General features: G+C 38.9%; 3 long non-coding RNA genes across 3 annotated transcripts; all 3 read right to left on the bottom strand.

Moving 5' to 3' along the window:
- Nucleotides 1-12,289: 12,289 nt before the first annotated feature.
- Nucleotides 12,290-15,012, bottom strand: LOC104228825 (uncharacterized). The gene is made up of 2 exons (XR_711430.1): nt 14,509-15,012; nt 12,290-12,616 (listed from the first exon to the last, which is right to left on the bottom strand). It is a non-coding gene; the product is annotated as an uncharacterized lncRNA (long non-coding RNA).
- Nucleotides 15,013-19,678: 4,666 nt separating this feature from the next.
- LOC138880464 (uncharacterized) lies at nt 19,679-30,772 on the bottom strand. The gene is made up of 3 exons (XR_011403139.1): nt 30,341-30,772; nt 27,054-27,101; nt 19,679-26,512 (listed from the first exon to the last, which is right to left on the bottom strand). It is a non-coding gene; the product is annotated as an uncharacterized lncRNA (long non-coding RNA).
- Nucleotides 30,773-31,727: 955 nt separating this feature from the next.
- LOC104228827 (uncharacterized) lies at nt 31,728-36,011 on the bottom strand. The gene is made up of 3 exons (XR_711431.2): nt 35,743-36,011; nt 34,229-34,322; nt 31,728-32,083 (listed from the first exon to the last, which is right to left on the bottom strand). It is a non-coding gene; the product is annotated as an uncharacterized lncRNA (long non-coding RNA).
- Between the last annotated feature and the right edge of the window lie 36,078 nt (nt 36,012-72,089).

Here is a 72,089-nt window from a genome sequence, read left to right as displayed (position 1 = left end):
CCTAAACGTCCGTAATATCCATTAAGAACACAATGCAAGGGAACCTCAACTCAACAATAGTCTGGCAAGGGATAACATAATGGTCCCTTCTCTTTCTCACGTTTACTTCACAATTCACTTCACAACTCGAGCCAATGCTCTAGAGCTTCAATTATCACTTATACTTTCACAATTCGTTATAAAATTGGAGCCCACGCTCCTCAATGTTCATAGGTCACAACTTTTCCCACAACTTTACACAACAACTAGAAATCGTCACCAAGGCGTGAATAATACAACGAGATCATGAAAATCACAAGATAAGACTCACGGTCATGCTTGACACCAACGCATATACGTCATACTCGACAAGAAACAATTAGCAAATAGGACACAACTTCTAATCCCTCAATCTAAGGTTAGACCAAACACTTACCTCGATGCCACGAACACAACTCAAGCTTCAATTGTAGTTTTACCCCTCGATTCCTCCGCCAATTCGCTCGTATCTAGCCACAAGTTACTTAATTACATCAATAAATGCTAAATGAATCAATTTGAATGCATGAAAAATGAGTTTTCCAAAGTTTTACCCAAAAAGTCAAAATCGCCCCCGGATCCACGTGGTCGAAACCCGAGGTTCGAACCAAAATCCGATTACCCATTCCCTCACGAACCCAAATATATAATTTGTTTTGAAATCGGACCTCAAATCGAGGTCCAAATCCCCAATTTTTGAAAAACCTAGGTTCTATCCAAAACACCCAATTTCCCCCATGAAAATCATTGATTTGAAGTTGAAATCATGTTAAAAGATGTTAAGGAGTGAATAAAGTGAGTTAGAAATCACTTACCAACGTTTTGGAGAAGAAAGGTTGTTTGAAAAATCGCCTCTTATGTTTTTGGGGTTTTGAAAAGTGAAAAATAACTGAAATTCCCGTTTATTTATACCCCTCTCAGACCCCATGTGCGAACCGCATCAAATAGACCGCGGCCGCACAGGCCTCCCTGAAGACCTGCAGTTCAGCACCCTGTGCTGACCGCACAAAGGCGACTGCGGCCGCACAGCTTCCACCGCGCCCTGCACAAAGGCGACCGCAGCCGCGCTGGCCCCTCCGCGGTCGCACGCGATTTCTCGCATACCGCATTAGAGGGCTCAGAGGCCTGCAACTTCCTGAACCTGCAACATCTGACTTTCTAAGCCCAAGGCATCCCGGAACCTACCCGAAACTCACCCGAGCCCTCGGGGCTCCTAACCAAACATACGTACTAACTCAACAACATCATACAAACTTATCCGTGCAATCAAATCGCCAAAATAACCTCAATAATAATGGATCAAACCTCAAAATCAAGAACTTTTTCTCAACTTCATCAAGTATCAAATTTAGCAATTTAGGTCCGAATCATGTCAAATGACGTCCGTTTTCAACCAAATTTTACAGAAATGAGTTAAACCATATATAAAACCTGTACCGGGTGTCGGAACCAAAATACGGGCCCGATACCATTGCTTTCTAATCAGTTTTCATTTCAAACTTCCTTAAACAATTTCACTTAAAAATTCATTTCTCGGACTTGGGACCTCGGAATTCGATTCCGGGCATACGCCCAAGTCCCATATTTTCCTACGGACCCTCCGGGACCGTCGAATCACGGATCCGGGTCCGTTTACCCAAAATGTTGACCGAAGTCAAATTTATTCATTTTAGAATTAAAACTTAGCATTTTTCACAAAGTTTCATTTTTAAGCGTTCTGGCTACGTGCCCGGACTGCGCACGTAAATTGAGGCGACTCTAATGAGGTTTTCAAGGCCTCAGAGACACAGAAATCAACTGAAAGCAAGCGATGACCCTTTGGGTCGTCACATTCTCCACCTCTAAAACAACCATTCGTCCTCGAACGGACAGAAGAAGGAAGTACCTGAGTCAGGGAAAAGATGAGGATAACGGCTATGCATATCAGACTCGGACTCCTAGGTCGATGCCTCAGGGGGCTGACCTCTGCATTGAACACGAACCGAAGGAAAACTCTTCGACCTCAACTGTCGAACCTGTCGGTCTAGAATAGCCACCGACTCCTCCTCATAAGACAAGTCCTTGTCCAACCGGACAATGCTGAAATCTAACACGTGGAATGGATCGTCGTGATACTTCTGAAGCATGGACACATGAAATAATAGATATACAGTTGATAAGCTAGGCGGCAATACAAGTCTATAAGCCACCTCTCCCACTCGATCAAGAATCTCAAATGGACCAATGAACCTAGGGTTAAGCTTGCCCTTCTTCCCGAATCTCATCACGCCCTTCATAGGCGACACTCGGAGCAATACCCGCTCACTAACCATAAAAGCCACATCTCGAACCTTGCGGTCTGCATAACTCTTCTGCCTAGATTGAGTTGTACGAAGCCTATCCTGAATGATACTGACCTTGTCCAAGGCCTCCTGAACCAGATCCGTACCCAACAACCGAGCCTCTCCCGGCTCAAACCACCCAACCAGAGATCGACATCGCCTACCATACAAAGCCTCATAAGGAGCCATCTGGATACACGACTGGTAGCTGTTGTTGTAGGTAAACTCTGCTAAAGGCAAGAACTGATCCCACGAGCCTCCAAAGTCAATAACACAAGCTCGGAGCATATCCTCCAATATCTGAATAGTCCGTTTGGACTGCCCGTCCGTTTGAGGATGAAATGTTGTACTCAACTCAACCTGGGTGCCCAACTCTCACTGAACTGCTAGGTAAACTGCGTACCTCGGTCCGAAATGATAGATACCGGCACACCATGAAGACGAACAATCTCCCGGATATAAATCTCAGCTAACCTCTCGGATGAATAGGACACTGTCACATGAATGAAACGCGCTAACTTGGTCAACCTATCAATAATGACCCAAACTGCGTCGAACTTCTTCTGAGTCTGCGGGAGTCCAACAACGAAGTCTATAGTAATCCGCTCCCACTTCCACTCGGGAAGTTCAATCCTCTGAAATAGTCCACCAGGCCTCTGATGCTCGTACTTAACCTGCTGACAATTCAAACATCGAGCCACATATGCAGCGATATCCTTCTTCATTCTATGCCACCAATAATGCTGACGCAAATCCTGATATATCTTTGCGGCGTCCGGATGAATAGAGTATCGGGAGCTATGGGCCTCCTCTAAAATCAACTCTCGTAGCCCATCCACATTTGGCATACTCACTCGACCCTGCAATCTCAAAACTCCATCATCATCCAGGGTAACCTGCTTGGCACCTCCGCGCTGCACCGTATCTCTAAGGACGCACAAATGGGGATCATCATACTGCCGATCATGGATACGCTCCAATAAAGAAGAACGAGCGACCGTGCATGCCAATACACGATTAGGCTCAGAAATATCCAACCTCACAAACTGATTGGCCAAGGCTTGAACATCCAAAGCAAGCAGCCTCTCACCGACCGGAATATAAGCAAGGCTGCCCATACTGGCTGACTTCCTACTCAAGGCATCGGTCACCACATTGGCCTTTCCCGGGTGATATAAGATAGTGATATCATAATCCTTCAACAACTCCAACCACCTCCTCTGCCTCAAATTCAACTCATTTTGCTTGAACAAATACTGAAGACCCTTGTGATCCGTGAACACCTCACATGCCACGCCATACAGATAATGCCTCCAAATCTTCAATGCGTGAACTATGGCTGTTAACTCTAAATCATGAACTGGATAGTTCTTCTCATGAATCTTCAACTGCCGCGAAGCATAGGCAATGACCTTGCCATCCTGCATCAACACTGCACCAAGCCCACTGCGAGAAGCATCACAATAAACTGTATAAGGCCCTGAACCTATGGGCAAAACCAACACCAATGTCGTAGTCAGAGTTTTCTTGAGCTTCTAGAAGCTCGCCTCACACTTGTCCGACCATCTGAACTGGGCACCCTTCTGGGTCAACCTAGTCATCGGGGCTGCGATAGATGAGAACACCTCCACGAACCGACGATAATAGCCTGCCAATCCCAAGAAACTCTGAATCTCTGTAGCTGATGCTGGTCTAGGCCAGTTCTTGACTGCCTTAATCTTCTTCGGATTGACCTGAATACCCTATGCTAATACAACATGACCCATGAATACAACTGAACTCAACCAGAGCTCACACTTCGAAAATTTAGCATACAACTGACTATCCCTCAAAGTTTGAAGGACCACTCTGAGATGTTACTCGTGCTCCTCCCGACTGCGGGAGTATATCAAAATATCATCAATGAAGACTATCATGAACGAGTCCAAATAAGGCCTGAACACTCGATTCATCAAATCCATAAAAGTTGCGGGGGCATATGTCAGCCCGAATGACATAACCAAGAACTCATAATGCCCATACCGAGTGCGAAAAGTTGTCTTAGGAATATCGGATGCCCTAATCTTCAACTGATGGTAGCTAGATCTCAAGTCAATCTTTGAAAATACCTTGTCACCCTGAAGCTGATCAAACAAATCATCGATCCTCGGCAATGGATACTTATTCTTGATTGTAACCTTGTTCAACTGCTGGTAATCAATACACATTCTCATCGATCCGTCCTTTTTCTTAACAAACAACACCGGCGCACCCCAAGGCGAAACACTCGGCCTAATGAAACCCTTCTCAAGCAAGTCTTGCAACTGCTCCTTCAACTCTTTCAACTCAGGCGGGGCCATACGGTACGGCGGGATAGAAATGGGCTGAGTGCCCTGAGCCAAGTCAATGCAAAAGTCAATATCCCTGTCGGGCGGCATACCCGGCAGGTCTGAAGGGAATACCTCTGGAAACTCACAAATAACGGGCACAGAGTCAATAGAGGGAACCTCCACACTAGAATCGCGAGCATAAGCTAAATAGGCCAAGCACCCCTTCTCGACCATACGCCGAGCTTTCACATAAGAAATAACGCTACGGGTAGAATGACCAGGAGTTCCTCTCCACTCTAAACGAGGCATACCTGGTAAAGCTAAGGTCACAGTCTTGGCATGACAATCCAAGATAGCATGGTAAGGTGATAACCAGTTCATCCCCAATATAACATCGAAGTCGACCATGTCTAAAAGCAACAAATATACACGAGTCTCAAGACCCCCAATCACCACAATACAAGAACGATGGACTCGATCAACCACGATAGAATCACCTACCAGTGTAGACACATAAACAGGAATACCCAACGAATCACTAGGCATGACCAGATACGGTGCAAAATAAGATGACACATACGAATATGTAAACCCTGGATCAAATAACACTGAAGCATCTCTATCACAGACCAGAACAGTACCTGTGATCACTACATCTGAAGCCTCAGCCTCGAGCCTGGCTGGAAGAGCATAACATCAGGGCTGGGCCCCACCACCCTGGACTACCTCTCTGGGACGGCCTGTAGTTGGCTGGCCTCTACCTCTGGCGGTCTGAGCTCCACCTCTAAATCCTCTAACTCCACCTCTAGCACCTCTACCCCCACATCTAGCTGGCTGGGCGGGCTGTGGAACACCTAGTGCCTGAACCATAGTACGAGGATTCTGCTGCTGCGACTGAGTGCCCACCAACCTTGGACAAGTCCTCCTGATATGACCATATTCACCACACTCAAAACATCCACCTAAGTGTTGTGGTTGAGGAAACTGAGACTAACCCTGGCGACCTGAATGACCACCTCGGAAACTCTGAAGCGGCGGTGCACTGATGGGAGCTGGTGGTGCACTGTAAGGTTGTTGATCAAAATAATGCGTCTGATAACCACGACCACCTAAAGTACCATGAGAGACCTGGAGAGCTGACTGAAAGGGCCTAGAAGGATGGCCTCTACCATATGAATCTCTACCTCCAGACGAGGTACCACTGAATCTGCCTAAATGACGGGGTCTCTTATCCGACCTATGACCACCTCCCTGCAACATAACCATCTCAACTCTACGGGTCACATTGGCCGCCTCCTTAAAAGTGATCTCACTCACAGCCTCCCTAGCCATCTGAAGACGAATTGGTTGGATAAGACCGTCGATGAATCTCCTAACCCTCTCTCTCTCGGTAGGAAGTATGACAAGAACATGGCGAGCTAAGTCGATGAACCTGGTCTCATACTGGTAACCGTCATGGAACCCTGCTGGAGGTGCTCAAATTGCCTCCGATAGGCCTCTCTCTGAGTAATGGGGAGAAACTTCTCCAGAAACAACACTGTAAACTGCTCCCAAGTCAAAGATGGCGAACCGGATGGTCTAGCTAAGCAATAATCCCTCCACCAAGTCTTGGTAGATCCAGACAGGCGAAATGTAGAAAACTTGACCCCATTGGTCTCAACAATACCCATGTTCCTGAGAACCTCGTGGCAACTGTATAGAAAATCCTGGGGATCCTCAGTAGATGCACCGCTGAATGTAGAAGTGAAGAGCTTGGTGAACCTATCCAGCCTCCACAGAGCATCGACAGACATAGTCGTTCCATCGCCGGCCTGAGCTACTACACCCGACTGAACTGCTCTAACTGGCTGAACCGCTTCTGAATCTGGGGAGCTACCTACTCCGGAGTGCGAGTAGCAGGAGTTTGAGCCCCTCCTCCAGCCTGAGAGACGGCTGGTGCTACAGGAAGCAAACCTGCTCGGGTGACACTCTTTATGAGGCCCACTAATCAGACAAGAGCATCTTAAAGGACTGGGGTAGCAATAAACCCCTCTAGGACCTGAGCTGGGCCCATCGGAGCTGCTGGGGCCGGAACCTCGTCATCAAAGTCAACCTGAGGCTCTGCTACTCGGGGCTGAGCTCAACCCCTACCTCGGCCTCTGGCACGGCCTCGGCCTCTGCCCCTTATGGGAGCTACTACTAGGGGCTCGGGCTGCTGAGCGGTAGATGAGGAAGTGCGTGTTCTCGCCATCTGCGAAAGAAGAGAGTAGAAGTTCAATTAGCATTGAGAAACAAAATCGCACGACGAGAAAGAACAAATGTGAGATTTTCCTAACTCTGTAGCCTTTGGGGGATAAATACAGACATCTCCGTACTGATCCATCAGACTCTACTGAGCTTGTCCGTGAATTTTGAGTCCTATGTAACCTAGAGATCTGATACCAACTTGTCACGACCCGGATTTTCCACCCTCGGAAGTCGTGATGGCGCCTACTCGTACAAGCTAGGCAAGCCATGAACTTAGAAATCATTAACTCCTTTATTTTAAAACTTCTTACCAATTAGATTAACATGGGAATAAATAGTTAAATAACAGCGGAATATGAAATTTATGCGAAATTCTTAAATAAATATAAAACTAGAATGTTTCGAAAGTCAATATATGCCTCTACCCAGAACCTGGTGTCACAACATCCACGGACTACTAAGAGTACTAAATACAACCGTTTGAAAGAAATATAACATTGTTTGCCTCGAATACTTGAGATAACAGAATGTATAATAAGATAGAGGAGACGCGGGCCTGCGGACGCCTGAAAGGCTACCTTGGTGTCTCGGTGGACTGAAGGCTGGCTCCCGAGCTACTGTTGCTGACCAAAGGCTACACCGGTATCTGCACAGAGTGCGACTCTAATGAGGTTTTCAAGGCCTCAAAGACACAGAAATCAACTGAAAGCAAGCAATGACTCTTTGGGTCATCACATATTTGCTAGTACAAAACTATAAAAGCATAGAATGTATTAGTCTAACCAAAAAAGCTTTTCAAATATTAAATTAGTTTGAAGAGATCATAATTTTATTAACATAAATCATTCAGAGTAGAAAAAAAAAATTGAGAGACTAACCTAAAGGTTCGTATAGTATTGCAGGGTTAGAATCCGAATATATGGTATTCTACCTAGGCTTATGTTAAGTGAATCTTAATCACAATATTATTTTACCATATATGTCGTTTGATTGTCAATCAATTATTCACTTCCATGTATTAAATGTGAAACTTAAAATATGAATTAATTTTTCCATATTAATATATGTCTTCAAATGTAAACAAATTAAAAGTAATAAATGAAGTAAATATGCAGATTTAATTACCTTAGATCTAAGGCACATATAATTTTAATTTTTTTTATGTAGCAATACTTATTATATTTTTCGAATTTCAATACGAACATACTAAAATTTTACCCTTGAATACAAATAATTTACTAAAGTTTTATACATGTACGACCAGATTATCTCAATTAAAATTTAGACTCATATATCTATATATTTTCACATATTAAGTTTTGAATAAAATTTACCTTCCCAATCGAATTTAACTTTTCTTTCTTTCAATTTTTATTTAAATAATAATAATTGGTTAAGAAACAATTAGTTTTAAAAAAGATATTGTTGAGTTTGAATGGCCCTTTAGTTACGCTATCGGTAAGGTTTAAAAGCATAATGAGTGCCAAATAAATATAATTAGCTTTTAAATCAAAATTTAAACTTTATTTTCTTGTTAAGAAATGAATATATCAATTAATGAAATATGAGATAAACCATGAATATTGTTTGGCATAAAATATTATCTTTTATATGGTAATATATTTGAATTGAATATTCTAATTTTCATATAAGGAACAATATTATATGAATATTCTTTGTCATATAATGTTATTTCTTTATGATAATTTTAGACCCATATATCCATATATAGTTATGTATAAATTTTAAATGATATTTACCTTTCCATTCTAATTTAAACAAACGGCTAAGAAATAATTCTTTTAAAAAAATATGTCATTGTGTTTGAATTACCCTATAATTACGGTACTGCTAATGTTTAAAGGCCTACTAAATGCTAATTACAAATAAGTATGATTAGCTTTAAATTCAAAATATAAACTTTATTTTTTAGTTAATAATTTAATATATCAATATGATAAAAGTCACGAATATTGTTTGGCATATAATATTATCCCTTATATGGTAATATTTAAACTGTAAATATCCTAATTTCTACATAAGGAATAATATTATATGAATATTCTTTGTCATATAATATTAGTCCTTTATGGTAACGTAATTATACACACACTTTTAGTTCATGTATAAATTTTGCATGATAATTATGTCCCCATTCGAATTCAAATTAAATGGGATATTTGGTTAAGAAACGGTCAAAAAAGATATTATTGAGTTTGAATTGCCCTATAATTAAGGCATTGTTAAGATTTAAAAGCCTGCTAGGAGCTAAATATGGATAAATACATTTAGCTTTTCAATTGCCCTGTAATTGTGGTATTGGTGAGGTTCATTTTTTGTTAAGAAATCAATATACCAATTAAAGAATCTAATAAAAATTATCAATATTATTTATCATAAATATCGATAATCATTCCCTTTGAATGTGGGTTTTTTCTTTATTTCTCCAATCAAATCCACCACCAAAATAGTGAGTACGTATTAACTTTATATAATATTAATTAATATCTTTTTAAAACTAATACATATTAACTTTACATAATGTTAAGCCAAGTGACTTTTTAAATATTTTTGTATTTTATGTAAAAAAAAAATGTGCTACTTGAATTTTTTTCAATTTTCGAAGTCATCAATCCTTAATATCTTAAATAAATTTATTTACTTTATTTATATTTTAACTTGCCCAGAGTACAAATAGTCATAGTTATCCCAATCTACATCTTTGTAATATTTTTATTATTTTATTATTATGAATGTTTAATTATTTTTTCACTTCCATGGTTTAAGCTAATATGGAAGGAAAATTGATGATTGGATCTACATATGATATATATATATATTAAATTTATTTTCTAGATTATGTCTTAAATGTGCCAAGTGGCAATTTCTCAATACGCCACTTGGCTTAACCTCATGCTTCACTACTCTCCTTTTAATACAATATAGATTACATGCTCTGATAATTATACAATATAGTAATTATAATGACTTGTTTGTTTACCATAATATAATTACAGTAAAATTTTACTGTTATATTTAATTGAACAAGTATAATACATAATTAAATAAGTATTTTGGATTAATATATGAATAAGTTTTACTATATGAAAAACATATATGTAAATGATAAATATCAAAAATAATTATATTATGAGTTATTGGAAATAAATATTGTTCTATAAAGATTATTAAATATTTAAAAATTGATAAATAATATCATAAAAACCATCAGTATTTTATAAATAAACAATATTACCCCATAAATTAATTAAATTAAAATTCCAATAGCGAATTTAATATTTTTATCAACTCATGTGAATATAAGAAAGATAGATATGAGCTTAGAAAGTATTTCCTATAAGAAATATCTATACTAATGAATATAAAATAAAATTAGTAAAATAAAAAACAAGTAAATTTTAATGTGTGAAAAATATATGCATATATAGAAATATTAGAAATTGTTTATCACAAGGTATTCAAAGTATATTTTTTAGATAAAAGTATTAAATAATTATAAGTTGGTAACTAATATTGTAAAAGATAATCAACGTCTTGATTATCTCTTAAATAGCTAATATCTTAAATTAAGTATTGAATAAAAGATTTAAATTATGAATTTAATTTTTTACTAACTCATATGAATGTAATGTAAAATTTATGATTCGTCACAAAATTTCACTATTTCGGTAACAAAAGGATAGACATGAATTTAGAAGGTATTGTTTCTTCATAATTATTTATGTTGTATATATGTACGTACTTGTCATAAAAGGGATATTAGCAACCAAGTCTTTAGGCCGCTAAAATTAGCTGGGAAGACGCGAAATAAAGACAGTCCAAAAGTAAAAAATATAGCTGGATCGGCCATTTTTGAGCCGGCTATTAGAGTTTAGCTATATTTTAAATTGTAAAAAAAGCAAAGTGGAACTGGTCCTGTTAAATTGACGTTTTAGCATTTTTGTCCCAACAAAAATAGTGGAGTTTGAAGTTTTAACAAGTGGAACCCAGTAAATTATGTTGGAATTCAAAGATTTACTGTATTTTCAAACACATGAACGATTTTTAATTTTTTTAATATTTATTAGTGCAAAATTCAAGAACGATTACTGATTTTTGGACCTTTACAAGTGCAAAATCTAATAACAATTTTTAATTTTTGAATTCACATTGTACTTCAATAATTTTGAATATTTATTAATGCATAATCTAAAATCCAGATACGATTCCTCTGTTTTTAACCTTTACTAGTACAAAATCCACGAAAGATTCATACTTTTTGAATTCACATTGCACTTCACCAAATTTGAACCTTTACTAGCGTAAAATTCAAAATTCAAAAAAAAATTATTGAAGTTTAAACCTTTACTAGTGCAACATCCAAGATAATCTAAGAATAATTCATAGTTTTTGAATTCACATTATACTCCAATAACTTTTAACCTTTAATTTGCGTATGACCTATAGATCACGGGTTCGAGCCGTAGAAGCAGCCACTAATGCTTGCATTAGGGTAGGTTGTCTACATCACACCTCTTGGGGTGCGGCCCTTCCCCAAAACCTGTGTGAATGCAGGATACTTTGTGCACCGAGCTGCCCTTTAATTTTTAACCTTTAAATACAAAGTCCATGACAAATTACTGATTTTTAAACATTTACTAGTGCAAAATTCAAGAAAATGTAGGAACTATTTATGAATTTTGAATTCACATTATACTTCAACAATACTGCTTCAGATCATTCAAACTTTAGCAACAATTCCTGAATTTTAAACTTATAAATATTCAAAGTCCAGTAGTTATTTTTGAAATTCTTTTGGGCTTTAGGGATATTTTTGTCCATACATATATTTCTATATTAATGAATGACTATTTTACCAAAATAATTTAGAATATGACTTCACTTTAATAGCCAACCTAAAAATAGCTACTCTCTCCGGTCCCAAATAAGTAATTTTTTGGATGTTTTCACACAGATTAAGAAATTCATCTTTTTGCATTAATTAGCAATGGAATTGACCATATTAACCTTTACTATCTCACATAAACACTCCTAACAAATTTTCCAACACTAGTTACTCCAAGGACAATATAGGAAAAAAATAATTAATTCATTCTTGAAATCTGAAAAAATCACTTATTTTGGACCACAAGAAAAAAGTCAAAAAATCACTTATTTTGAACCGGAGGGAGTATTTACCAAACTTGCAGAGTCAAAAAGGCAAACGAGCCAAAGACATCCAAAGGGGAAAGGCTCAAAAGAACAAAAGAAAAGAGAGAATTTGGTAGATTACAAATATATCAAATGTATTTCGTTCTTCTAAAATTAGAATCTTTATTTATCTTTTCAATTTAGCGGCTGGGTCAATTTTAAAGTGAAACATTGTATTGTTGAAATGAATTTTTATATGGTATAACTAACTTCTACTAGGTATTTACCATCAATAATTTTAGTTTGAAATAATTATAATACATAGTTAATGTTTGTATTTTATAGTAAATTTATCATTCACACAATTTTCAGATATCTCCCTCCTCACAACCCTAAGAACCATATTCTCCAAAATATCTTTAACGCCGCTACTAGATCGCCGCCATACTGTCTGCACCACCATCATCGAAAATCGCCGCAGCCGACCAACGGTCTCCAAATGGTCCCAAATTTTCACCATCTCTTGCTCTCATCCTCCTTTACATGAATCCACAACTCATTTCTTTTAGTTCCTCATAGAACTCCGTAAATCTGAGAACAATCAAGGAAAACCAAAAATTTATTTCTCAGATTCGATGAGTTCCGACCACTTTCACCCCATAAAACATGCATGAAAGGATAGATCTTGGGCGGATCTATCTTTTGATATTATTTTATTCCAAAATTTTGATGGAAATTTTTTTGGAGAGCCACCGGCGTCGCTAGAAAATGCATTTAGTATAAATACAAGTGTTATTATATATACTAGTATACTTACCCGCGCCATGCTCTAAGAATATTAAATAAAAGTAATTTCACAAAATTCCTATCTTACCAATGTCACACCTCCTTTTTCCCCGAGGTAAGGAAAGAAAAGAGTTTTTTCCAATTTAAGTGACATTAATCAAAATGATATTATTTATTTATTTTAGAGTCGTCACTTGGGATAATTTATGGTGTCCCAAGTTACCGATTTATTTTAAATTTCAAATTGAGGAAATTTAACTTTGTTTAAAGTCCGCGAAACCAGAAGACCGGGTAAAGAATTCTGTTAACCCGAGAGAAGGTGTTAAGCACTCCCGAGTTTCGTGATTCTAGCACGGTCGCTTTAATAATTATACATGCCTTAACTAATTCTGGATATTTTATGTTCTAGAGAAATTTATGCACTTTTGCCTCAAACTGCTTTTAATTGCTTGATAATTTTAAATTATAGAATTATCTTGAAAAGATCACGCGTACGTGTATTCATTTTGCTTAGTGTGTCAGGAATCATGTCACGTATATGTGTACACAATTAATAACACTTTATTATTTTTTAAGATTGTTTTGTCAAAGTTGCACAAACGCATACTTTACCTTTAATTTTAAAAATTATAACTATGTCACGCGAACGTGTACAGAATCACGGAAGTTCAATTAAAAACGTGCCTAATCAGCATTTCTACGAACATTCGTGTATGGATTAATTGCCTTAAGAACTGAGTCTTGTTCATAAGGGATCAAAGATTGTGAAATTTAATATCTTAACAGGGAGGAATTTAAAGAACTTTAGTCTAAAGTAAACTTCTCAAATTTGGGAGTAGTGGGCATTTGCAGTATATTGATAAGTGTGAAATTCCATTACTTAGGATCTACTAGAATGAATATTTTTGGGGAGCTTCATTAATAGAAGAAAAACACAGCAACTACATTTTTAAGAGATTAAATCAAGGCCACAACATAATTTTAATAAGTTAATCTAACCTCCTATATTAAAATACTATGTTCTTCAAAACATGTAGCCTTCTGTTACTACAAATTATCATTACATTTCAACTAACAAATAAGTAAAAGAAAACTAAATCATAAACATTTAAAATATTTTCTAAAACAAATATACGGAGTAAGATATTCTCTATTAGTCACATTGAAAGAGAAAGAAAATTTCAGAATAACACATAAAAAGAAAATTTCAAATAAACTCCAAACCCAAGACTGCAAGGATTTTACATGAACTCTTGAATGGAAGTAAATTTATTTTTTTTAAAGTGATATTTGCTACAAATTAACAGACTTAAAAATAAAACTCGTAATGGACTTGATCTTTAACTTCAATACTTGTTATTAAGAAAATTTCATGGCATCAGATATAACTGTATTGTTTGAACCATTCTTACCCATTTAAAAATGATAATATTTTAACACCAAAACTTATGAAAATGTTTTAACCAAAGCAGTAAATAGAAAATACTTACATACTCAAGATTCAAGGAATAATATCTTACATACACAACAATGATTAAGCAAAAATAAAAACTCAAATACTACTTCAATAATAAATGAGATATAAACTATAGCAACACAACAACTTCTTAATAGATCTTAATTCTTATAAGACAACTATTTACATTTTATGTTCAACAAACACGTTAAAATAGATTAAGCAAAGATTAGAAGAAAACCTGTAAGGTGAAGCTTCTTTCACCAGTAATAATAAAAACTGGTACAAACTTCAGTTTCAAAAATTCCAAATGAGAAAGACAGCAACCACAAGAAATGGGAAACTCGAAATCGGAACAAAAGCAGTAACCAAACGTCCACTCGACCCTTTGCTCCTATTCAAACTCCATTTTCTCTTTCTAAAGTTTCTTTAAATAATTGAAGAAACCAAATATTTGTCAAACTCTCCACTCAATAAAATCTTTTCCTTTAGTCCTCTTCCTCTCTCTTTTTCGTTCTTCTTTAAACCTCTTTATAAAGAGGAATAAAAATAGTTATCTAATCTTGTGCCAAAGATTTGAAGTAGGGACGTGGGATTGAGGTTGCGGAAAGAATTGAAATGGGTGTGTGTTGATGGTGAGAAAGAGTGGGAACGTGGAAGTGAGGGGTGGCTATTTGTGGGGAATACGTGAGGGATATGGGAGAAAAGTGGGAGTTTTAACAAAGTTAACAAAATTAAGAATTTGATTTTTGACTCTTTTGACGTTAGCTTTACTTTCTTTTTTATTATTTTTTAATTTTAAAAAATAAATTAAATATATAGATAAGAATATTAACTAACATTTCTTACAATATAAAAAGAATTAAATATTTACATGTACTTTAAATATACTAGGAAAAGATACTATAACTTACTTATTAAAATTCTAATTAAAGGAAACTAAATATATATTTTGTAAATTTTTATTTTCTCTATACAAATGGAAATAAAATTATATATATTATACTAAAAGAAAATATTTACACTAAAATAGAATAGAATGTGGGTGTAGTCAAAAATTAGGTGTTCACAGCATGCTCCTCTTTGCTTGGAAACATGAAGAGTTTTCAGGCAAAGAAAATGAACAAGGGGATTGATTTTTGACCTCACCATTATTTAAAAGAAAAAGAAGATAAAAGAAAAGGATGTGACCGAGCCTTGGTTTTTGGCAGCCTACATATCCCGGGTTATAAGGGAATCAGGTCATGTGTAGTTCAAGTAGAAAAAGAGTGATGAAGTATGCTTAGATGGAGAGTCGAGTGAAGTTCCGTCGAGGTTCCGATCCGCGGTTCCTACTATTACATCAAAATGAAAAGAAAATTACATACTCTTGAAATCTAAGAGTTACAAAATATCTATCTAAATGCCATCTAGAGTCTTGTCTTGATTCTTGACTTGCTTCTCCCATTGACTTTAGACTGAAACTTGATGCTCTCGATGCAACTGATTATGAAATATTCTCGCAGGCTTGTTTCTTGATCAGATGATGGGAAGAAGGATCTTGACCATATGTCTCTGCATGCATTACGCCAAAGCTGGTTGCAACAGGTATTGAGATCAAACGTTCCACTTTCTCTAAAAAGAACTAAAATCTTATTTTTGCACATCAAATCCGTGCTTTGCAGAAAAACCTACAAGCCAACACAAACAAACAAAACGAACAAAAAATTTCTGCCCCAGTTTGCACTAGGAAATTTTTGTGAGTTATTGAAAACACATAAAACTATCTTTGCTATTGCAGAATAAATAAAAAAAACATGCGTTTTTAAATAATAAGGGATGCCATACCCTGTGTTAACAAGAAGGAAGGCAACCAGGGGATGTAGTACCCTGTGTTGACGATAATATAAGGCTCGTGGCACTCTGAGATTCTACTAGGGGATGTCATACCCTATGTAGGTAGAAAGTAATGCGACCAAGGGATGTAGTACCCTGTGTCGGCAATAAGATGAGGCTCGTGGCACTCTGAGATGCTACTAGGGAATGTTGTACCCTATGTAGGTAGAAAGTAATGCGACCAAGGGATGTAGTGTCATGTGTCGGCAATAAGATGAGGCTCGTGGCACTTTGAGATGCTACTAGGGAATGTTGTACCCTATGTTGGCAATAAAACGAGGCTCGTAACACTCTAAGATGCGACTAGGGAATGTCGTACCCTATGTTGGCAATAAGTGATGCAATCAGGGGATGTAGTACCATGTGTTGGCAATAAGGTGAGGCTTGTGGCACTCGAAAATGCTACTAAGGAATGTCGTACCCTATGTTTGCAACAAAAAATGCAACCAGGGGATGTAGTACCCTGTATTGGCAATAAGGTGAGGCTGTTGGCTCTCTAAGATTCTACTAGGGAATGTTGTACCCTATATAGGCAGAAAATAATACGACCAGGGGATGTAGTACCCTGTGTTAGCAATAAAATGAGGCTCTTGGCTCTCTAGATGCTACTAGGGAATGTCGTACCCTATGTAGGTAGAAAGTAATGCAGACAGGAGATGTAGTACCCTGTGTTGAAGATAGGGTATTGGTTCCTTATAATGAAACTAAAAATAAAATACTTACATGTATATTAGAAGGAAATCAAGGATTTGAGAACTTCACTTGGTGATGTTCGACCTTCCACGAATTGTTTCTTAAAATTGTTCTATTCCTGTTCTGAACAAAGAAAGATTTGTTAGTTTTAAAATGGAGGTCAGTTTGTGGCCTTGATTATTTTGATCTTTTGATCTTGACTCATATTCTTTAATGATTTCAACTGCAACTGATTATTTCCTTAATACCAACTGCATTTCTGACTCTGGAGAACCTTTGGCTTTTTCAAACTTTGCCATGACGGTACTTAACCTTTTTCAACTTTATGTTGCCTTTGTGAGCATTTTGATTTTTTCTTTCAAAGTTTTCCATTTCAAAACATTGCCAATCATGGCCAGTTAGGTTGACTTGATGCCCTTGTCGAGGCTGAGTGCCTTTTGAATATATCAGCTCGCTTCAAACAAGAACCCTGTAAATCAGTCTTGCCATCCTTTCTTTGTCTTAGATTCATAACAGAATTAGACCGAAAGGGATTCAAAGAAAAGCAAACAATGAAATAGACAAATGAACTTAGACGAGAGGTATCCCTTTCGGGGAAAGGAAATGAGGACTTATCTAGAGTACATGCAGACTTCAATGAACATGGCATGCCTCTTGGACGGGATGTCAGATCTGTGTAAACTGTCCAACTCCAGAAATTCATCACAACTCATTCTTTCAAACCAAGAAATCTTGCCAGGGTTCTGTTGATGCCGAACGGTCATGAGGATCCTCTTTCGATCAGTGGCGCCCTTTGCGGGTTTTCACCAGCTAACCTCTCTCGTTTCTCTTCTCACCGTCGCCTTGTAATGCTCTTTTCGAGTTTTCACTAATAAGACTCTCTCATTTTAATTTCTCTGCTTACCATCGCCTTACGGTGCCTGCGAGGGTTTTCACTAATAAGTCTCTCTCATTTTATTTCTCTCATTTTGATTGTATCAGATCCAAACGATTGTATCCTTTAATTCTGTAAACATTCTCGTTCATTGATCAGAAGGACTTGAAAATGATTTGGGTAAAAAAAATTTGGACTGAATTCCAAGTTTGGAACCTTTTAGGCAAAACAATTATCGAAACATTATAATATCTGCCCCAGTTTCACTTTTTGGAGAATTTGAATTTTTATTTTTGTATGAGTGTCTCAGAGAGAGGTTGCCTATGTATCCTTTCGGAATCAAGTCGAACGTAATTCAGAGAACTTTGTTTTTGATTTTCTTTTATTTTTCTATTTTGTTTTATTTTCATTTTTGTTTTCTTTTGCTTTTTTTTATATTTTTATTTTCTCCCGTTTTTCTTTTTTTCTTTTTTTCTTTTTGGTTTTTTTTCTTTGTCATTTTTAATAATAACTTTCAGGTTCCAAAGAGGATAATCAAAAATAGGGAACCGACTCAAAGGGTTTGCAAAAAGGTTAATGGTGTTTGGGTAGCGAGAAAGAAAGCCTCTGTCATACCAATCAGAAAATGTTAACACCAAGTAATGAGTTAATTATTGTAACTTTTGGCTGCATCTGCATTGACTATTGTCTCGGGGACATTTCCTTTGATGTCTCCCAAGTACAACGCTCCATTTAGCAATACTCTTGTTATATTGTATGGACCTTTGCAATTTGGAGTAATTTTTCTTTTCTTAGCTTCTTCATGGTGCGGGAGAATATGTCTCAGGACGAATTGCCCCACATAAAATTTCTTGGGACGTACTTTTTATTGTAAGCATGGGCCATTCTTTGTTGTACAACTGCCCATGGTAGCCTCCGACCAATCACTTTCCATTCATCAAAGACAATGTTTCAATCGGGTCTTGACTCAATCTTTATCAGCGATCTTGACTTCAATAATGATCCGAAGAGAGGGAATCTCAATTTCTTTTCAATTCTTTGTTTATTTTCTTACAAGCCTTATCTTCAATACATTATGCTTCCTGGTTCATTATTTCAAAATCTGACAGCATTTTAGGATCTGGGCATGAAGTCCGCAAGCATATCATGTTATTAAAATCTACATTTATAGAACTTAAAAGAGAATAAGAAAGGTGACAAGATTAAGAAAATAGACATTCATGGATGATGAAATATTGATTTCATTTATTTGAATATTTTTTTAAAAAAAGATAGAGGAGTTTACACAAGAATGTAAGCCAGTAAAAAAAACATTGGGATGACATACTGAAATAACTCGAAAGACAGAAAAGATAGCAAGACCGGCTACCGAGACTCCCGTCTGATAGGGAAAGTTTCTGGGTTGGCGCCCGTTTTTTTGTTTCTCTTTTACCGCGGCAATGGTTACTATGGCTTTCAATGCTGGATCAAATTTCCTATTATCAAATCATCCCGAGCAGGCCATGTCCTATTGCTCAAATCTGATAAAGTCAACCCCATATTTACCTTCATTTTTCACCGCCAATTTGTCTACTTGACTTTACGTGACCTTGGATCAACAACAATGGTGCTTGTTCCATTTGTTGCGAAGATGCTTTTACTTCCGAGGGATCTTGGATTGTTTGCGTGACTCGCCATTACAAACCAACAAACCGACCACCTTTAATTAGCTTTTATTTCAAAACAACAAACATGTTAGAATAAACACTCTCTTCTTCTTTTTTCTTTTTTTTTCTTTTTCCTTTTTTACCGCTTTTTCTTTACTTTTTTTTTTTTTTTTTTCAAAATGATTCGATCGAACCTGATATAGGTTGCCTACGTATCATGTGGAGACATGAATCAGATCTTGCGTAGTTCGGGAAGATCAGGAATAAAACTAATAAACTAACTCTTTTTTTTGTGTGGATATTTTCTAAAGAAAGACTTCTAAAGAATAAAGAAAATATTTTTTTGGTTTTAATTTTTTTTTGGGAATTTTCGAAAGAAAAACTCTTGAAGAAGGACATAAATATTTTTGGATTTTGAGAAGAATTTAAAAGAAAATATTTTTGGATTTTTAAAAAGTGGGGGCCGGACCCGATTAAGGTTGCCTACATATCTCACATCCGGTGAGAATCAGACCCGCGTAGTTCGTAAATGTTTCAAGAATAGGATTACACTTTTTGAAAAATTCAAGCTTATTTTATAATAATCTTTTTGGGGTAAATACCGAGATTTTCTTTTAAAATTGGGTAAATTTCTCTTTCATGTTTTCTCCCTTCTAGTTTTTCCTCAATTTTTTTATTTTTATATATTTTTTTAGGAACCGGTCAACATGCACAAACCAAATCAAACATAATGCACAAGTAGCACATAAGAAGCATCAGGATGGTCTTGCATTTCTCGGGTACACCTGTCCTAGACGGACCCAACCCCTGTGTTGAGTTCCCAAAGTCAAATGCACATGATGCAAACAAACGTTCCTACTAGGGATCCGTCATGAGGCTATGTTATTCTAGGTTTAAATCCTAGAGGGAGTGTTTTAGACATGGTTTACCCAAGCGGACAGCTCGAGCCGAGGTGGGGGCAATGTACCGGGAGCACGAAAGTCTACCCGGCCTAGTTACTTGTCCCAACCTCGTTCTAATTGGTATGACTTCTAACAGAAAAGTGGGTCACGCGCACGTGTGCACCATAAATTCAGACGACTCAGAAGGGAGGCGTAAGAAGACAGTTTAATACAATTCAAATAATATCAAAGCGGTAAATAAGCGGCAATTAGTACATTAGGCCTAAAAATACAGTAATAACATTAAATTAATAAAGCCAAGTACAAATCACATTACAAGCTCAAATTCTTATTTTTCCCAGTAGAGTCGCCATAGCTGTCACACCTCCCTTTTCCCTGAAGGGAGGAAAGAAAGGTATTTTTTTCCAATTTAAGTGACATTAATCGAAATGAGATTATTTATTTATTTCAGAGTCACCACTTGGGATAATTTATGGTGTCCCAAGTCACCGATTTATTTTAAATTCCAAATCGAGGAAATTTAAATCTGTTTAAAGTCCGCGAAACTAGAAGACCGGGTAAGGAATTCTGTTAACCCGAGAGAAGGTGTTAGGCACTCCCGAGTTCCGTGGTTCTAGCACGGTCGCTTTAATAATTATACTTGGCTTAACTAATTTTGGATATTTTATGTTCTAGAGAAATTTATGCACTTTTGCCTCAAACCGCTTTTAATTGCTTGATTATTTGAAATTATAGAATTATCTTGAAAAGAATCACGCGTACGTGTATTCATTTTGCTTAGTGTGTCAGGAATCATGTCACGCATACGTGTACACAGTTAATAACACTTTATTATTTTTTAAGATTGTTTCGTCAAAGTTGCGCAAACACATACTTTGCCTTTGATTTGGGAAATCATAACTATGTCACGCGAACGTGTACATAATCACGGAAGTTCAATTAAAAACGTGCCTAATCAGCATTTCTACAAACATTCGTGTATGGATTAATTGCCTTAAGATCTGAGTCTTGTTCATTAGGGATCAAAGATTGTAAAATTTAATATCTTAACAGGGAGGAATTTAAAGAACTTTAGTCTAAATTAAACTTCTCAAATTTGAGAGTAGTGGGCATTTGCAGTATATTGATAAGTGTGAAATTCCATTACTTAGGATCTACTAGAATGCATATTTTTGGGAGCTTCATTAATAGAAGAAAAATGCAGCAACTACATTTTTAAGAGATTAAATCAAGGCCACAATATAATTTTAATAAGTTAATCTAATCTCCTATATTAATGTCACGACTCTAACCCCGAACTCGGTCGTGATGGCGCCTCTCGTGAAGACAAGGCCAGCCAAACCAAAATATAACACCTCTTTTAAATAGTTAAATACCATAAATAGTTCTAAAACATGATATAATAACCATAATTTGCGGAATTTACGATAACAACAGTAGAAACTATCCCGACATAGCCCAAACTGGGATGTCACAAGTCATGAACAACTAAGGATCCTGATACGAGTCTACTAGATATAATATCTGGTACAACTGATTGAAGAATATAAATGTAATAAGATAAGGGAGGCACGGGGGCTGCGGACGCCAACAACTACCTCATAATCTCTGAAAACACTGCCTGGACTGGGAGGATCAGCTCTCAGGAGCGGAATCTGCGATGCCTGAATCTACACACACGGTGCAGGGAGTAGTGTAAGTACTCTGACTTTCCTTCTACGCGAACGCAGTCAACCTCTCGTGTTCGCGTAGCACAAATTTACGTTGACCAACATTTACCTTACGCGAACGCAACACGCCAGTAGCGAACGCAATGCCTCTTCCACCTTGACCTTCGCGAACGCGATGAACAAATTCCACTGAACCCCAAATCCTTATACGCGAACGCGGAGAGCCTCATGCGAATGCGAAGCACAAACTCCTAGCCTTCCACGAACGCGAGACCTCAAACGTGAACGCGAAGGCTAAACTCAGGCCAACCCAAAATCCTTCTACACGATCGCGATGGACCCTACGCGATCGCGAAGGCTTAAAACCTGCAACATCTGATCAGCCAATTCTGCAACTTCTCAAAGCCAAAAATGGTCTGATTGACCATACAAAACTCACCGGAGGCCCTCGGTACCTCAACCAAAAACACAACACATCCTAAAACCTCATTCAAACTTGCTCCAATCATCAGAACACCTCAAACAACATCAAATTGCCCAAACTTCATCGAATTCAAGCCTAAGTTTTCTAAAACTTCCGAAATACACTTTCGATCAAAAGCCCAACCAAACCATGTCCGAATAACCTAAAATGGAGCAGCTTCAGGAACTCCTAGATAAGGGGTTCATTCGGCCTAGCATGTCACCTTGGGGTGCGCCGGTTCTGTTTGTAAAGAAGAAGGATGACACAATGAGAATGTGCATCTATTATAGGAAATTGAACAAGGTAACAATTAAGAACAAGTATCCCTTGCCTCGCATTGATGATTTATTTGACCAGCTTCAGGGAGCGAGAGTGTTCTCCAAGATTGATCTCCATTCGGGCTATCATAATTGAAGATCAGGGATTCAGATATTCTTAAGACTGCTTTCAAGACCAGATATGGTCATTATGAGTTTCTTGTCATGTCTTTCGGGCTGACCAATGCCCTAGCAGCGTTCATGCATTTGATGAACAGTGTATTTTGGCCTTATCTGGATTCATTCGTTATATTATTCATTGATGATATTCTGGTGTACTCGCGTAGTCGGGAGGAGCACGCGGAGCATTTGAGAGTTGTGTTGTAGAGATTGAGGGAGGAGAAACTTTATGCAAAATTGTCCAAGTATGAGTTTTGGCTCAGTTCAGTGGTTTTCTTGGGGCACGTGGTATCCAGCAAGGGTATTCAGGTTGATCCAAAGAAGATAGAGGTGGTTCAGAGTTGGCCCAGACCGTCCTCAACCATAGAGATTCGTAGCTTTCTTGGTTTGGCGAGCTATTATCACCGGTTTGTTCAAGGATTCTCATCTATCGCATCACTCTTGACCAAGTTGACTCAGAAGGGTGTTTCATTGGTATAGTCGGACGAGTGTGAGGAGAGCTGTCAGAAGCTCGAGACAACTTTGACCACAACTCCAGTATTAGTTTTGCCATCAGCTTCAGGTTCATATACCGTGTATTGTGATGCTTCGAGAGTTGGGATTGGTTGTGTATTGATGCAGGAGGGTAGAGTTATTGCTTATGCTTCTCGTCAGTTGAAGCCTCATGAGAAGAACTACCATGTTCATGATTTGGAGTTGGCTGCCATAGTTCATGCATTAAAGATTTGGAGGTATTATTTGTATGGTGTATCTTGTGAGATATTCACCGATCATCGCAGCCTTCAATATTTGTTCAAGCAAAAGGATCTTAATTTGAGGCAGCGGAGATGGTTGGAGTTGCTTAAGGATTATGATATCACCATATTGTACCATCTGGGAAAGGCCAACGTGGTGGCCGATGCTTTGAGCTGAAAGGCAGTGAGTATGGGAAGTTTGGCATACATCCTAGTTGGGGAGAGACCTCTTGTAGTTGATGTTCAGGCCTTGGCCAATCGGTTCGTGAGGTTGGAGATTTCGGAGCCCCGTCGGGTGTTGGCTTGTGTGGTTTCTCGGTCTTCCTTATATGATCGCATCAGAGGGCGCCAGTATGATAATCCACATTTGCTTGTCCTTAAGGACAAAGTTCAGCATGATGATGCCAGGGATGTGACCATCGGTGATGATGGGGTGTTGAGGATGCAGGGCCGGATTTACGTGCCCAATGTAGATGGGCTTTAGAGAGTTGATTAAGGATATAGCTTCAGTGAAAGTGCAGTGGAGAGGTCGGCCCGTGGAGAAGGCTACTTGGGAGACCAAGCGGGAGATGCGGAGCAGATATCCTCACCTATTTGAGGCGTCTGGTATGTTTCTTGACTCGTTCGAGGACGAACGTTTGTTTAAATTGGGGAGGATGTGACGACCCGGCCAGTCGTCTCATGAGTTACCGCTCTCTTTCCCCCATTTTTGCTTTATTATGCTTTATTATCCGTGTTTTATATGATCGAGTTAAGTAGGTTGCGTTCGGAGTGGATTTGGTAAGAAATGAGACACTTAGTCTCTTTTGAGAAGGTTCAAGTTGGAAAAGTCAACCGGATGTTGACTTGTGTGTTAGAGGGCTCGTATGAGAGTTCCGATGGTTCGTTTAGCTTCGGGAGGTTATTTATGTCTTAGGAGTGTGATTGGGATTGTTTTTGGAGGTCCGGTATAGAATTAGGCTTGAATTGGCGAAGTTAGTATTTTGGCGATTTTCGGTTGTTAGGCGAGATTTTGATCCGAGGGTCAGAATGGAAATCCGAGAGTTGTTGTAGCTTCGTTATGTCATTTTTGATGTGTGTGCAAACTCGATCTGCGGTACACCCGACATAGCCAAAGTAACTGTCTTAGCATGACAGTCTAGAATAGCACGACATGGAGATAACCAATCCATGCCCAAAATAACATCAAAATCCACCATGCTCAATAGCAATAGATCCACTCGGGTCTCCAGACCCCCAATAGTCACCACACATGACCGGTACACACGGTCTACAGTAATAGTATCGCCCACCGGGGTAGATACATGAACAGGTAAAGCAAGAAACTCTTGGGACGTACCCAAATGATGTGCAAAATAGGAGGACACATAAGATTAGGTGGAATCGGGATCAAACAATATAGAGGCATCTCTGTGGCAGACTGAAACAATACCTGTAATGACAGCATCCGAAGCAATAACATCTGTCCTGCCTGGAATAGCATAAAAACGAGCCTGGCCACTGCCTGATCGACCTCCCCCTCTGGGGCGACCCCTGGCTGCCTGACCCCCACCCCTAGCTGGATGGGCAGGTGGTGAAGTAACTGGTGCAGAAGTCGAGGTCTGACCCCTCTGCTGAAGCTGACCATCACGAAGTCGAGGGCACTGCCTCCTCATATGTCCAAACTCTCCACACTTATAACAACTACCCGGTGCTGGAGATGGGGACTGAAGGGAACCCCTAGCATTGGAATGACCAGTAGAAGGACCTGGCATGGAAGAACCCTAGACTGATGGGGCACGTGACGAGCTCTAGGCTAGTAGGGCACTAAGTGATGTCTGGCCCCGCTGGGATCCATGATGACCATGACTCGAAGATGCCCCGCGATACTCTGGACGGGCTGACTGAGCAGGCTTGAAAGAACGACCTCTACCATGCTGAAACTGGCCCTCGAAGGAGCACCACCATAACTGCCCGATCCTCGAGGCCTCTTGGCCTCCATCTCCTCTCGATCCTGACGGCGAACCGTCTCAATCTCGCGAGCGATATCAACCACCTCCTTGAACGTAGCATCCAACACCCTCTCTCGGGTCATAAGAATACGGAGATGATAGTTAAGGCTATTAACAAATCTCCTGATCCTCTCACGATCTATCGGAACCATCCAAACGGCATTATGAGCCAACTTAGAAAACCTTGACTCATACTGTGACACAGTCATATCCCACTGTCGCAACCACTCAAACTGTCTACGCAGCTCTTCTCTGCGGGACTGTGGTACATACTTCTCCAAGAAGAGAGTAGAGAACTGCTGCCAAGTAAGGGGCACAGCACCAACCGGCATACGCCTCTCATACGCCTCCCACCAAGTGAAGGCGGCCCCAGAAAACTGAAAAGTAGTAAATGCCACACCACTAGACTTAAGAATCCCTGCTGTACGGAGCATCCCGCTGATACTTATCCAGAAAACCCTGGGCATCCTCGCCCTCAACACCACTGAATGACGGAGGCTGGAGTCTACCAAACCTCTTAAGACGACGCTACTCATCATCCGGCATAACTGGCACCACAAACTCCTGAGCTGGTGCACCCGGCTGGGCCGGAGGTGCCGCAGGCGTTTGAAGTCCCTACACTACCTGCTCAGGTGTGCGAGCAGCGGGGGTCTGATTTTATCCCTCAGCCTGTGAAGTAGATGCTGCTGTAGTGGCTGAAATAGCTTGAGCCAAGCCAGTACAAATTGTCAAGATCTGTGCCAAGGCCTCCTGTAGACCCGGGATCACGATGGGCACAGCTGGTGCCTGAACTAGTGCTGCTGGAGCCTGATCTGGAGCTGGGGCAGCTGGTGGATCAACAGGTGTTGCCCTCGCTGCTCTGCCTCTGCCACGACCATAACCGCGTCCACGGCCTCTGGTGGCCTCAGTGGGTGGCACTAGTGGTCGTCTACCTCGTCCGGTAGCTCGCTTCCTCACCATCTGTGGGAGAATAGAATAACAGAAGTTTAGTTCTCGGATCAACAAGGTCGCACGACAAGAATTTCAAGAATATGAAGTTTTTCCTAAAGGTTCTGCATCCTCTCGAGGATAAATACAGATGTCTCCGTACCGATCCGCGAGACTTTACTAAACCTGCTCATGACTTTGAGGCCTAAGTAACCTGGCTCTAATACCAACTTGTCACGACCCTAACCCCGAACTCGGTCATAATGGCGCCTCTTGTGAAGACAAGGCCAACCAAACCAAAACAGAACACTCTTTTAAATAGTTAAATACCATAAATAGTTCTAAAACATGTTATAATAGCCATAATTTGCGGAATTTATGATAACAATAGTAGAAACTATCCCGACACAGCCCAAACCGGGGTGTCACAAGTCACAAGCAACTAAGGATCCCGATATGAGTCTACTAGATATAATATCTGGTACAACTGTCTGAAGAATATAAAAGTAATAAGATAAGGGAGGCACAGTGCTGCGGACGCCAACAACTACCTCGTAGTCTCCGAAAACACTACCTGGACTGGGAGGATCAGCTTTCAGGAGGGGACTCTGCGATGCCTGATCTGCACACACGGTGCAGAGAGTAATGTAAGTACTCCGACCCAGTGAGTAATAAATATAAATAATGGCTGAAAGCAAAAAAACACGTAAAGGCACAAAGCCATTCTATATCAAGCAGTAAAAATCACTTAAAGTAATAAATCAGTGAGGAAGTCAAATGAAATTCCTTTAAACCAAGTAAAACAGGTAATTTAGCCGGTAAATAACAAGTAAAAATACACCCCTCGGGTGCAATATCAATTGCTCAAAACAGTATCAGCTCCTCGGGTTCGCTCTCATCACTTAGTGCTCATTCTCAGCTCTCGACCCATATATCTCTCATAATAACAGAAATCAGAATAACCGCTGCGGTGTGCAACCCGATCTGTACATCGCTGCGGCATGCATCCCGATCCGTATAGTTAGTCGACTGCGCTCACTGGGGTGTGCAGACTCCGGAGGGGCCCCTACAGCCCAAGCGCTATATTGCGCGGCGTGCAGCCCGATCAATATAAGTATTGCTGCGGCGTGCAGTCCGATCCATAACATATATAATATCCTCACCATTGGGTTCTCAATCCCTCTCAATCATTAACCTCACAGCCTGTCGGGCACAATAATAGAAGATAGGGATCTCAACCCACAAATTCCTCTCATTTAGGAATAGTATGATAAAACCGGCTCAAATCGTTTAAAACAGATAGAAACATGACCGAGGATATGATTTTTAACAATTATAGTGAGGAAAAATTAGTCAAAATCCCCGAAGGGTTCAAATAGTTGGCACGAAACCCAAATATGGCAATTAGCCCAAATCATAATGATAACAAAAAAGTTTCAGTCAAATACGCGGTAAAATCATCAGTCAGACGGACCAAGTCTCAATTCCCAGTAGTAAAAGACCCCACGCTCATCATCCAGCGCATGTCTCACCTCAATATAGCACTACGATGTGCAATCCGGGGTTTCAAACCCTCAGGACATCATTTACAATCATTACTCACCTCGAACCGGCTACAACTCTAGCTCGCGATGCCTTTGCCCCTCGAATCGACCTCCATGCGCATCGAATCTATCCAAAATCAGAACGAATAAATCACAATATGCTAAGGGAACAAAGCCCAAGCAAAAACAATCGAAAAATATCAAAAATCCCGAAATTAGCAAAACCCGAGCCCGGGCCTGCTTCTCGAAACTCAGAAATTTGTACATAAACGGGTTCCTTATCCTCCCACGAGTTCATATATATAAAAAATTCTCAAATCCGACCTTAAATGGTCCTTCAAATCCCAATTTAAAAGTTCAAAATCCCAAGCCCTAGTTCTTCCATTTTTAGCTTAGGTTCCATGAATTTCTAGATTAATTTCACAATAGAATCATGTTTTAGGTTCGTAAATCTTACCTCCAATCACTTCTTCTTGAATCCCTGTACAATCTCCCTCAAAGATCTCTCAAAATGATCAACTATGGTGGAAAAATGACTCAAAATCGCGGATGAAATAACTTATAAACTTTTTGCCCAGGTCTGACTTTCCTTCCACGCGAACGCGGTCAACCTCTCGCTTTCGCGTAACACAAATTTACGTTGACCAACTTTTACCTTACGCGAACGCAACATGCCAGCCGTGAACACGATGCCTCTTCCGCCTTGACCTTCGCAAACGTGAGACACCTGATGCGAACGCAATGAGCAAATTCCACTGGACCCCAAATCTTTATATGCGAACGCGGAGAGCCTCATGCGAACGCGAAGCACAAACTCCTAGCCTTCCGCGAACGCGAGACCTCGAATGCGAACACGAAGGCTAACAGGCCAACCCAAAATCCTTCTACGCGATTGCGATGGACCCTACGCGATCGTGAAGGCTTAAAACCTGCAACATCTGATCAGCCAATTCTGCAACTTCTCAAAGCCAAAAATGGTCCGATTGACCATCCGAACCTCACTCGAGGCCCCCGGGACCTCAACCAAAAACACCAACACATCCTAAAACCTCATTCAAACTTTATCTAATCATCAAAACACCTCAAACAACATCAAATTGCCCAAAATTCATCGGATTCAAGCCTAAGTTTTCTAAAACTTCCAAAATACGCTTTCGATCAAAAACCGAACCAAACCATGTCCGAATGACCTGAAATTTTGCACACACATTACAAATGACATAACGAAGCTACAACAACTCTTGGATTTCCATTCCGACCCTCGGATCAAAATCTCGCCTAACAACCGGAAATCGCCAAAATACTAACTTTGCCAATTCAAGCCTAATTCTACACCGGACCTCCAAAACCAATCCCGATCACACTCCTAAGCCATAAATCACCTTCCGAATCTAACCGAACCATCAGAACTCTCATGCAAGCCTTCTAACACACAATTCTACATCCGGTTGACTTTTTCAACTTGAACCTTCTCAAAAGAGACTAAGTGTCTCATTTCTTACCAAATCCACTTCGAACGCAACCTACTCAACTCGATCATATAAAACACGGATAACGAAGCATAATAAAGTAGAAATGGGGGAAACAGAGCGGTAACTCATGAGACGACTGGCCGGATCGTCACAATTAAAATACTATGTTCTTCAAAACATGTAGCTCTCTGTTACTACTAATTATCATTATATTTCAACTAGCAAACAAGTAAAAGAAAACTAAATCATAAACATTTAAAATATTTTCTAAAACAAATATACGGAGTAAGATATTCTCTATTAGTCACATTGAAAGAGAAAGAAAATTTCAGAATAACACATAAAAAGAAAATTTCAAATAAACTCCAAACCCAAGACTGCAAGGATTTTACATGAACTCTTGAATGGAAGTAAATGTATTTTTTTTAAAGTGATATTTGACACAAATTAACAGACTTAAAAATAAAACTCGTAATGGACTTGATCTTTAACTTCAATACTTGTTATTAAGAAAATTTCATGGCATCAGATATAACTGTATTGTTTGAACCATTCTTACCCATTTAAAAATGATAATATTTTAACACTAAAACTTATGAAAATGTTTTAACCAAAGCAGTAAATAAAAAATACTTACATACTCAAGATTCAAGGAATAATATCTTACATACACAACAATGATTAAGCAAAAAATAAAAACTCAAATACTACTTCAATAATAAATGAGATATAAACTATAGCAACACAACAACTTCTTAATAGATCTTAATTCTTATAAGATAGCTATTTACACTTTATGTTCAACAAACACATTAAAATAGATTAAGCAAAGATTAGAAGAAAACCTGTAAGGTGAAGCTTCTTTCACCAGTAATAATAAAAACTGGTACAAACTTCAGTTTAAAAAATTTCAAATGAGAAAGACCGCAACCACAGGAAATGGGAAACTCAAAATCGGAACAAAAGCAGTAACCAAACTTCCACTCGAACCTTTGCTCCTATTCAAACTCCATTTTCTCTTCCTAAAGTTTCTTTAAATAATTGAAGAAACCAAATATTTGTCAAACTCTCCGCTCAATAAAATCTTTTTATTTAGTCCTCTTCCTCTCTCTTTTTCGTTCTTCCTTAAACCTCTTTATAAAGAGGAATAAAAGTAGTTATCTAATCTTGTGCCAAAGATTTAAAGTGGGGACGTGGGATTGAGGTTGAGGAAAGAATTGAAATGGGTGTGTGTTGATGGTGAGGAAGAGTGGGAACGTGGGAGTGAGGGGTGGATATTTGTGGGGAATACGTGAGAGATATGGGAGACAAGTGGGAGTTTTAATAAAGTTAACAAAATTAAGAATTTGATTTTTGACTCTTTTGACGTTAGCTTTACTTCCTTTTTTTTATTTTTAATTTTAGAAAATAAATTAAATGTATAGATAAGAATATTAACCAACATTTCTTACAATATAAAAAAAATTAAATATTTACATGTACTTTAAATATACTAGGAAAAGATACTATAACTTACTTATTAAAATTCTAATTAAAGGAAACTAAATATATATTTTGTAAATTTTTATTTTCTCTATACAAATGAAAATAAAATTATATATATATATATATATATATATATTATACTAAAATAAAATATTTACACTAAAATAGAATAAAATTTGGATGTGGTAAAAAATTAGGTGTTCACAACCAATATTGTTATTTTCACGGCTTTATTGTTGGAGTTTCTTGCCGTCCTAATTGTACTATACTACATTATAAGCTACTTTACTTTGCATATCGCAAGCAATGAACTTTATATTTGTATAAAATTATTTGAACCTTTGAATGCAAAAATATTTTTGAGCAACTCCACGCATTTTTCATATTGGGAAGGAAATTCTGCAAGAATAGTCATGCTAATTGGACTTTAATTGTGCAATTTCGAGTACAAAGGAAGGACTGTGACTTAGAAAAATGATGAAAAATAAATGATTTTAACGGATAAATCATTTTGGTAACTATCTCAAACTTGTCAATCGAAATAATATAGAGGATGTTATCTTATACTTAGTTTATCATACAAAGTTAGTTGTTGCATATAAATATCGGTATATAATATTTATTTACCTTAGATAAACCTGCATAACACTCAATAGAAAATTTATCCAAAGCATATGAGAACAGCAAACACTTTCCAATTCTCACAACAATCTAAAAAATTTATTCTTCTCCCTAAGACATAATTTTATATATTAAAAACTCAGCAACAACAATGTACTTCAGAAACTTTAGTACATCTCAAATTTTTGTAAAGCGGCTATGAAAATATTATTCATCCATTCAAAACTGCAGATCTCCAATTCAAAGTGTCCGTATATCATCGGCACTGGTTGACCGAGCCGAGCCATATAACCTCCAACACCAACCTTGTTCTACACTTCTAATGTATGTAACTTTTGGCATGACGATCACCATTTGTTGAGAATTTATTCCCTTAAGATTGTGTTAATCAATCTTATGTCCAAATTAAAAGCTTCAAAATCAACCTCTAACCCAACAATGAGAAGGGCGACTTTAATTTTTATGTTTCTGCGTCTCTGTCACTAAACAGAGAAAATAACTCGATATAAATGGGCCAGAGAAAAATTGTTAAAGCGAAAGCAGTTTTAAACAAACGATTGTTAAAAGTAAAGAGTCATATATGGTAACTAAATAAATTTAGTTATTAAGCCTCACAAAGTTATTTGTAGTATCTCGAAAGTTATTCACAATACATAATAACTGGACTTGTATATAAGTAAGTAAGACAAAGATTTGAGACTTAAGTTTGTCAACAATATCATCACCTTACTTTTCTGATTAAGCTAAGAATATTAGAAAATGCATGATAACTAATATTTGTTGTTGTCTCTACACAAACTCTTTTCCAGAATTGTTTTCCAATAACAAAAAAAAAAAAAATCAGCCTAAGGAAAAAAAGGATCTACAAAGAGAGACGATGATAGAAGAAATTATGGAAAGGAAGAATGTAAGTGAAAAATTGATCTTGCACATCTAAAACATAAAGTAAGTGATATGCTTGTAGAAATATAATGAATAAACTTCCATAATGTTCATAGTATACATGCGAAAAACAAGTAAAAAGTAGAAGAATCTAATAATAATGAATATTAATCTGGTTGTGAAATGTAAAAAGCTAATACAGTTCCATAACGAGGTGCATCTTCCTCAAATATAACTTTGTGCATCTAAATGTCCTTGAGACGGTGCAAATATCTAGTAAAAAAAAGCCCCATATTTTAGATAAAATTTTAATAAATTAACAAAATAGAGCCCATAACATATGCAAAGATAAATCTTTAACGACATGCATGTTCCTCAAGTACAACTTTGTGCATCTTAATGTCCCTAAGACAGAAAAAAGAAGCATCACATTTTGGATAAAACTTTAATAAAGTAACGAAAGATATGGTAGAACATATGCAGAGATAATCTTTAAATACCAAGAGGAGAATGCTATAACATGATAAAAGCCTTAATTTCTAGTTACTTTTCCTTTGCATTGCGTTCCACTGCCAGAAGGCATTTAATCGGTCAACTCTGTAGCAAGCACAAATGATGCAGACCAAAAATAAATGTGAGAAATAATCTATTGAAAAATATTATCTGGAGAGAACGACTAACACGCTTATATACCTTATTTTGTCTTTTATTCACTTGTTCTGTTGTCTTATTACATCCTAGATGATTTGTTAACATATATATGAAATGCTGGTTCAAATAATACCTATTACTAAAGTAGATTATTATCAAAACATGAAATGCTAGTTCAAGATTATAATACAATTAGCAGCAAGGACTGAAACCAACTTAAGTCTCACTTATGGGTATTGGTTCTCTTTTGTCTCTGAGTCCTAAAAGGATGGAGAGTAAAGAAGAAGCTCCCAACATATTGGCTCATATTCTATAAAATATCACTCTGAAAAATGATTTAATTAACACATGCTGATAACATCTACCATGTCATATAATTTTTTATTTATTTATTTGAAAAGGAGGAAACTATAAATTTATTATATGGGTTCGATCCACTAAACAAAAGTTGTTGATACATTTATTTGAGAATAAATTTGTACATTTACATTTTTTAGCTTTGTTTCTATGATGGTCAGAAAAAGAAAAAATAAAATGATTGTTCATGATCATGTTGATATATAAGGCTGGGTCAAAAATTAAATATATTACTTTCTTTTATCCTCAATTGCCTTCAATAATATTGGTCATCTTGAAGAAAATGGTTATAATTGATGATTATAATTAATAAACTGATGCTTATGATTCCTTTTTATCAATTGACATTCTGGAAAATCTCTATGCGAAATAGTGAAGCTCCTAAAACACCACAAGCTAGAAATTAATAATGGCAACAAGCAATCCAAAAATATATCACTCATTGCATGTACTTTGAAAAAGGCAAGTTTCCATCAGATCATTCTAAACTCAGCTATTTCCTATTCTTTATGTTGATCTAGTTCTAAAGACTAAGACTTAATGTTTAATCATACCTTACCCAAAAAGAAAAAGAAAAGAAAAAGAACTTAATGTTTAATCCAAGCTAAACCAATAAAGTTACTTTGAAGGTAAACATGCTAAATTAAAACACCAAAAAGCACAATCTAATAACTAAATTTTACATTCACAACTTTTTCAAAATAAAGCAATAGATAATGACAATGAAAGGAACTTACTTGAGATGCTCCATAGACCACCCAATATATCTTGGTGAGCCTTTTATAGCCACTACTTCATCTTTGTATGTCACAAACCAGCCATGTGCAATCCCTGAATTATTTTCACAAATGCATATTTAAAACTGCTATGAGGTTTGATATAGTGACATCTTATCAGTCTAATATTTCTTAAAATAAAAAAATTTGGAACATTATAATGCTAATTTTCCTTCTACTTGTCCGAACTTGCAACTTACATTGAACATCACATAGCGACCTCAAAGGCTCCACATATTCACTATCACATTCATATTCACACACAACTAATACAGAAAACACATAATGCAAACCTTTTCTTCATAAGGAGAAACACTAAAATTGCAAATTTCCCTTTACATATACAATTCAATCTAAATCATTGCCTATTCGGTGATTTCATAACCATTTACTTATAAACCTCTTTCTCACCTATTTTCGTGGTTGTTCAGTCACATCTTTCGACCGAACAACCTTATTTACCATAGCACTATCATGCCACTTCATAATTTAGTGATTCAAACCATCTTTCTTTTTCGCATATAAAACATCAATCACTGATTTGAAATGAAGGCATCTTTTATTTTTTGTTTTTCTCTGCTTGTACAATATTGACCTTTTTTGAGTTTGTGGAATATGTATGAAGTTGAGTTTGAATTTAAAGGATGTAAACCATCTATGCCACAAGTACAAAATGAAAATGCTAAAAACCAACAAAGATTTGCATAAGTTATATAGCAAATTATAGAGTGATAGCCAGTCAATGGAATTACCATCAGAGGAATGCTCCAAATGAATCTATAACCAGAAATATATGAGCATGTGTACTCAAAAAGGTAAATGCTTAGCCACTACTCAGTGTAACTATCCTGAAGCAAATGCAATACCTATCTAGTAGCAATTCAAAGGCCATTTTTTCTTGGTCCAGGAGAATTATTGAGGCCACTAACTTACATTTATCAATTTTCTGGTTCAAGTGAGGATGAAATCAACAAATATATGATCACTAAATAGTAATAGATCCACTAAGTATTTTGTACATGGCATATAACATACAAAATCGGATGAAGAGCCTCATTCAATAAAAGAACACTGAGTACTTTGTAAAAATACCCCAATCGTTTAAACCTATATCAATGAAATAATATTTATCAAAATACATGTGACAGAAGATTTTGCCTTTCTTTTTATTACAACCATTGCTAGCACACGCAAACTAATAGAATGTGAAGTGATGTTTGAGGAGAAATACTCTGCTTCTCTGCTTAACACCTTTCTTCATTCGTCTTTTATCCTTTTGTGTGTTATACCAGTGAATCATTGAAAAGTTTCTTATCATCATTCAACTTAATTTTTTTGGCGAAAAGTCAAAATCGTGTACCAAATTTCATCTACCAAATTAATTTGGTTATAGTAAAATTCTATTCGAATTTCAAATAGAAGATAAATCAAATATGTAAAACGGAGAAGAAAGAACTTGTTTTCTATTTGACAACCTTAAGATTTCATGCCTACAACCACCAATTGAGACGTCTTCTTTCGCAATCTGTCATTGGCATTGTTGGTTCTTCGATATATTCATCATTTGTACAAATCTCCTGCCGTTCATATCAATGAAAATAGTAGAACAAACTCTGGTTCTTCTATCTGGTCATCTTGATGAAATTAGAGGAGTTTTAAACTTCTCCAGAGAAGAGAGAAACTGATCTCTACAGCAGTTTTGCTATGTTAATTTGTTATCTTTTTTGTGCGCTTGATTTTGCAATTTCGTGGGATCATGGGGGAGTGTGGTTCTTATCTTTTAATTTAATTTAATGAAATAAGATAGAATTAATCTACAAGTTTTTAACGAAGAAGTAGGGCAAAAAGAGAAGAAGAAAAAACTAAGGAAAAACGTGGGGTTCCTTTTTTGGAATTGGAGTAGTTATATATTTTTAGTTTTCTATTTTAAAAAAAAAATCTGTGTACAAAAGAACATGAGACTTCACAAAACTCCAATATCTGAATTGGTTAATTATTTTAAAAAGTTTATTTTTTTTTTAATTTTTTTGAATCTCCAAATTTATTGGAGTTTTGTCCTAAAACATGACACATGTTGATATTTTGTTATGACACTTGGCATAATATCATGGATTTGCTTCTCCTTTTATATATTAATAGATTATCTATTTTAAGTGTAAATATAGTATATTTTATTTTGTCGGATTTTCTAATTATATTTATCAAATCTGGTCGGCTCAGATCGGGCTGGATTTCAGTGTACTTTTCTTTTTAAATGTAAATCAATATATAATATTTATATTTTGCCTGTATTTGTTTTAAATACAGCCAAATTGAATACAATAAATTTAATTTAGCTAAATTGAATACAATGAAATACACCTTATGGCAAGGAATTAGTAGCTACGAGCCGTAGTTAGCTAAACTATTCTTACAACTTATTTTTTTTATAGTAACTGAACATATATTATAATAACTAGAAGACGCTCAATTTGTTACAGATAGTAGGAAAATTACCACACATTGGTGGATTATCACAAGCGATATTTGCATATTACAAGCAGTAGTTACTAAACATTTTACAAAAAGACAGGTTCAATTTTCTTTCATAGTCAGTTGTTGCTTCACAAAAAGAGGAGGTGTTGCATGGACTTCTGGAGTGTCCAGAGAAAACTGCTTGAAGTTTTTTTTGGTGGCGTCTTTAGCGAGGAGATGCGCCACTTGATTGCCTTTACGAAAATTCTGACAAAGCAGGAGCTCCTTCTGTTGGTGCATTAATGATCTGCATGCATAAACAAGGTCAGAAAAACTGCTGTATTGCCAAGATGGCTTCAGTTGAGTCAGTCTCCACTTCAAGGGGAAAAATTTTGATTTTTTTTTTTGCAATTTGGAGACCCTCGTGAATTGCCTGTAATTCAGTATGAAGCGGAGAAATTATCGTGTGCTGCATTTGGAAGCTAATGATCCACTTTCTTGTGTGATCTTTGATCACTCCACCTAATCCTGATATTTTTGCACCATTTTTGTATGCATCGTTAGTGTTTAGTTTATACCAATATTTTTGGGGGTGTATGCTAAGTTATGTTAACAATCATTTTTGATTGAAGAGGGCCACCCTTTTGAGTTTAGAAAGAGGAATTCTCTAGCTTGGCCCGTCAAAGTGTTTAGCGTTTGAGGGAAGTTAGTGTTGTTGTAATTGTTTAAATTGAGGATTGGGGACCACATTCAGGAGAATTAGGTATGAGGTTTAATTCGTTTAAATTGATCAACCAATGGTTGTTGTAACGACCCAACCGGTCATTTTGAGCTCTAGTGCATCGTTCAGCAGTTTGAGGTCATGAGCAGCTTCACTTTAGGTATTATGACTTGTGCGCACGAGAAGTTCGGAGTGGATTTGGAAAGAGAATTCTCATTTCGGAAGATTTAAGTTGAAAGAATTGACTAAGGTTGGATTTTTGAGTAAACGACCTCGGAATTGGGATTCCAAGGTTCTAGCAGGTTCGTATGATGATTTCGAACTTGGGCGTATGTCCGGACTAGGTTTTGCAAGACCTGGTAATGTTTCGGCACCTATTGTGGAAGTTAGCATTTTTGGAAGAATCTTATAAGTTTGGATTGAAGTGCATTTCAGGGTTATCAATGTCTATTTGAGATTTCGAGTTTAGGAATAGCTCCATATGGTAATTCTGGTGTTGGGAGCGCGATTGAAAGTGAATTCGGAGGTCCGTGGGTCATTTGGCTAAAGATAGAAATTTGAAGGTTTTTGAGAAGTTTGACCGGAAGTGGACTTTTTAATATCGGGGTCGGAATCCAATTCCGGAAGTTGGAGTAGGTTTGTAATGTCGAATATGACTTGTGTGCAAAATTTGAGGTCAATCGACGTGATCTGATAGGTTTCGGCATCGAATGTAGAAGTTGAGATTCTAAAGTTCATTAAGCTTGGATTGGAGGTCAATTCATGATTTTAGCGTTATTTGATATGATTTGAGGCCTCGAGCAAGTCCGTAATGTGTTTTGGGACTGGTTGGTGTGATTGGACGAGGTCCCGGGGGCGTCGGGTGAATTCCAAGTGGTTAACAGATTGAATTCAGGTTGGAAAGAATAGCTAAAGCAGCTGATATCTGGTATAACTGCACCTGCGAAGTTTTGGCTGCAGGTGCGGAGCCGCAGAAGCGGCCAAAAGGACGCAAATGCGGTGGTGAAGGGTGAAGGCTAGGACCGCAGATGCGGTCAGGTTACCGCAGAAGCGGGACCGCACCTACGGAAGAAGGAGCTCAGAAGCGGAAGTGGGCTGGGAGCCCCGGATTGTAGAAGTGGCAATTGGTCCGCACCTATGGGACCGCATGTACGAAAGGACTGGAGGCAGTGAGCTCTCTTTAAAAAATCGAGTTTTGGTTCATTTCCACCTATTTTCACTTCGGGTTGAATGATTTTGGAGCTTTCGGAAGAGAGATTTTCTTCATCTATGTCAATGTAAGTTGTTCCTACACATTAGATGTTAAATATATGGTCTTGCTTCGGATTTGAGCATGAAAATTCGTAGAAACTTGGGGGTTGGGGGAGAACCTAGAAAATGGATATTTACCACGATTTTAGGTATGAAATTAAGAGAGAATCATATATTTGAGTTTGTGAGTTCATGGGTAAGCTTTATCTTCGAAAAATTTCGGAATCCGGGCACGTGGGCCCGAGGGCAATTTTGTTAAGCTTTCGATCGGGGTTAAGAATTGTTGTAAATTGGATTGTAATGAGTAATTGAACATATATTAATGGATTTGCATAATTATTGGCTAGTTTTGGAGCATTGTGCATCGATTCGAGTCTTCGAGAGAGCGTGGAATGCCGGTTATGGATCTTCGGAGCGAGGTGAGTCTCCTTTCTAACCTTGTAAGGGGAAATTGTCCCCATAGATGAAGTATTGGTTATGTGCTCCTATTTGCGGGCGATACATACGCACGAGGTGACGAGAGTCCGTGTGTAGCTACTATTATGTTTAAGTCCGGGTAGTCTAGGACCCAAAAGCATGCTATACTTGGAATATTTGTAATCTTATTGACATTTTAATTGCTTAAATCCTATCGAATTGGTAAATAAATTTCTAAAAGGATTAAACTTTATTTTTCTTAATCATTAAAAGAGAATTGGCTTTTATTTGGATAAACATTCCCCGATAAATTCTTAATTGGTTGTTTGACTGTGTGTATCTATGTGTGCCCGCGTTGCATTTATGATTCGCGAGCGGGGTAATAGATGCATCTATGGTTCACGCCGTTCGACCCTCAGCAGTGCACATTTTACATTTATGTTGGATCGGGCCGGACGACCTCGGCAAGATATGCGCATGCTTATATTGTTTTCCTGAGAATTTTTAATGTTGATACTTGCCTTTCCTGGCTAGATATAAATGGATAAAGATAATGAAAAGTAAATCCTTGGAAATGCTTTATTATTTGAGAAGTTGTTTACCTGCTTCCGCGCTTTATGAGTTAAATTTTCCTTTATGAAATCCATGAGTTCCTCACACTGTTACTATATTATCATTGGACCATTAGTAAGTGTCGAAGTCGACCTCTCGTCTCTACTTCTTCGAGATTAGATGGGATACTCATTGATACATATTGTTTTCGTACTCATACTACACTTGTTGTGCATTTTTATTGCACAGGTTCATATGTAGCTAGTGGCTTAGTGGCATAGCGGCATAGTTGATACAGAGACTTAGGTGAGCTACATTTATCGAGACGAACCGCAGCTAGCAGAGTCCCCTTCAGAGTATTTTACTGTGCTTTTCATTTCTGTCCACTTTGTATTCCGGACAGTTACTGTATTTTATTTCATTCCCTAGTTAATGCTCATGCACTTGTGACACCGAGTTCTGGGATGATTATGGGGTATCTTGTATTAACTTCTTAACATTTATATTTAATTTGAAACGATTATCTTTTACTGGTAAAATTGAAGGAAAATCATAGTTTTCAAAATTATTTAAACGAGAATTTAATTAAGTATTTTGGTTGGCTTGCCTGACAGCAATGTCCGGCGCCATCACAACCCTTAGTGGATTTTGGGTGGTGACAACATGGTATTAGAGTACTAGGTTCCCTTAGGTTTCATGAGTCATGAGTGAGTCTAGCAGAGTCTTGCGGATCGGTACGGAGACGTCTGTACTTATCTTTGAGAGGCTACAGGACTGTTAAGAGCACTTCCCTTCTTGATTCCTCATCGTGCGGTTTGATTCCTTTGAGGCTTATGCCTTTGTTTCTTTCCTACTCAATCTTATGCGATGTGAAGCGCTTATTATAAATCGGGAACTGAGAAGATGTAATGGTACTACAGATGTGGTGCGGGATGTTCCTCTCTGCGTATTTGATTGGACTATTATTGTCGCCTTGCGGAAGGTCGTTCTGTCATTTCAGCTTAGTTTCAGTATTACATAAGGTTTTGAGATCTGGCATTAATTGTTATGACGATTCGTGCATTGTTATCGCACAATATTAGTGTAATGGTAGAGTGTTTGTCTATGCGTTGAAGCAGTGAATTACTTGGAAAGATGTTTACTCAATGCAAGATTCAGAGATTCAAAATTTTATTTCCCGGCGGAAGAGAGGCAATCAGACTATAAATGTTCAAGTTTGGTTTGATGGGGTAACGAGACTTGGTATTTTTGAGCGTGGTAGAATTTTCATCTACGATGTGGTGTCATCGTCCGCGATTGAATGTGTTAAGTTCGTCGTTGTTATGGTCTTCTGCAATTCGCCTTTGGGGTAAGATATTATGAAATAATATTGGAGAAATGACTGTTAGATATCGCGGGGTGCGGTGGTTCTGGATTGAATCATTGTTTCTAATACTGACGGCTCGAGAAAAATGATCTTCGGAGAGGTTTAAAGTTAGTAGTCGATTGAAGAAGTGAGTTCCGCCAAAGTGGGAGAGTGCCGGAGTTGCATATGGGCTTGGTGGGTAGGATGACCACGCACCATGAGGAGAGTTTGGAATGATTTGGGAATTTTAATGATTGGTGATCAGGGTCTATGGATTTAAATTTGAGTATGGGCTATTATGCGGCAGGAAATTTGATATAACGGAAAGGAGCTGCTCAAAATGAAGAATGATACAATATAACTTTGAATTGGATGGATGTTGCTGCACATTTAATTGATGACCATGAGGGGTGACTGGACTTGTGCATCCAGAGAGTGAGCTCAGACTCAGGATGGGTTATTGATGTCGTAGTGATTGTATCCCGTGTAGCAGCGTTGGAAGATATCGGCACGTAAATTCCACATGTGGGTTATCTCTAGTGAGAAGATTGGCGGTCGCATGGTTGTCGAAGCTTCTGCAAAGAATTCTATTGGTTATACAACAAAAAGATCGGTCGTGCGAATGTGGCTGATGATTCAGAGTATAAAAAGGGGTTTTACAGAAAGATTCCGAGAATTTTGGTGGTTGATTGCACAAGGTTATGTTAATAAGAGATAAAGAATCCTGGAGAATTCCAGAGTTGTATAATAGTGGCTTCAAGCTAAGTGAAAGAGTCCCACCGCCTACGGTTGGATTGCATGGTCGTCCATTTGTGAGATTTCTGGCTATTAACATATTGGTGGGTTATTTCAGCTAAGGGAGAGTAACATAAGAGGAGATTTGAGCAAAGGAATTGTTAAAGGTGTTCTATGGTTGGCCTTATTGGCTCATGTTCAGACGCAGGGAAGGATTCTGGATTTATGCCTTGTATAGATGCGGGCTTCAATGGAAGTGATTCTGTCGGGTGCTTCGTCGAGAGGGTATTCATGTGCTAGAATATTCATAGAGTAGATTATATTTGTGGCCAAGTTAGAACGGGTGGCTCTCAACAACGGTCCCGGTGGATTCAAAGGGGGTAAAGTGTAGTACCTAATGATTTCGAGCCTATAGGTACTGTTAAGGATCAAGCTTTGTAGCAACTTATGAGAAGAGGCCCAGAATGTTCTATGATATTTTGACCTGCAGTGCTGTATTTGGGAGGAAAATGAGAAAGGACTTCAAATTCGTAGAGAGATTACCAGAATGGGAGTACCGGTTGAGGATGCGAATGTGCGCATAAGGGAGGTATGAAATAGTTCGTGGAATTCGAGACAGCATGGTCTCGTGATTCAAGGTTACTCGGGATGAGTATGGATGGAGTGAGCTATGTGTTGAATGGTGTTATTATTATTTCAAAGGCAATCAAGGATAAATTGTGCGAAGATAGATTGGCTAGCCATAGTTGAATTGGCATATTGGTGGTAGTGATCAGTTCCTTCAGCGTGATCAAGTTATACAAGTGATTGTGACGGTACGTGTGAGGCTTGTCGGCCGCCGTAATTGATGTTATTCAGAAGTATTCTACTGTTATGGCATGTTATGTGTAGGTGGATCCCGGAAGGGCTATGGTGGCTTAGATCACTACTTAGAGATATGCATATTCAACGGTTATGAGAATTCACCTATGTGTTGCTATGGTTCTCCTGAAGTGAGTTAAGTGAAAAGTTTTTATATGATGAAATATTAATCTATTAGTGGTTCCGAAGTTATGATGAAAAACGTGTTCTATCGTATATTGGCATGTTGGGTGCAGTGAGTGGTATGAAATTTGAAGTGAGGATCAAGGTTGTAGTTCAGTGTTGATAGGGATGTCACGAGCTCAGATGAGCAGGAAAGGGGTTTCGATGTTTAAAGTAAGTTGGTATTGTTTTTAGCGTCACCTGAGATCGGTATTTTGTGAAAAAGGATTTGCATCCTGGTTAAGGATTCTTGATCGCTTTTCAGCGTTAGTGCGGCCGGTGGTTTGGATGTACAGACTTGTTATCTGTCACGGAAGGTTGTGGGAGCGTGCCCCACGAGAAGGTTGTATAAGTGTGGCATGTAGTCACTTGATTGATTGAAGAGTTAAACCAAGTATGAAGATTGTGGTGATGACGTTAAATTGAGAATTGATTCCTGGAGGGCACTCGGTCTATTTGGGTTGTGGACTGTGGAGGATTACTCCGGTTATGATGGTTGTTCTTGTGTGCTATGAGAAAAGGGGAGTTATTATGGACCTTTGAAAGGTTATTAGCTTAGTTCAGTGCGATCAAAATCAGCTTGAGGTCTGTTGATGGATCTAAATGTGAATATGGGCTATATATCAGGCCAAATATGTTCATTTCAGCAATGCGCTCCTTATGGAAGAGTAGTCAGGGTGTTATTTCGTCGTCAACTATTTCATGTAATGATAAATTGTGCCATGTGAGTTGTGAGATGGCTTGGTGTATTTCTTATGTGTTGAGGTTCCGCGTACTAATGATGTTATATGAGCGGAATGGCTCTTGAGATTCAGATCGTATATCGCACCTCAGTTGCGCTTGAGTTCGTAGCTTGTAGTGCTATATGTCTCCCTAGGGATGGTATTATGCACTTAGCGTGCTTCTGACCGATATTCGGTATTTTGTTGTAATGAGCAATCTAGCTTGGTGTGTAACTCCTTATGTGAATTTATGTGTGGATCGGGTGGCACACCGCCATAGGTATGTTGTTTGGATCGGATTGCGTGCCGCAACAGTGTGATATTGAGCACAGTTTCCCGTATCTGTTTTTATGGGTTTTGTTTCCTATTTTCTGAGGAAAGCTCATATTAGCTGTGTTCCCGCGTTGCATGTATGATTCGCGAGCGGGGTGTCTGTTTAGTTATGTTGACCGCATCGCATGCATGATTCGCGAGCGGGGTAATTGGATTTCCTTTTCAGAGTTCATTTCCTTTATGTATCATGTTCGAATTGGTAGCCTATTGGCACATTGTGATATCATATGAGACTTTTTGATCATGTCCGGGGTGACTTATTGCCTGAGCAGTTCGTACGGGGTGAGACAAGATCATTGGATTTAGGATCATTGCAATCTGATTATATGAAGTATATTAAGAAGCAAAGACCATTCTTTGGTTCAGAATAATGTGATGGTTCCTGACAGGAGTATAAACCCAATGAATTGTCGATTCGGCAATTAGTTATGAATTTCTACCCATATTTTCCACTGCAGCGGTATTGTAAGAGTTAGAGCAAGACCTATGTATGTCATGAGGTGCAATGGGAGCATCAGATTCATGGAATTTCGACTAAATTGATCAGAGAATGTTAATATGGTCCTGTGAGTAAAGTGATGCAAGGTGTGAATTCAGCTAAGGTATGCGGTCATGTTTTGGTGCTGCGTGTAGTTATTGATTCGGCGAGCGTATGTTGGAACAGGCCTGGCAGAGAATTCCGGATGTTGGAATTGGGCTCTAAGGCTTATTTGCCTAAGTGAAAAAAGGGTATCTTTAGATTGATCGAGTTAGGGTGCCCAACTGAGTTGTGGTAGCACGAGTAGGTGCTCAAGGTGTTAAACAGTGATTTCGGGCAACCCCGGCGTAGTTCTTAGCACGTTCGAGGATGACCGTATGTTTAAGTGAGAGAGAATGTAACGACCCGACCGGTCATTTTGAGATCTAGTGCATCGTTCAGCAGTTTGAGACCATGGGCAGCTTCACTTCAGGTATTATGACTTGTGCGCACGGTCGGAATTGAATTCCGGGAAGTTTGGAGTGGATTTGGAAAGAGTATTCTCATTTCGGAAGCTCTAAGTTGAAAGAATTGACTAAGGTTGGATTTTTGAGTAAACGACCTCGGAATCAGGATTCCAAGGTTCTAGCAGGTTCGTATGATAATTTCGGACTTGGGCGTATGTCCGGACTGGGTTTTGGAAGACACGGGAACATTTCAGCGCCTATTGTGGAAGTTACCACTTTTGGGAGAATCTCATAAGTTTGGATTGAAGTGCATTTCAAGGTTATAAATGTCTGTTTGAGATTTTAAGTCTGGGAATAGCTCTATGTGGTGATTCTAGTGTTACGAGCGCGATCGGAAGTGAATTCGGAGGTCTGTGGATCATTTGGCTAAAGAAAAAAATTTGAAGGTTTTTGAGAAGATTGATCGGAAGTAGACTTTTTGATATCGGGGTCGGAATCCAATTCCGAAAGTTGGAGTAGGTCCATAATGTCGAATATGACTTGTGTGCAAAATTTGAGATCAATCGGACGTGATCTAATATGTTTCGGCATCGAATTTAGAAGTTGAGATTCTAAACTTCATTAAGCTTAGATTGGAGGTCGATTCATGATTTTAGTGTTGTTTGATATGATTTGAGGCCTCGAGCAAGTCCGTAATGTGTTTTGGGACTGGTTGGTGTGATTGGACAGGGTCCCGTGGGACTCGGGTGAATTTCGGGTGGTAAACGGATTGAATTGGGGTTGGAAAGAATAGCTGAAGCAGCTGATATCTGACATAACCACACTTGCGAAGTTTTGGCCGCAGGTGCGGAGCCGCAGAAGCGGCCAAAATGACACAGATGCGGTGGTGAAGGGTGAAGGTTGGTACCACAGATGCACTCAGGTTACCGCAGAAGCGGGACCGCACCTGTGGAAGAAGGAGCATAAAAGCGGAAATGGGCTGGGAGCCCCGGACCGCAGAAACGGCAATTGGTCCGCACCTGCGGGACCGCAGAAGTGGTCGAGAGACCGCATGTGCGAAAGGACTGGAGGTAGTGAGCTCTCATTAAAAAATCGAGTTTTGGTTTACTTCCACCTATTTTCACTTCGAGTTGGATGATTTTGGAGCTTTCGGAAGAGAGATTTTCTTCATCTATGTCAAGGTAAGTTGTTCTCACTCATTAGATGTTAAATACATGGTTTTGCTTTGGATTTGAGCATGAAAAATTGGTAGAAACTTGGGGGTTGGGGGAGAACCTAGAAAATGGATATTTTGGATTTTTACCACGATTTTAGATATGAAATTAAGAGAAAATCATATATTTGAGTTCGTGAGTTCATGGGTAAACTTTATCTTCAAAAAATTTCAGAATCCGGGCATGTGGGCCCGAGGGCAATTTTGTTAACTTTTTGATCGGGGTTAGGAATTATTATAAATTGGATTGTAATGAGTAATTGAACATATATTAATGGATTTGCATAATTATTGGCTAGTTTTGGAGCATTGTGCATTGATTCGAGTCTTCGGGAGAGCGTGGAATGCCGGTAACGGATCTTCGGAGCGAGGTGAGTCTCCTTTCTAACCTTGTAAGAGGGAATTATCCCCATAGGTGAAATATTAGTTATGTGCTCCTATTTGTGGGGGCTACGTATGCAGGAGGTGATGAGAGTTTGTGCGTGGCTACTATTATGTTTAAGTCCGGGTAGTCTAGGACCCAAAAACATGCTATACTTAGAATATTTGTAATCTTATTGACATTTGAATTGCTTAAATCCTATCGAATTGGTAAATGAATTTCTAAAAGGATTAAACTTCATTTTTCTTAATCATTAAAAGAGAATTGTCTTTTATTTGAATAAACATTCCCCGATAAATTCTTAATTGGTTGTTTGACTGTGTGTATCTATGTGTGCCCGCATTGCATGTATGATTCGCGAGCGGGGTATTTGTTTATTTATGTTGACCACGTCGCATGTATGATTCATGAGCGGGGTAATAGATGCATCTATGGTTCGCGCCGTTCGATCCTCGGCAGTGCATATTTTACATTTATGTTGGATCGGTCCATACGACCTCGGCATTATATGCACATGCTTATATTGTTTTCCTGAGAATTTTAGTGTTGATACTTGCCTTTCCTGGCCAGAGATAAATGGATAAAGATAATGAAAAGTAAATCCTTGGAAATCCTTTATTATTTGAGAAGTTGATTACCTGCTTTCCGGTTTTATGAGTTAAATTTTACTTTATGAAATCCATGAGTTCCTCACACTGTTACTATATTATCATTGGACCATTAGTAAGTATCGAAGTCGACCTCTCGTCTCTACTTCTTTGAGATTAGGCGGGATACTCATTGGGTACACATTATTTTCGTACTCATACTACACTTGCTGTGCATTTTTGTTGCACAGGTTCATATGTGGATAGTGGCTTAGTGGCATAGAGGCATGGTTGATACGGAGACTTAGGTGAGCTGCATTTATCAAGACGACCCGCAGCCAGCAGAGTCCACTTCAGAGTATTTTACTGTACTTTTCATTTCTGTCCACTTTGTATTCTAGACAGTTACTGTATTTTATTTCATTCCCTAGTAAATGCTCATGCACTTGTGACACCGGGTTCTGGGATGATTATGGGGTATCTTGTATTAACTTCTTAACATTTATATTTGATTTGAAACGATTATCTTTTACTGGTAAAATTGAAGGAAAATCATAGTTTTCAAAATTATTAAAACGAGAATTTAATTATGTATTTTAGTTGGGTTGCCTAACAACAGTGTCCGGTGCCATCACGACCCTTAGTGGATTTTGGGTCGTGACAGTTGTGACCAATGATATTTTGGATGTTGATGCCAAAAGACCTCCAAATATATTCAACATTAGGGCATGTTAGGAAGATGTGTGGAATATTTTCTTCATCTCTACGACATATAGTACATTGTGGATCAATATTGATACCAATGCGATGAAGATATTGACGACTAGAAATTCTACCATGGAGATATTGCCATAGGAAGAATTTTATTTCATTTGTGTGCAGTGTAACTTCCATATCCAGTTAAAGTCATGATCCACAGGAGTGGTGTCATTTATCAACTGGTAGCAAGTTTTAGTGGTGAAGTGCCCGTTGTTATCAAGGCTCCAAAGTGGTTTATCAGAATTCCCATGGTTAAGGGGTTGATGGATGGCTTTAATATTGTTTACCACTGTATACGACAGTTGGAAGGAAATTTTTGAAAAGGTCCATTTACCATTGTGAAATATGTTTTTGACTTGAAGATTGTTCTCTTTTTCTTGGAGGGGCCCTCAATACAGTTTCTTAATGGCGGGAAATTTGGGATCCAATCAGTGTCCCATATGCTAAGATTTGAATTGTGACATGGTTGGCAGAGAATTCCTTTAGAGCACTTAGCCTATCCTTTTAGGATACCCTTCAAAATGAAAGAATGATTCTTTGATCTTTTTGATCCATATTTATTAATCAGAATGCTAGCCCAAGGAGTGAAGGGGTTAGAAAGAATTCGCCATGTTAACCCACTTAGCAAAGCTATGTTTTTTGAACTGGCATTTTTTAGACCAAGGCCTCCAAGTTACTTGGGGCTAGTAATAGTTTCCAGTTAATAAGATGAAGCTTTTTTCTCTTATTTGTGGTGCCCAAATGAAGTTTCTTTGAATTTGATCAATTTATTTTTGAATTTTGGTAAGCAGGATAGTGTATTGCATTATATGATTTAGTATAGTGTTTAAATTTGATAGGCTAGAGTGGTTCTTCCAGCAATATTTAAAAACTTTGTTTTCCATGCTGAAAGCCTATTACACATTTTGTCTATAATGAATTGGTAATATGTTGCTTTAGGGTTTTTATCTAAAATTGGAAAATTGCTTTAGTTTCAAAAAGATTTGCTAATCTTGATGTTGAAGCCTTTTGCTATGTCTTTGGCTGTGACGATCCGGCCGATCATCTTAAGAATTAACGCCCCGATCCCCTATTAACTGCTTATCCCGAGTTTATTTTTCTATTTTGATTTACCGGGATGTTCAGTTTTGAGTTTCGGAGAGTTTTGGGACACTTAGTCCCTAAATAAGAGCTTAAGTGTTGGAAAGTTGACCATAATTGGAATAGTATGAAGACGGCCTCAGAATGGAAATTCGATGGTTCCGTTAGCTCCGTTGGGTGATTTAGAGCGTAGGGGCGTGTTCTGATTGTGTTTTGGAGGTTCATAGCTATTTTAGGCTTGAAATGCCGAAAGTTGAAATTTTGAAGTTTCCAGTTCGATAGTGAGATTATGATCCGACAGTCGGAATGAAATTTCGGAAGTTGGAGTAGCTTCGTAGTGTTGAATGTGACGTGTGTGCAAAATTTCAGGTCATTCGGACGAGGTTTGATAAACTTTTTGATCGGAAGTGTATTTTTAGAGTTTTTGGGGTTCTTAGGCTTGAATCCGATGAAAAATAGGTGTTTTGATATTGTTTTGAGCGTTCTGAAGGTTGGAACAAGTTTGAATGAAGTTATGGGATATGTTGGTAGGTTTGGTTGAGGTCCCGGGGGCCTCGGGATGATTTCGGATGGTTGGCGGAAGGATTTTTGGAGTTTGGGAGTTGCAGCTTCAGCTGGTTTCTGTCATAACTGCACTTGCGGTTTGGGTTCCGCAGGTGCAGAACCGCAAAAGCGGAGGAGTAACCGTAGAAGCGGAAAAGGAGGAAAGGCAGCAGGGACCGCAGAAACGGGGTCTTCACCGCAGAAGCGGCCCCGCATCTGCTTAAGGATAACCGTAGATGCGGAAATCAATCATTAAGTGAGAAGTCATAGATGCGACCATGGTTCCACAAAAGCGGGATGCTCCGCAGATGCGGTAACAGCTGGGCAGAAATATGAAATTTCGAGTGTTTAGTTTCAAAAGTTGGAAATTCGATTTGGAGCTCGGGAGAGGGTGATTTTGAGAGGAAATTGAAGAGGAGATCATTGGGTAATGATTCTTTAACCCTTTCTAGTTATATTCCATCAATCTATAGTTAGTTTCATCATTTAATTTCAGATTGGATATGAAAATTGGGGAAAAGTCGGAAGAAAGTTCTTAGACCTAAAATTTGGCGTTTGAGTGGGAATTTGACCTTAGATTTAAATAATTTTGGTATGCATGAACTCGTGAGAGTGTGAGAATTCTAAAAATATAAATTTTACCCGATTCCGAGATATGGGCTTGAGGGGCATTTTACCTAATTTTGCGTATTAGCTTAGACTTTCTTTGTAGAATTAGTTACTTGAAGTGTTATTTACGTCATGAAATTGAATTTAATAGATTTGGGCCATTTGGAGTCGAGTACTCGTGGCAAGAGCGTGGTTTCAGATTGATTATTGAGCCGGTTCGAGGTAAGTGGCTTGTCTAACCTTGTGTGGGGGACCTTCCCCTTAGGATTTGGTATTGTTGATAACTGAAATGCCTTGTACTTGAGGTGACGAGTGCGTACTTGTGCAAATTATTGGAAATCCAGTTTTTTTTCACTAAGTAATTACTAGTATGTTTTCTTTCCTGTTCTCATTACTTGCAATATTAAGCCTGTTGTTAGCTTAGGAAAGCATGTCTAAGTGATTTAATCACCTTATTTGCTCAACCTGTTTTACCTGAATTCTGTGCAGCATGGTAGGCTAGACTTACTTGTTTGCCTTAATATGGAATTTGACGTTTCTGAGTATTTTCTTGTTGCAACTGTGTATTTACATTGGGACTACGGATGTGGGATTCCGGTAGCTCCCCCTTGTCTGATTACATTGGGACTAAGGATGTGGGATTCCGGTAGATCCCCCTATACAGTTATATGGAACTATGAAAATTCACCCAGTAGATTCCCCCAGTACTGGGTATTTATATTTGGGACTACAGAACAGGATTTCGGTAGATCCCCCCGAGCACTATGAGTTGGATTACGGGATGGGATCCTGGGAGATCCTTTGGATATGTATATTGGGACTACAGGACGGTATCCTGGGAGATCCCCGATTGTTACTTGGTGCTGGACCTTATTTCCTTTATGTATTTACTTTTTCTCTGTAATAGTTGTTGTTTCCCTTTATATCTCGTGTTACTTTTCTTGCTGCACTTATGTATATTGTTCTGTTCTATACTCTTTAGCTTTATATTTTATTTAACCTCAGTAGGGCCCTAACCTTCCTCGTCACCACCCGATCGAGGTTATGCTTGACACTTACTGAGTACCGCTGTGGTGTACTCATGCCCTTTTTGTGCATGTTTTTCATGTGCAAATCTAGGTACCGTGACTCAGTCCTATCACCTTTGAGGCGAGGTGACTGTTCTAGCGACTTTGAGGTATATCTGCTGCGTCCGCAGACCGATCAGTCCATATCTATTCTCGCTTTTAAGTATTAGCCCTTCTGTATTTCAGTTCTTTGTTAGACATTCTGGAGTTAGAGCTATGTAGTATCCTTAGCTTGTGATTCGTAGGTTTTCGGGTCTTGGAAATATGTATTGGTTTATGAGAGTTAAATATTGTGTATGCCAAGTGGTACTTTTGAATGTTGTTTATCACTTTATTTCTTCTTTAAATTATTTATTTTCGCAAATTTGGTTTTCTTCCGCAATTTAGGCTTACCTAGTCGTAGAGACTAGGTGCCATCACGATGGTTCACGGAGGGTAAACCGGGGTCGTGACAAGTTGGTATCAGAGCTCTAGATTCATAGGAGTCATGGATCACAAGCCGGTTTATTAGAGTCTCGCTGATCAGTATGGAGACGTCCGTACTTATCTATGAGAGGCTATGTAACTGTTAGGAAAATTTCCATTTCATTTGATTTCCTTGTCGTGCGATATTTTGACATCACAATTCTAAACTTTTGTCTGCTATTCTCTCACGGATGGTGAGGATACGTCCTACCCGAGATGATCAGGCACCCGCGCCCCCTACTACAGCCGCCAGAGGCCATGGTCGGGGTAGAGGCCGAGGACGCGCACGTGGTGCAGCCAGAGCACCTGCACGAGATGCTGTCGAGGTACTACTAGCAGTTCCAGTCGGAGTCCAGGCACTTGATACGCCTACTGCTACTACTACTCTAGCTCTTCAGGAGAGTCTGACACAGTTCATGAGCATGTACACCACTTTGGCTCAGGCAGGGTTGCTTCCCCTTGCTGTAGCTACGTCCTAGGCCGGGGGAGGAGCACAGACTCCCACCGCCCGCACTCCTAAGCAGCGAGTGCACGTTGATCAGGTCCTAGAGATTATTCCTGTGTAGCCTGTAGCCCCAGGCCAGCCCAAGGACAGGGCAGTGACTTCGGAGGATGAGCAGCGGAGACTTGAGAGGTTCAAGAAGTATGATCCTCCTATATTCAGTGGGTTAACATCAGATGATGCCTTGGGATTTTTGGAGGAGTGCTATCGTATTCTCCGTACCATGGGTATATTAGGATCGAGCGGGGTTTCCTTCACTACTTTCCAGCTTCGAGGAGCCGCCTATGATTGGTGGCGCATCTATGAATTAGTCAGTTCGGACGAGGCTGCTTTGCTGACTTGGACCCAGTTTTTAGATCTATTCCTGAGAGAGTTTGTTCCTCAGAGCCTCAAAGTTGCATGGCGTGCCGAGTTCGAGTATTTGCACCAGGGTGCTATGACTGTCTCAGAGTATGCTGTCTGTTACACTATCTTAGCTAGATATGCACCAGCCTTGGTTTCTACTGTTCATGAGAGGGTTCGCTAGTTTATTGAGGGGATTATTCCTCGCATCAGGTCTAGCGTGGCTCGTGAGTTGGAGATGGATATTCCTTATCAGAAGGCAGTGAGCATTGCTAGGAGGATTGAGGGTATACATGCTAGGGAGAGAGAGGAGAGGGAGGCCAAGAGGTCTCAAGAGTCGAGCCATTATTCTGATGTCCGTGCCCCAGTTGCAAGTCATCATGGTAGGGGTTATATGAGTCGCCCTTTTCATTTAGCTCTTCTAGCAGCCAATAGTGCTCCAGCTCCTCCTAGGCCTTATGAGCCTTATTATGTACCTCCGATTTCTAGCGTGCCTCCTGCGCGGGGTGCTTTCAGAGGTCAGTCCAGCAGACCTGGCCTGAGCCAGTCACAACCACCATGTCCTCCCAGAGCTTGTTTTGAATGTGGTGACATATGCCATATGGTGAGGGATTTCCCAGACTTGGGAGGGGTGCAGCTCCACAGACTTTTCATCCACAGCGTGCCCCGCAGAGTTCTTAGGCTATGGTTACAGCTCCAGTTTCTACCCTACCTGCTCAGCCAACTAGAGGTAGAGGTTGGGGAGGTAGAGGTCGCCCTAGAGAGAGAGGCCAGGCCAGATACTATGCCCTTCCTGCCCGTACCGAGGCTGTTGCCTCCGATTCTGTCATCACAAGTATTATACTGGTTTGTCACAGAGATGCAACGGTTCTATTCGATCCAGGCTCCACTTGCTCTTATGTCTCTTCTTATTTTGCTCCGCATTTGGGTGTACCTCGGGATCCTTTGAGTTCCCCTGTTTATGTTTCTACTCCTATGGGAGATTTTCTTGTTATGGACCACATTTATCGGTCGTGTTTGGTTGCTCTTAGTGGTTTTGAGACCAGAGCCAATTTATTGTTACTCAGCATGGTTGATTTTGATATTATCTTGGACATGGACTGGTTGTCGCCCCATTATGCTATTCTTGATTGTCACGCCAAAACCGTGACGCAGGCTATGCCAAGTGTACCACATTTTGAGTGGAGGGGTGCTTTAGGTCACACTCCCAGTATAGTTATTTCTTTTCTGAAAGCTCAGCGTATGGTTGAGAAGGGGTGTGACGCGTATTTAGCTTATGTAAGAGATGTCAGTATTGATACCCCTTCAGTTGATTCAGTCCAGTAGTACGAGATTTTCCCGATGTGTTTCCAGCTGATCTTCCGGGCATGCCACCTGATAGAAATATTGATTTTGGCATTGATCTATTGCCGGGCACTCAGCCCATTTCAATTCCTCCATATCATATGGCTCCTCCTAAGTTGAAGGATCAGTTATAGGAATTGCTTGATAAGGGTTTTATTCACCCCAGTGTATTACCTTGGGGTGCTCCTATCTTGTTTGTGAAGAAAAAGGATGGTTCTATGCGTATGTGTATTGATTATTGCTAGTTGAACAAAGTTACAGTGAAGAACCATTATCCTTTGCCTCGTATTGATGATCTGTTTGACCAGCTTCAGCGCATACGAGTGTTTTCTAAGATTGACTTGCGCTCAGGTTACCATCAGTTGAAGATTCAGGAGCCAGATATCCCGAAGACTGCTTTCAGGACTCGGTATGGTCATTACGAGTTCATTGTCATGTCATTTGGGCTGACCAATACCCCAGCAGCCTTTATGCATTTGATGCACAGTGTTTTCCATCTGTATCTTAACTCGTTCGTCATTGTCTTTATTGATGATATTCTGGTGTATTCCCGGAGTCGGGAAGATCATGAGCAACACTTGGGGACTGTGCTTCAGACTCTGAGAGAGAAGAAATTATATGTTAAGTTCTCGAAATGTGAGTTTTGGTTGAATTCAGTGGCATTCTCAGGCCACGTGGTATCGAGTGAGGGTATTCAGGTGGATCCGAAGAAGATAGAGGCCGTGCAGAGTTGGCCCAGACCATCCTCATCTACCGAGATCCACAGTTTCCTTGGCTTGGAGGGTTACTACCGCCGTTTTGTGAAGGGATTTTCATCGATTGCAGCCCCTATGACCAGGTTGACTTAGAAGGGTGCTCCATTCCAGTGGACAAAGAAGTGTGATGCGAGCTTTCAGAAGCTCAAGACAGCTTTGACTACAACCCTAATTTTGATACTACCTACAGGTTCGGGGTTTTATACGGTTTATTGTGATGCCTCGAGGATTGGCCTCAGAGCGGTGTTGATTCAGGATAGTAGGGTCATTTCCTACACTTCCAGACAGTTGAAGGTATATGAAAATAACTATCTGGTCGACGACCTTGAGTTAGCTATCATTGTTCACGCCCTGTAAATTTGGCACCATTATTTATACGGGGTTCCCTATGAGATTTATACTGACCATCGGAACTTGCAACACTTGTTCAAGCAAAAGGATCTAAATTTTCCCCAGAGGAGGTGGTTAGAGTTGCTGAAGGACTATGATATCACTATTTTGTATCACCCGGGCAAGGCCAATGTGGTGGCCGATGCTTTGAGTCGCCGAGCAGAGAGTTTGGAGAGTCTGGCTTATTTACCAACATCGGAGAGGCCTATGGCGATGGATGTTCAGGCCTTAGCTAGCCAGTTTGTGAGATTGGATCTTTCGGAGCCTAGTCGGGTTCTAGCTTGCGTGATTTCTCGGTCTTCCTTATTTGATCGTATCAGGGAGCGGCAGTATGATGACCCTCATTTGCTTGTCCTCAAGGACAAGGTTCAGCATGGTGATTCCAAAGATATGACTATTGGTGATGATGGGGTATTGAGGATGCAGGGTCAGATTTGTATACCCAATGTTGATGGGCTTCGAGAGTTGATTCTAGAGGAGGCCCATAGTTTGTGGTATTCCATCCATCTGGGTGCTGTAAAGATGTATCAGGATTTGAGACAACACTATTGGTGGAGGCAGATGAATAAAGATATAGTTGGATTCGTAGCTCTGTGTCTCAACTGCCAGCAAATGAAGTATGAGCACCAGAGACCGGGCGGGTTGCTTTAGCAGATAGAGATTCTGGAGTGGAAGTGGGAGCGGATCACCATGGATTTTGTAGTTAGGCTCCCACGGACTTTGAGGAAGTTCGATGCTATTTGGGTGATTGTGGATCGACTGACCAAGTTCGCTCATTTCATTTCTGTGTGTACTACTTATTCTTCGGAGCGGTTAGCGGAGATTTATATCCGAGAGATTGTTCGTCTGCATGGTATTCCAGTGTCCATCATTTCAGATAGAGGTACACAGTTCACATCATGGTTCTGGAGGGCCGTTTAGCATGAGTTGGGTACTCGGGTGGAGTTGAATACAACATTTCACCCTCAGATGGATGGACAGTCCGAGCGCACTATTTAGATTTTTGAGGATATGCTTCGTGCATGTGTGATTGAGTTTGGAGGGTCTTGGGATCAGTTCTTGCCATTGGCGGAGTTTTCTTACAACAACAACTATCATTCCAGCATTCAGATGGCACCGTATAAGGCTTTATATGGTAGGCAGTGTAGATCCCCGGTGGGCTAGTTTGAGCCGGGTGAGACTAGATTATTGGGCATAGACTTAGTTTAGGATGTTTTGGAGAAGGTTAAGGTGATTCAATATAGACTCTGTACAGCCCAGTCCAGACAGAAGAGCTACGCGGACCGGAAGGTTCGTGATGTTTCCTATATGATTAGAGAGCGGGTTCTACTTTGAGTTTCGCCTATGAAGGGCATTATGAGATTTGGGAAGAAAGAGAAGTTGAATCCGAGGTTTATTGGCCCTTTTGAGATATTGAGGCGTGTTGGGGAGGTTGCTTATGAACTTTCCCTACCTCCTAGCTTGGCAGGAGTTCATCCGGTATTTCATGTTTTGATGCTCTAGAGGTATCACGGTGATCAGTCGCACGTGTTGGATTTTAGTTCAGTCCAGTTGGACAAGGATCTATCCTATGTTGAGGAGCTAGTGGCAATATTAGACAGGCAGGTTAGAAAGCTAAGGTCAAAGAACATTGCATCCGTGAAGGTTTAGTGGCGGGGTCAGCCAGTCGAGGAGGCGACCTGGGAGACCAAGCAGGATATGTGCAGCCGTTTCCCTCATCTTTTCACTACTTCAGGTATGTCTCTATGCTCATTCGAGGACAAACAAATGTTTAAGTGTAGGAGGATGTGACGACCCCGATCCCCTATTAACTGCTTTCCCCGAGTTTATTTCTGCTATTTTGATTTGCCGGGACGTTCGGTTTTGAGTTTCGGAGAGTTTTGGGACACTTAGTCCCTAAATAAGAGCTTAAGTGTCGAAAAGTTGACCGTAGTAGAAATAGTATGAAGACGGAATCGGAATGGAAATCTGATGGTTCCGTAAGCTCTGTTGGGTGATTTCGGGCTTAGGGCGTGTTCAGATTGTGTTTTGGAGGTCCGTAGCTATTTTAGGCTTGAAATGCCGAAAGTTGAAATTTTGAAGTTTCCGGTTCGATAGTGAGATTTTGATCCGAGGGTCAGAATGAAATTCTGGAAGTTGGAGTAGCTTTGTAGTGTTGAGTGTGACGTGTGTGCAAAATTTTAGGTCATTCGGACGAGGTTTGATAAACATTTTGATCGAAAGCGTATTTTTAGAGTTTTTGGGGTTCTTAGGCTTGAATCCGATGAAAAATAGGTGTTTTGATGTTGTTTTGAGCATTCCGAAGGTTGGAACAAGTTTGAATGAAGTTATGCGATATGTTGGTAGGTTTCGTTGAGGTCCCGGGGGCCTCAGGATGATTTCGGATGGTTGGAGGAAGGATTTTTGGAGTTTGGGAGTTGCAGCTTCAGCTGGTTTCTGTCATAATCGCACCTGCGGTTTGGGTTCCGTAGGTGCGGAGCCACAGAGCGGCGGAGTAACCGCAGAAGCAGAAAAGGAGGAAAGGCAGCAGGGACCACAAAAGCGGCCCCGCATCTACGAAAGGATAGCTGCAGATGCAGAAATCGATCCTTAAGTGAGAAGTCGCAGATGCGACCATGCAGTAACAGCTGGGCAGAAATATGAAATTTCGAGGGTTTAGTTTCAAAAGTTGGAAATTCAATTTGAAGCTCGGGAGAGGGCAATTTTGAGGGGAAATTGAAAAGGAGATCATTGGATAACGATTCTTTAACCCTTTCTAGTTATATTCTATCAATCTATAGTTAGTTTCATCATTTAATTTCGGATTGGAGATGAAAATTGGGGAAAAGTTGGAAGAAAGTTCTTAGACCTAAAATTTGATGTTTGAGTGGGAATTTGACCTTAGATTTGGATAATTTTGGTATGCATGAACTCGTGAGAGTGTGACGATTCTAAAAATATAAATTTTACCCGATTTTGAGACGTGGGCCCGAGGGGCATTTTGGTCATGTTACCTAATTTCACGTATTAGCATAGAATATTTTTGTAGAATCAATTAATTGAAGTGTTATTTACGTTATGAAATTGAATTTAATAGATTTGGGCCATTTGGAGTCGATTACTCGTGGCAAGAGCGTGGTTTTAGATTGATTATTGAGCTGGTTCGAGATAAGTGACTTGTCTAACCTTGTGTGGGGGACCTTCCCCTTAGGATTTGGTATTGTTGATAACTGAAATGCCTTGTACGTGAGGTCACGAGTGCGTACTTGTGCAAATTGTTGGAAATCCTTTTTTTCATTAAGTAATTACTAGTATGTTTTCTTTCCTGTTCTTATTATTTGCACTATTAAGTCTGTTGTTAGCTTAGGAAAGCATGTCTAAGTGATTTAATCACCTTATTTGCTCAACCTGTTTTACCTGAATTCTGTGCAGCATGGTAGGCTAGACTTACTTGTTTGCCTTAATATGGAATTTGACGTTTCTGAGTATTTTCTTATTGCTACTATGTATTTACATTGGGACTACAGATGTGGGATTCTGGTAGATCCCCCTGTACAGTTATATGGAACTACGTGAATGCACATGGTAGATTCCCCCAGTACTGGGTATTTATATTTAGGACTACGAAATGGGATTCCAGTAGATCCCCCCCCCTCGGACTATGAGTTGGACTAGGGGTTGAGTTCCCGGGAGTTCCTTTGGATATGTATATTGGGACTACAGGACGGTATCCTGGGAGATCCCCGATTGTTACTTGGTGCTGGACCTTATTTCCTTTCCTTGTTTACTTTGTCTCTATAATAGTTGTTGTTGCCCTTTATATTTCATGTTACTCTTCTTGCTGCACTTATATATACAGTTCTGTTCTATACTGTTGAACTTTATATTTTATTTAACATCAGTAGGGCCCTGACCTTCCTCGTCACTACCCAACTGAGGTTAGGCTTGACACTTACTGAGTACCGCTGTGGTATACTCATACCCTTTCTGCGCATGTTTTTCATGTGCAGATCCAGGTACCGCGACTCAGTCCTATCACCTTTGAGGAGAGGTGACTACTCTAGTGACTTCGAGGTATATCTGCCGCGTCCGTAGACCGAGTAGTCCCTCTCTATTCTCGCTTTTAAGTGTAAGCCATTCTGTATTTTGGTTCTTTATTAGACATTCTGGAGTTAGAGCTATGTAGTATCCTTAGCTTATGATTCGTGGGTTTTCGGGTCTTGGAAATATGTATTGGTTTATGAGAGTTAAATATTGTGTATGCCGAGCGGCACTTTTAAATGATGTTTATCACTTTATTTCTGCTTTAAATTGTTTTATTTCCATAAATTTGGTTTTCTTCCGCAATTTAGGCTTACCTAGTCGTAGAGACTAGGTGACATCATGATGGTTCACGGAGGGCGAACCGGGGTCGTGACATTGGCTGTATTTATAGGATAATTTTTGGAGAAAATAATTTTTTATTTTTGTAGGTTGATGTTTTGTCCTGATAGATTACAAAACAATTTTAAACATTTATCAATTGTTTTGTAATTTTTTAAATCTGCCCTAGCCATGAGAGCAAGGTTATCAACAAAAAATAAATGGGATATGCCCATGTCCTTGTTACTTAGATGGATGGGATCCCACAGACAGGTATCCACTTGATTGAGAATGAGTTGGGAAAGCATTTCCATACATGGGATAAAGATATAGGGGGACAGAGGGCATCCTTGTCTAATGCCTCTACTAGGGCTATAAAAATTAGTTGTAGTCCCATTAACAAGGATAGCAATCTGACTAGTGCTAATGCAGTTCATTATTAGACATTTCATTCTCGGAAGAAAGTTGAATAAGTTGAGAGTTCAATAGATGAAGGACCATTCAAGCCTATTGAATGCTTTTTCAAGGTCTGGTTTTAATATCATGTTAGTGTAACAGCCATTTCGAGAGTTATAGCCCCATTCCCTTATTTCCTGCTTCTTTTGTGTTCTTCAACTTTATTTTGACTTACCAGGTTAGTTGGTTCAGGTCCGGAGTGGTTTTGGAGTAAATTGAGACACTTGTCTCTTTTGTGAAGGCTTAAGTTAGGAAAGTTTACTGGATGTTGACTTATATGTAAACGACCTCGGATTTGAATTTTGATGGTTCCATTAGCTCCGTTAGATGATTTTAAACTTAGGAGAGCATCCGAAATGTTATTTGGAGGTCCGTGGTAGGATTAGGCATGAATTGGCGAAAGTTAGAATTTTGGCGATTTTGGCCGGCAGTGAAAATTTTGATATCGGGGTCGGAAAGGAATTCCAGAAGTTAGAGTAGGTTCGTGGTGTCATTCTGACTTGTGGGCAAAATTTGGGGTCATTTGGGCGTGATTTGGTTGGTTTCGACATCGTTTGTGAAATTTAAAAGTTTAGAAGTTCTTTGGCTTGAATCCGGGGGTAATTTGATGTTTTGATGTTGTTTTGGGTGATTCAAAGGCTCGACTAAGTTTGTATGGGGTTATACGACTTGTTGGTATATTTGGTAGAATTCCCGAGAGCCTCGGGTTGATTTCGGGACAATGATGGAACAAGTTTGGAATTTGAGGATTGCTGAAATTGAACTCAGCTGTCATAACCGCACTTGCAGAGTGGGAACCACAGGTGCGAGCCCACAGTAGTGGAGAAAGAGCTGAATCTAGATGGGCTGGAGCCGTAGGTGCGAAGGATTGGTCGCATCTGCGAGCCTGCAAGTGCGAGCCGTGGGGCGCAGGTGTGGAAGAAGGGAGAATGGCCAGTTCCGCAGAAGCGGAAGGATGTGCGCAGGTGCGCGCCCGCAGGTGCGGAACCTAGGGCGCAGGTGCGATTTTGAGGATTTAAGTGGTTTTCGTAGGTGCGAGTAAATGATCGTAGGTGCGGTTCCATAGGAGCGGATATATGGCAGCAGGTGTGGAAGACCTGGGCAGAAAGTATAAATAGCACACTTCGCAAATTTTAGTTCATTTCCACCATTTTCAAGTCGGTTTTTGGAGTTTTTGGAGTGATTTTGAAAGTAAGTTTCTTGAGCTCTAGTACTCTTATATATGGTATTTGCCCGTTGTTTTATCAATTAGTTAGTGGAAATTAGGGGTGAAAACGATGGGTTAGGGCTTGGGATTTTGGAGAGTTTGATTTGAGGGACCAAATGAGGTTGGATTTTGATGAAATTGGTTTGGATAGACTCGTGAGTGAATGAGCTTTCTAGTTTTGTAATTTTTGTTGGATTTTGAGATGTGGGCCCAGGAGGTCGTGTTTGAATGAATTTCGGGATTTGTGTCCAATTAAGTAAATTTTTCTTGTGGAATTGGTTCCTTGACCTATATTGATTGCATTGTATTGTTTTTGGCTAGATTCGGGACGTTTGGAGGCCGATTCGAGAGGTAAGGGCGTCACGGAGTAGGATTTTGGCTTGATTTGAGGTAAGTAACGCTTCTAAACTTGGTTCTGAGGGTTAGAAACCCCAAACTATGTCTTATGTAATTAGTATTGAGGTGACACACATGCCAAGTGACGGGCGTGCACCGTGAGAATCGGGACCTGGTTCGTCCCATGGCACCGTTTCGTGACTCTTTCTTATTGATATCCGTGTTTCCATTATGTGATTTAATAAATGAGTTGTAAATTATGCTCATGTTAGGGCTTTGCACCGATACTGTTAGGACCCCTAGTGGTCGTTTATTGATGTCATCTCACTAGTTTCATTGATATTCTGTACTCAGTCTTATTCATGCATTTCATATCATGTCTCAGTTGTTATATATTGGCACATCATATTATTATTCCGGGCTAGTTTTCATGGCATTGTGAGCTCGTGTGTGAGACTGGAAAGTAATGACTGAGTGAGGCCGAGAGCCTGATTATGAGTGACAATTATGCGATCGGGCTGTATGCCGTAGTGGTTATGTTGATCATGACAGCGCTTGGGTTGTAGGAGCCTCTCAGGAGTCTGTAACACACCCCCAGTGAGCGCAGATGATATTATTGAGGGATGAATTTTCCTGGACAGAGATTTGTCTGAAGTATTGATATCTGGAGATGGATTTCTCCACAGGGTTGGATTATCCTTTTACTCGGTACCGAGTGACTTATAGTCAGTGTTGAGTATGTTCCGTGATGAATTTTTCTGGGCCAGATGGACATATGCGGTACCGAGTGATTGAGTATGTATATATATACCTAGAGATGGATTTCTCCTTAGGATTGGATTACCCTTCTTCCTCGGTACTGGTTGACTTGCAGTTAGTGTTATATATGTTTCAGATGGATTTCCCTGGGCCGGATGGCAATATGCAGTACCGAGTGGTTGAGCACTTGAGAGTGGGAGCACATGGTGTATTTCATACATTCTGTGCATTGGCATGTAGAGTTTAGCTGAGCTTTATATCTCACATTGTTCAGACCTGTATTTATTTTACTATTTGAGCTGTATACTTGAACTGATAGCATGCCTACTTTTCCTGCACAGTTTATTTCTGTTACCTATTGATGTTAAGTTCACACTACCTATCAGTCCATAGTTTGGACTTATTACTTACGAGTTGGTGTACTCACATTACCCCCTACACTTTGTGTACAGATCCAGGGATCTCTAGCCATGGTACAGGTTGTTGATTTACTCAGTAGCGGATCATCGGAGATAGCGAGGTAGCTGCCTGGCGATCTCAGTCCTGCTTTTCTCCTTCTTTATCTTCCCTTTAGTGTATTTTGGTTACTTGCAGGCTATGTTAGTCTTGCTATTTTCAGAATAGTTTGTAGTGGTTGCTCATGACTTAGTGACACCCCGATGTCGGGCTATCTTTTCCGCATTTTCTTATTTTGAGTTTAACTCTTTTATGAAATTATTTCTATTATGAAAAAGCTTTGACTTAATTTTTATGAAATGACGAAGTATTTTTGAGAAGTGTCGGCTTGCCTAGTATCACGATAGGTACCATCACGACATGTTAGAGTTTGGGTCCTGATAGTTAGCTTTCTTGCCCTTCATTTTTTTGAGATGCTTGCAGATTTCTTGGATGATAATCGCATTATCACAAACATGTCTTCCTTTAATAAAGCTTGCTTAAAAGGACTAATGATTTTATTAAGAAAAAGCTGTAACCTATTTCCGATGATTTTGGTAATTATTTTGTATATAGTGTTACAGACACCTATTGGTCTAAATTTTTTTAAGTTATTAGCATTGGGCTCTTTAGGAATTAGGCAAATATAAGTGTTATTAATACCAGGAAGAATTTTTTGGGTATGGAATGTTTGTAAGCAAAGATCAATGATGAAGCGGCCTATAATGTCCTAGTATTTGTGGTAAAAAAGGGGTGTATGCCATCGGGGCTTGGAGCTTTAAGGGGTTTTAATGAGAAGATTACATTGACTACCTCCATTGGGTGTAGTTCTTTGTCTAGGGTTGAGAGATTTATTTTGTTGAAATTAGGATGATCATTTTTTATGCTTGACCAATTTGTTAAACAATGGTTAGTTCTGAACATGTTTTGGAAGTACTGAGTTGTATGAAGAAAAATTGCTCCAGGGTCGTTTATCCAATTACTAGAGTTGTCTTTAAAAAAGTAATTTTATTTCTACTATGTTTATTGGAATCCGTAGTATGGAAGAATTTTGTGTTAGCATCTCCCTCTTGGATCCATGATATTCTGGTTCTAAGTTTCCAATAATCATCTTCGATTCTAAGGATATTGTTAGGATTTGGATTCCCTTGAGTCTAGCTAGGATTTTGTTTTTCCCCCTAAAAATATCTCCAAAATGTTTATTTTTCCAGTCTCTAACATTAACAAGGAAATTGTTAGAAGCTTGAGTGTAGGTAGAGTCCTTCCAGCTATCTTTTACAAGATTGATGAATTGGGGATGTCTATACCAATATGTTTCTAGTCTAAAAGGTTTTTGTCCACTACAATTTTTTTTGGGATAATTTCAATTAAGAGAGGATTATGGTCCGAGTATGTTTTAGGTAGATGCGTTACAGTGGCTTTAGGGAAGAGACTAATCCATTCCTCATTGGCGAAGACTTTGTCAAATGTTTCCATGATCAAACCATTATTTTTCTTCCTTAGGTTGGACCATGTGAATTTACAACCCTTAAATCCTAGGTCTATAAGGTTACAATTATTAATACAATCCCACAGAAGCTTTGAACGATTTTTATTAATAGCTCTACCACCTATTTTTTTCATTTTCACTTAGGATATCATTAAAATCACCTCCCACAAGCCAAAGACCTGTGTAGGATGCATGCAGTTCTATGGGATTATACCACATTTTATTTCTTAGTATTTTATCTATACTAGCGTAAATAGAGGTAATAACCATGATTTATTAGTAGAAATTACCTCAATTGTAGAACTTATCTCTTGGCTTCTACGGACAAAGCTGTGAACATTAATAATTGTGTGATCCCACAGGATCAACATACCACCTGATTGCCATCTGCTGGAATTTCTATCATATCTGATAGCCCAAAAGGATTGAGAGGAGGAAGATGACTGTCCATCTTGGTCTCCAGAAGGGTGACCATACTGGGGCGGTGAGTATCAACCAATTCTCTGAAAGTTAGCCTAAAGTCTTTATTATTCCCTCCACGAATATTCCATATTATGAAGGTAGTGGATCTATTCATGTTGAAGTTTTGGTTGTGTATGTCTCCATTCTCCCTCACCCTTGATGCATGCATCGGGTTAATCCTCTGAAAGGGAACTAGAATCATTGCATGCTAGACACAGTTGGATCTACTGGAGACCTTATGTCCATTGTGCACTTGTAAAGTGCCATTAGACAGTAGAGAATCTGTTTCTGCTCTTGCATCTCCATGAATAAAAAGACCTTTATTTCTTTGTGGTTTGAATCTTCTACTAGGTTTTCTGGTATTAAGTTGATAGGATCTACCCCTTCCTCCATTGCTTGTTCAATTTGTACTGAATTTTGATGTACGGGTGGCTGTGGAGGACCCTGGTTGTGCATGTGGTGTGTGCATGGGAAGTTTGGGGTTGGTCTGCATGTGTATTCCAAGGAGTAAATATGGGATTGATGTTTGTAACCACTTCTAGGGTGAATAATTGTAACTCCATTGTTGGTGATGTGTTCTGGATTGGGACAAAATGAGGTGGGAGATTCCAATACCTCTTCATTACTTGAGTGAGATTGGCATGCATATTTGGAGCAATTTGTTGAAGTACACTGTTTTTCCAAATTTGATTCATGTAGTGGGTGTTTAGTAGCACAATTACAGTTTTCCTGCCCTCCAACATGATGTTAAAAGAGATGGTATGTCCCACTAGACCCATATCCACCCATGATATGGGTTGATGGTTTTGTAGTAGTTGGGGTTGGATAAAAATCCTTCGTGGGAGGTTTGGAGTCTGATTTTGAAGTGGTGGTGTATTTGCCAGGGCCTGCGAGTGGTTTATTCTCTGTAGCTATATCAGGCGGTAGCGCCTTCTCACTGAGATTGGGATCCTTGGCATTATAATTGGATGTGGGAAGTTTTATAGTGGATGGAATATTGCTCTTAGAATCTTGCAGAACAACTTCTAGGTTTTCAATGATTAGGGGCTCTATTTGCATGTTATTGGGGTGAGTTAGCGTATCAATTTTAATAGGGAGAGGAGGGGATTGGTTCTGGGATATATGTAAGGTTGAGTTGGTCATTTGTTTAGTAAAATTCTGTGTTGTTGCCATGTGTTTTAAATTAGTGAGAGCATGCAGAGAGTCATTTTGTAGAGCAAATGATTGTTCTGTGTTTTGTGAGTGTAAATGTGATTCATTAGGATTGATGTTGGAGATATTTTTGGTAATAAACATGTCATTAGTAGATTGCATGCAAGGTTATTGGTGGTGGGAGGAGGTGGTATTGGGAGTGGGGTCTAGAGTGTCCGTTTTTGGTGGGGGTGCATTTTTTTATTATTAAAAACTTTATCTTTTTAAACAAATAATAATAGTTGTAAGTGTTTTTTTTTCAAAACTATGTCTGTTTCTTCTAGTGGAGAAAAGTGTTTTTTTGTTTTTACTTTCTGATTGGGAAGATCCTCTGAAATTAACAGAGTTAAGGGCGTGTTCGGGGATTGTTTATTTTTGTAAGCAAATTTTTGAGAGGTCAAGTATTTACCAGTGTTGGTATCAAAAATGTTAATGTTTATACTTGTTATAGGAATGCTCTCTATCATCTTTGTTGAAGCTTTTGCTGATTCTTTCTTTTTCCCCTTGTGGAATGAAACAATCTTCCATTCTTATACTTTATCTTCATATACTGGGTTTGATTGGTTGTTGTTGTTCCTTGGTGTTGTTTCTTCTGTAGCATTGTGCCTCATCAACTTACACTGTCTTGTAGAATGGCCTAGGTGACCACAGTTCTTGCATAGTAATTCTCATCCTCGTAGAGAATTTGTTGTTTATGAGAACATACAAAGACAAATGGTTTCACTGGCTTGTTAAGAGGTAACTCAACACATAATCGTGCATAGCGACCTCTTAGGGTTGTTGAGGTGCAAACATCTACTTTTAGAAGTCTGCCTATTGTGCTTCCCACTTTTTTTAATATTTCCCCATCGTAGAATTCTGTAGGGAGTTGAGGTAGCCTGATCTAGATAGCAGTGAAGGATTGTTTTGCTTGTGCTGCCACAAAGTTTGGTTCCCAGCATTGAACAGAGAGAAAGTGTCTAAATATAAATCATGGTCCATTTTGTGGGGAGTTTATCATGTTTTCCTATTTGTTGAAGCACATAATATAATAGTCTTCCCCCAAATCGATTAGTGGAAACTGTTAATTTTGTTTTCAAAACTTCATGAAGGATTCTTTTTCCTTGTAGTTTAATTATGAGGGAGAATCTCCACGGGTGATAAATTCTTAGTTTGTCTTCCTTTGAATTGGCACAGTGTATGTATCAGTGTGTGGAGCATGTAATTGAATATCCTCGTTATCCGGAGTGAAGTTAGTTTCCATGGGGATTTGATATGGCAGTGGTGATTGAATGGATATATTATTATTGAGTTCATCTGCCATTAGTTTATCTTTGAAAGAAGAGGAATCTGTTTCCATTAATGTTTGTTGGGAATTTATGTCTGGTGGTTGGGGAAGAATTGTATTATTGTTGGGATTTTGGGACATAGTGCAGTGCAAGTTGGAAGAAAGGAGTGGTGTTTTAGTTAGGATCTTAGAGAGATGATGGAGCTTCTCAACTATTTCTTTTGATGATTGGCCTTAGTTAGCCCTCCTTCTTCATTTTCATCAACACCTACTTACAACTTGTTAAAAGCTTCAAACTACAATAGTTTTTGTAAGTTCTTGTTGAAATAAAATTAATGGATTAACGAAAATTGCATGTCAGATGGTACAAGTTTTCAAATGCCATGGAAATTCACATAAAGGATATCTCTTCGATTAATAAACATATTAAAGCCGCACTTCTGGACAACGGGTATTCTATTGATTCTATTTTTGTGAAGAGAGAACAAATTTGCGGGTTTATGTTCTACCCATAGGGGAGGTCCTTAGTGAAAGGGATTATGCTTCTCATCTGAAGCAGATTCTCGAGTCGAGTACACACGAAAGCGTTCCATTTCGACGGGTTGAAAGAGCCATCAAGGACTTGACTCTCCTTTTGGAGAGAATTAGAAGAAAGGTTTAGATCTTCACGGTAATAATTATGTCAATTCTGTCTAAAAAAACTCTTCAAGTACTTAATGGAGCTCCCTTTTTCAAGAGACAAACTCTAGTGAACCCCTTTCCCCCATTTATTTCCCTTTAAAATAAGTTACAACTCTTGATACTCATTGCTACGCCTATAATGTTTTTTTAAAGAAAAATGTATCGACGTTAAGTTTTATTCCAAAAGTATTCATTTAACCTTGACAAGTTCATAATAACCAACTTTTCAGATGAGTCACTATTTTAATCTTAAAATTGGATACAGGTTCACACTAAAGAGAAAGAATTAAACTCCAAGTTGTGACAAAATAGAGAACTTCTTCATACTAAAACAATACTAACAATTGTTACGGCTCAATTATAAATATGAAGAGATCGATATTGTTTGGCCCAAATGCAATACTTTTAAAACATTACTCGTCTTATAATTTGTTGGTTTACTGGTTAATTGTGGGACATTTGAGCTAAATTATGTTATTTTATATGTACAAGCATCGGAAGCAAGAGTCAAAATAAAGTTGAACGAAAAGAGAATGAAAATGCAAGAAAAGAGCACAAAAACACCAAGTACCCAAGCTTGGATACAGGCCAAACGTTGCCAGCTTGACCGTGCTATAGGCCAGGCGTAGCCAGCTCTGTAGCCAGGTCGGTTGCGCTATAAGACTGGCCTCGCGAGGTCTGTAGCCCGATGGTGAAAAGTTTGCGAGTTAAATGACTTTGACCCAGATTTGGACTCAAGGACCTCGACCTAACATATAAATACTCCCTAAACGAGTTGAGAAAGGGCTGGACATTATTTTGGAGAAGAAAAAGGCTATAGAGCACTGTGGGCAAGGAGTCAACGAGTTTTTTCATCCGTTTCTCTTTACTTTGTAGTTTAATGTCTTTGAACATCATGATGATTGTAGTTTAATATTTTTAAACATCATGATGAGTGGCTAAACTTTCTCATCTAGGGTTTGATGTAACCTATTAGATGATGATTTCTACTGCGTGTAATATAAATTTGCCTTTGTCTTTTCTCTACTTGTTCATCTATGTTTTCATTATTGTTGATTGAAGATTTCTCAATTGACTGTGCCTATTTAGTGTGTATTGCTCGGAAAAGGGTATACATTTAGGTAGTTGTTAAACGACATCATTCCTAACGTATTTGAGGAATCAATACGGAGGGTTTAAAGGTAGGATTAGGAATAATAAAACCTTGGTGCCATCATAGTGAGCTGTAAACTAGTGCCATCTACTGTAATTTGGAAAAATACATCTAGTAAAGTATGGTAGTTGCATGAAAGAGAATTACGACACTCAAAGTACTCACGGTCAGTAGAGAATACTTAGGTGAATTTGTAGGAAACGTAGTGGGAAGGATTTCGATAATAAAAGAAATCATAATCCTAGACATTTCCAATCTTTTATACAATTTTTGTTCTGTTATTTATAAATTATAGTATTTTAATTATTTTATCCTTAGTTAATAAATACCCAAACCATTATTTAATATTCTTGAAGGTTGATTAATTGAATTCTTGCGGAACTAGTGATGGCGATTAGTAGATTAATTCCTTATGGGATTCGACTCCGGACTTGTAAACTGAATTATATTTGCAGTAACCGCTAGACCTATTATAAGGCATCGTTTGGTGTGATCAAATTTTAGTCCTGCTGCCGGAGAATTAATGGTGTTATTAATTACAACTAGAAGAATTGCTAGAATTTTTTGTTCAGTCAGCTTTCTCTACTTTAAATTCATTATATTGAAACTCTAACATTTGTAGTCTTGTGTGTTATAGGTTCATGCCTAGAAACTCCTCAAGAATTGAGAATTGTACGAAGCATTACCGGACCCAAAGAAAACTTTTAAGGCACTAAATCGAGAAAACAAGAAAGACAAACGAAAACAGAAATCAACAGAACAAATCAAACTAGACATGGGTGACGTCATAGCAATCAAAACAACAGAAACATTGGGAACGACCAAAAAAATTAGGGTGTGGCACATCTTAGGCAAAAGCAACCTTGTATAATTTGGCACAATCCATCACTAAAAATCTTGCAACTGTAATTGCAGCACCTCAGATACAAGAAGAATCATTTCAAATCACAAACAATATGTTATATCTATTGTAGAAGAAAAGATTATTCTCTGGGTCTTACATTGAAGATCCGCAACAGCATCTAAAAAATTTCTTGTCGATTTGTGTCACGCAAAGGCAACCGAATGTGACACCAGAAGCAATACGACTGTTGTTATTTCCATTCTCAGTGACGGGAGAGTCTCAGACTTGGCTCAATTTTCTCCCCATAAACTCCATCACTACTTTGGAGAAATTAGTTAAGCAGTTTTTGAACAAATCTTACCCACCCAATAAGACTGCTAAGCAAGTGGATGAGATATTAAGCTTCAAGCAGAAACCATTGAAACACTACAAGAAATATGGGAAAGGTTCAAGGGAATGTTGGTCAAGGGTCCACACCATAACATTCCTGATCAGATGTTGGGGCAAAGGTTCTACATGCGATTGACAGACAGCTTGAAGGCTAATGTTGATGCTTTAGTAGGTGGAAATTTTTTGAGCAAATCATTCAGAGAATATAAGGTCTTACATGATAAAATGGCTCAAAACTTAGTATAGATGACAAGAGATTGTACAATCACTCCTGTAGTTCAGTTAGTAGCTCTAGACCTGTGGGTCTGGGTCATCACTTGTTTTACAAGTAAATTCTATGATCTGAGGCCTTAAAAACCTCTTTTTACCTCACCTCGATTTCCATGCACAGTACGGGTGTGTATCCAGAAAGCCATTATGTGAAAATCTATGAAAAATAATAAATTTTACTTTTAAAATGAATTTAAGTTGACTTCGGTCAATATTTTGGGTAAACGAACCCGAACCCGTGATTTGACAGTCCCGAAGGATCCATAGGAAAATATAGGACTTGGGCATATGCCCGGAATTGAATTCTGAGGTCCCAAGCCCGAGAAATAAATTTTTAAAGAAAATTATTTTCTGGAATATATAAGAATTTTTGGAAATGAAAGATGTTTGAATTGATGGTATCGGACCCATATTTTGGTTCCGGATCCCGGTACAAGTTTGAAATAATAATTAGGTTGAATTTGTAAAATTTGGTAAAGATCGGAATTGGTTTGGTATAAAACGGACTTAAAGTTGAGAAATTGGAAATTTTGGTGTTCTTGAATGATTTCATGAATTTGGGTTAATTCATAGTTGTTGATGTTATTTTAATGATTTGATTGCATGAGCAAGTCCGTATGATGTTTTTAGGTTAGTGTGCATATTTGGTTTGGAGCCCCGAGGGTTCGGGTGAGTTTTGGATAGGCCACGGAGTGGAATTCAACTTAGGAAGTTGCAGGTTTTTAGCTGGTATGTATTACAAGCACTAATCTCGCAATTGCGAGGTCAGGTGTTGCAATTGTGAGCCTATCAGGCTTGGGAATTGCGAGGGACACTTCGCAATTACAAAGTATGCCCTGTCCATCCTTTCTCGCAATTGCGAGCAATTCTTCGCAAATGCGAATAACACAAATCCCCAGCTGTCGCAAATGCGACACCCGTTTCGTAAATGCGAGTTCGCAATTGCGAACATTTGATCGCGAATGCGATAATAGCAGGTTCTGAAGGGGTTTGCAATTGCGAACCCTAGTCACAATTGCTACATCTGCAACCTGCTAAATCATAACTTAGCCGAAAATTTCTCATTTTTCAAACCTTTTAAAAACCTAAACAACTTTAGGTGATTTTTCAAAGACAACTACACTTCCAAGTTGATTGTAAGTCAATTCTAACTCATTTTCCTTAATCTTTAATATCTTTTCACATGATTTCAACTAAAAATCAAGGATTTTCATGGGGGAAATTGGGTGTTTTGGGTAGAACTTAGATTTTTCAAATTTTGGGGATTTGGACCTCGATTTGAAGTCCGATTTCAAAACAAATTATATATTTGGGTTCATGGGTTCATGGGTAATCGGATTTTGGTTTGAACATCGGGTTTTGACCATGTGGGCCCGAGGTCGATTTTTGACTTTTTGGGGAAATCATTGAAAAACTTATTTTCATGCATTAGAATTGATTCATTAAGTATTTATTGATATAGTTAAGTAACTTATGGCTAGATACGAGCGAATTGGTGGTGGAATCAAGAGGTAAAGCAGTAGTTGAGGCTTGAATTGTGTTCGTGGCATTGAGGTAAGTGTTTGGTCTAACCTTAGTTTGAGGGATTAGGAGTCGTGTCTTAATTTCTATGTGTTAATTGTTGAGTACGACGTATAGGCATGGTGACGAGTATCTATACATTAGTGTCAACCCGTGAGTCTTATACCATAATTACTTTGAGTCCGTTTGTATTGTTCATGCCTTATGTGATGATTTCTATTGTTTAGCAAGGCTTGTGGAAGTAATATTGGTATTTGAATATTGAAGAGCATTGGCTCGAGTTGTAAAATTATTTGTGGAAGTATAATTGGCAACTGAACATTATAGAGCATTGGCTTAAATTGTGAATTGAGTTATGACGCAAATGTGAAAAAGAAAAGAGGATTATGATATTGTCTCCCTTGCCCAAATTGCTTTGTGATTTTTCCTGGGTGAGGAAGAGTGTAAAGCACGAAGGGTGATGCCGTGCATGATCTTGAGAGTGTAAAGTACGAAGGGTGATGCC

Source organism: Nicotiana sylvestris, chromosome 10, assembly GCF_000393655.2.
Source record: "Nicotiana sylvestris chromosome 10, ASM39365v2, whole genome shotgun sequence".
Classification (NCBI taxonomy): domain Eukaryota; kingdom Viridiplantae; phylum Streptophyta; class Magnoliopsida; order Solanales; family Solanaceae; genus Nicotiana; species Nicotiana sylvestris.
This window is presented reverse-complemented; position numbering and strand designations above follow the sequence as displayed.